Below are 52,500 nucleotides of genomic sequence, written 5' to 3'. Positions count from 1 at the left end.
TCAGAAGGAGAAAGACGTGAGAGAACGGCTTGACTTAATCTGGCGTTATTAAACCGGAAACGCTGCACAGATGATGAGATATGAGATGATGAGATATGAGATATGAGATGATGAGATATGAGATATGAGATATGAGATATGAGATGATGAGATATGAGATGATGAGATATGAGATATGAGATGATGAGATATGAGATGATGAGATATGAGATATGAAATGATGAGATATGAGATGATGAGATATGAGATGATGAGATATGAGATGATGAGTCTGCTGTGTTTTTGTACTTTATATATTTTCATCTTTTCTCTTGTTATTTTAGTCTCTAGCGCTCAGATCCTGCTCTTGTTTTAGTCTGTATGTCATCATCATCCTCAGCTCCTGTGTTTCTCTCAGTGAGAAGTGATGTTTATTCATACAGCAGTTCAGATTGTGTGTGTGTGTGTGTGTGTGTGTGTGTGTGTGTGTGTGTGTGTGTGTGTGTGTGTGTGTGTGTGTGTGTGTGTGTGTGTGTGTGTAGCGGATGAGGACGGAGCGAGACTCTCTGAAGGAGACGATCGAGGAGCTGAAGTGTGTTAAAGCGCAGGAGTCTCAGCTGACCTCAGGTGACACACACACACTCTTATATGTAATTAACATCATTTTGACCCGGAAAATATTTTTGAAAAATGTTAAAACAAAAAAGGACTTTTGTCGCACTTGAACCACGAATACACAAAAAAACAATTTAATGTGGTTACCACCAGTTTTGTGGTTGAAATTTAAAAAAGTAACAAATCCTTCTCTCGCGGCTCAATTTGCCCCCTTTAGGAATGAATGTAATGCGAGGAATGCTTCAGTTCACATAGAAAAACCTAAAAGTGCTCAAAATTCAAACTTAAAATGCTAAAACTTCACCAAAGAATGATTGTATAACGTCTACATGTGTATCTGAATGCACACTGAAGTAAACTGGCTTTAGGACCCAGAGGAACAGCTCATTTACTCCATATAGAGATATAAGAACATCTAGAGTCATGAAATATCATCTTATATTATTATTATTGTCCACAAGAGATCAGCAAAGACTCCCAATGTAAGATATTTAGAGCTGAATTAAAAGGGTTATGCATAAAATTATGAGTTATTTTGAATTTAAGTTGAAAGAATGTGAGGAATGTGCTTAAATTACTATTTATTTATTATTTATTGATCAAATCTAGTCATTTAAAGTAAAAAATAACAAAACATCAAAAAAAAAATTGCATTAAATATAGAAAAGATGTTATCAAAATGAAATAAAATTCAGTATAATTTTAGGGCTTCGGGTCATTTTGACCCTCGAGGGAAGGTTAGGGTTAAGGACATAAAGTCTGTTTTATATATATATATATATATATATATATATATATATATATATATATATATATATATATATATAATTGTCTGATGTGCAGAAGTGTGTCTGATCACTGGTGTGTCCTCAGGTTTGGTGCCGCTGGGCAGTAACGAGCCGTCTGATTCGCTGGCTGCAGAGATCGTCACACCAGAGATCCGGTGGGTGAAATACTGTATATCAGTGGTTCTCAAAGCCACTTTTGGAAAAAGTTAGAGAACCACTGCTGTATATGAACGTGTGTGTGTGTGTGTGTGTGTGTGTGTGTGCATCCTCAGGGAGCGCATGATCCGCCTGCAGCATGAGAATAAGATGCTGAAGCTGGCTCAGGAGGGCTCAGATAACGAGCAGATCGCTCTCCTGCAGAGTTTACTGGAGGACTCCAACAGCCGGAAGAACGAGCTGGAGACCGAGAACAGGTTCAGAACTCATAAACTTATGACTGACTTCCATTTGCTCCAACAAATCCACAATAGCATTTCTATGACTCTCCAAAAGAGGGAAACCTGGAGTAGCGGTCACTCCCTCAGGATCAGGATCGGCAGCGTTTACTAGTTACTGTAACCTAATGCCAGAGTAACGTAACACTCATAGGGCCCTGTTCTAACGATCTAAGCTCATGGTCTAAAGCGCAGGGTTTAAGTGCACTCAGGCCGTCCGAATCCACTGTTGCTAGTTTTACGACGGGACAAATGGTCGGCGCTCCCGGCGCTGGTCTAAAAGGGTTGTCTCTATTCTCATTATGAGTAATGGGTGTGTTTTGGGCTTTACGTGCATTACACCAATCAGAGTCTCCTCTCCCATTCGCTTTAAATTCCAGTTGCGCTCACATGGCGGATTCGCTATTCACATGACAGAGTTTGATAGTGGAAAGACCAAACGCGTCTCCAGAGTGCAAACGGATCTGCTCGTGCGCGAGGTCAAAGTGCGCTAGCAGAACATCTACGGGACACGCCGGATTCATCATATCTTTATGTACACAATAATACTCTTTTACATTGTAATCCTTTTATTTTTAATATTTGGCATGTTTGTGTGCTGCTGTGTCCCTGTGTGTGTAATAAGCAGAGTGTGTGTGTAATAAGCAGAGTGTGTGTGTTGTGGACACGCCTATAGGCGCACATTACTAACGCGCTCATTAGATACAAAAAATATTGTCATTGACTTCAGAGCAGGTTCAGTCGGTCAACGGCTCAGTCTACTTCTGTTCCTCAACACAGCAGCGCTCCAACACTGCGCCCGAACACACACACTCGCTCTCAGACCAGCAGCTCATGGGCCACAGATGCATTTGCTATTTAAACATCGCGGCGCAGGACGTGAAAATGAAAACTGCGTCGGGCTGAAACTAGCAGAACACACTTGCGCCGCTCTTGCCGCTGCACTGCGCCGGGTGTGAGATAGAGCACATAGTCTGACAGATGTACGTGCATTTTTAAAAATTAAAATATAAATGCTTTGTTAAATTTACAATGTAAATAACTGTGGAAAAGCATCATTACAGTTGGTGAAAGGGAGTCGCACAGCTCTCTATATACTGTTGTGTATATATATACTGTATATCCAACTTTATCCGCATGGATAGTTCATTCCCTTAAAGCGATACTATACAGAAACTGCTTAATAGTCTTAAAATGTAACTATATTGTTGTCCAGCTCTAATCTGATAAATGTGTCTATAAGCCTAACCCTAACCCTGTCTATAAGCCTAACCCTGTCTATAAGCCTAACCCTGTCTATAAGCCTAACCCTAACCCTGTCTATAAGCCTAACCCTGTCTATAAGCCTAACCCTAACCCTGTCTATAAGCCTAACCCTGTCTATAAGCCTAAGCCTAACCCTGTCTATAAGCCTAACCCTAACCCTGTCTATAAGCCTAACCCTAACCCTGTCTATAAGCCTAACCCTGTCTATAAGCCTAACCCTAACCCTGTCTATAAGCCTAACCCTGTCTATAAGCCTAAGCCTAACCCTGTCTATAAGGCATGAAGATATTAAGATATTATAAAGATATTATACATTAACATCATGATTTTCTGTAAAGCTGCTTTGAAACGATGTGTGTTGTGAAAAACGCTGCACAAATAAATTTAACTTGGTCACACACACTCACACTCACTCACTCACTGTAATGAATGAACTGAACGTGTGTGTGTGTGTGTGTGTGTGTGTGTCTCAGGCTGGCCAATCAGAGGCTGCTAGCGGGTCAGTCTCAGGTGGAGGAGCTGCAGAAATCTCTTCAGGAACAGGGATCCAAAGCTGATGATGTGAGTCATGACATCATCATCATTACTCCTGTTGTGCATCTGATTGGCTGTGATGGGGCCGAAAGCACTCGCTCGCTCACACACACTCTCTCATCGTTCACACACACACACTCTCTCATCGTTCACACACACTCGCTCGTCGTTCACACACACACTCTCTCGTCGTTCACACACACTATCTCATCGTTCACACACACACACTCTCGTCGTTCACACACACACTCTCGTCGTTCACACACACTCTCATCGTTCACACACACACACACACACACACACACACACACTCTCTCTTCGTTCACACGCACACTCTCGTCGTTCACACACACACGCTCATCGTTCACACACACTCTCTCTCATCGTTCACACACACACACGCTCGTCGTTCACACACACACACACACGCTCGTCGTTCACACACACACGCAGATTTATTTTCTTCCAGGTTTATTTCAATGAACAAACGGCACATTTAAACGCGACTAACCCTGATACACACTGACCTCTGTAACGGTTCCATCACGTGTGTGTCGCACTAACGCCTGCTGTGTGTGTGTGTGTGTGTGTGTGTGTGTACGTGTACTAACATCTCTCTCTTCACTGTGATGTCACTCATGATGTAGCATGATCCAGGCCTGCCATTGGTCGTCCTGCTGAGTGATGCCTTCATCATCATCATCTTCATCATCATCAGAAGCACACGTGTGTGTCCGTTACTTTAGTCTGACCGTCTGCTTCATTTGATCACCATCCGTGTGTGTGTGTGTGTGTGTGTGTGTGTGTGTGTGTGTGTGTGTGACAGGCATCTGTTGACTCAGGTCTGCTCTCCTCTATCTGTCCATCAAACCTCTCTCAGTCTGCTGTAAGTACAGTCCAGGCATTTTGCAGCTTTGTTTTGTTTCTCCCGCTGGACTGCATGTGCATCTCAAACACGCGTGTGTCACGGGATGAGCACGCCGCCGCATCATCAGACCAATACTCTGAGCATGATCGGTCCTCCAGTGATGATTTGAAATGCTCTGGCTGGGTTTTCCTGTTGAATGTGAGACTGAATGTTGATTCCTGAAGGTGTTTCTCAGATGATCGGGTGTTTGAGTCGTCCTGTATCTTCAGCAAGACTGAGTTTGATTGTCAGTCATTCAGCATGTTCACATACGCTGAGAACTCCCACAAATCAGCCTGTTGGATTATTAACCCGTTGCCCTGGTTTACATGCAGACCAATAACCCGGCAATGCAAGCAAACCGCGTTTACTAGACTTAAAGGGATAGCTCACCCAACAATTTAAATTAGCCTATGATTTACTCTCCCTCAAGTCATCCTAGGTGTATATGACACTCTTCTTCCAGACGAACACAATCAGAGTTATATAAAAAAAATGTCCTGGCTCTTCCAAGCTTTATAATGGCAGTGAATGGCTGTTTCTGTTTGGAAGTCCATCAAAGTGCATCTAAACCATGATAGTGCCATTCTCTCCAGTTTAGATGTAATCATCTCTCTGAAAATGCAGGTGTCACACTTCAGCTCTAGGTGGCAACCACTGGCGCCTAATTTCCAAGTCTGCTGGAACCAGCAACACTACACCTACGTACCCTCCTGACCACTGTACTAAATACAGATAAATCTACGCTAACTTGAAGCTATCCTAACTGATGCAATGCTATGCGTGGTAGCTCGTACCAAGGGCGTGGTGAGCTGGAACCTGCTTACGTCACGCAGTACCGCTAACATCCAATAGGAAAATTAAACTGCAGTAGCCACCGTTCACCTGAAGAGGGCAGCACTCAGACGTCTTTACACCATATATTGTAGAATTAAAACACTTTATACCCAAATGTCAAAAAAGTTACTCAAATCAATGAACAGCACTAATAAAGCCCCAGTCTTACAGATTATTAACTAAAAAAAGTTGGTTTAGGGTTTAGTTACCCTTTAATTTATCCAGTGTAAAACCCGGACACCACCACACTAATGTCAAGTCCAGTCTCCTTCATTTATACAGCGCTTTAACAATATAGATGTTTTCACAGCAGCTTTACAGTGATAACAGGAGATTACAGTAACAGAGATTGTTTAGGCTTTACAGCAGATCTAGAATAAAGTTATTGTCCAGATAAAGTTAGTTTTGATTGATTCACTTCCGTTGTAAAGATCATTAGTTATTAACTTAGGGTCCGCTAACACACACCGTTCTGTGTGTTTTTTTTAATGACTGTCTTACAGGAACAGCTCAGTCCAGTCACAGAACACACTAACAGTGTCACAGCCAATTCTAGCTGCATTTTTCATCAATTAATTTTCTTAAATTAAGCCAAACGTACTTGCTGACCCCTGACCTACAGTCTCTGTGTGTTTGTCTGGTGATGGTGATTGAGCTCGCCAGCGCCCCCTGCTGGACCACAGCACCAGCTCTTCAGCACACACTCAGCAGTGCACACTGGGAAGGGCTCGTGACGCTGCAGTGTGTGTCCAGCAGGAGGCGCTGCAGTTTCACATGAGCTCTGATCATGAGTTTCACATCTTCTGTTTCAGACGGTCTTGATGAAGAGGAAGTGTCAGGAGCACCTGTGAGTATCAGCTGACCTCCATCATGTTCGTCACAGCGAGGTCATCATCACTGACTGACTGTTTGTTCTTGGTGTTTAGAGAGAAATTAAGGGACGCCACTAACGAGCTTCAGAAGAAGAGCTCCGAGATCGAAGAGCTGGAGAACAAACACAGTTCCAGCGGTGAGATCATCACTGAAGCCTCGAGCTCGTCCTCAGTGTCTCTGTCTCGTTCTCCAGCTCTAACGTCTACACACTCTCACATCACGACACACTTACTGGAGGAGAACGACTGAAGATATCAAGACTTGTTTACTGAAAAATGCATCAAAATGAAGTGATTCAAAGGGAAACGAGATTATTTATACTTGTTTTAAACTCAAACTCACTTCATTTTGATGCATTTTTCATTAAAGTCTTAATATCTTCAGTCGTTCTCCTCCAGTAAGTGTGTCGTGATGTGAGAGTGTTTAGATATTTGAGCTGGAGAACGAGAGAAACACTGAGGAAGAAGAGGATGTGTTGCGGTGCATATATAAAACGTGTGTGTGTGTGTGCAGATCGTGTTAACGAGAGTGTGTGTGTGTGTGTGTGCAGATCGTGTTAACGAGAGTGTGTGTGTGTGTGTGTGTGCAGATCGTGTTAACGAGAGTGTGTGTGTGTGTGTGTGTGTGTGTGTGTGTGTGTGTGCAGATCGTGTTAACGAGAGTGTGTGTGTGTGTGGCAGATCGTGTTAACGAGAGTGTGTGTGTGTGTGTGTGTGTGTGTGTGTGTGTGTGTGTGTGTGTGTGTGCAGATCGTGTTAACAAGAGTGTGTGTGTGTGTGTGTGTGCAGATCGTGTTAACGAGAGTGTGTGTGTTGATGGTTTCAGCTCAGAGGATTGAAGATCTGGAGGACGCGCTGAAGAAGAAAGATGAAGATATGAAGCAGATGGAGGAGCGATACAAGAAATACCTGGAGAAGGCCAAGAGTGTACGTGTGTGTGTGTGTGAGTGAGTGAGAGAGAGTAAGTGTGATGCTAATGTTGTGTGTGAGTGAGTGAGTGAGTGAGTGAGTGAGTGAGTGAGTGAGTGAGTGTGATGCTAATGTTGTGTGTCTGTGTCTGTGTGAGTGTAAGCGTTTGTGTGAGTGCAAGCGTGTGAGTGTGATGCTAATGTTGTGTGTGTGTGTGCGTGCAGGTCATCCGTACGCTGGACCCCAAACAGAATCAAGGTTCTGCTCCTGAAGTTCAAGCCCTGAAGAACCAGTTGCAGGAGCGCGAGAGGATGCTGCACTCACTCGAGGTCACACACACACATATACTCCTTCTCTCTCACACTCACTCACACACACACACACACACACACACACACACACACACACACACTCACTTTCACAAAATCACAAACACACACACTCACTCACTCATTCTCTATCACTCAGTCACACAGTCACACACACACACACACAAACTCATTCTCTCACACACAAACGCTGTAATGTGACCGTACTGTGTGTGTGTGTGTGTGTGTGTGTGTGTGTGTGTGTGTGTGTGTGCAGAAGGAGTACGACAAGACGAAGTCTCAGAGAGACCAGGAGGAGAAACTCATCGTGTCTGCCTGGTACAACATGGTGTGTGTCACACTCGAGTCACCAAAACACACACATTCTCTCACACACTCCCTCCAGTCACCAGAACACACACATTCTCTCACACACTCCCTCCAGTCACCAGAACACACACATTCTCACACACACTCCCTCCAGTCACCAGGACACACACATTTTTTTTATTATTTTTTTTTATTCATTTATTTGACATGGACATTGCAATTAAACATAGTACAAAACAAGTCTGTAACTAATGCTATGCAAAAAGAGTTTATAGCTATTGCTAATTTTCAACTCCAGTCCATGGTTGGGCCTTTACACTACAACATTTTCTATTTCATCTTAAAAACATATCTACAGACACACCATATAAATCACTTACATACACAAACCAGCTATCTACAAATGGGTACATTCCTGTTTCGTTTTCATCCAAGACTTAACTCGAGAAGTGAACATTTTAAACTCAGTCATGGTTTTAAATTCAGTGGGTAATGAATTCCACAACTTTGCACTTTTATATGAAAAAGCAGACTGACCAAATGAAGTCTTACGGTACGGAACTATACAGTTGTTATTGATAGAACCTCTGGTGACTCTGTTGATGTTTTGTCTCTGCACAAATGAACTGAGTGGCTCAGGTGCTATATTATTGAGACATTTGAAAGTTAGTTTGAGAAAACATAAATCACTAAAGCTTTCAAAGCTTAACAATCTATACTTCTGGAGAATATTGCAATGATGGTAGCTAATTGGCTTCTTGTCCATAATCTTTATAGTTGTCCATAATCTTTATAGTCTGAAATGACCCTGATGTTTTCACTAGTGACCCTGATGTGTTCACTAATGACCCTGATGTGTTCACTAGTGACCCTGATGTGTTCACTAATTATCCTGATGTATTCTCCCTGATGTTTACACAAGTGAGCCTGATGTGTTCACTAGTGACCCTGATGTGTTCACTAGTGACCCTGATGTGTTCACTAATGACCTTACTGTGTTCACTAATGACCCTGATGTGTTCACTAATGACCCTGATGTGTTCACTAGTGACCCTGATGTGTTCACTAGTGACCCTGATGTGTTCACTAATGACCTTACTGTGTTCACTAATGACCCTGATGTGTTCACTAATGACCCTGATGTGTTCACTAGTGACCTTGATGTGTTCACCAGTGACCCTGATGTGTTCACTAGTGACCCTGATGTGTTCACTAATGACCCTGATGTGTTCACTAGTGACCCTGATGTGTTCACTAGTGACCCTGATGTGTTCACTAGTGACCCTGATGTGTTCACTAGTGACCCTGATGTGTTCACCAGTGACCCTGAAATGACCCTGATGTTTTCACTAGTGACCCTGATGTGTTCACTAATGACCCTGATGTGTTCACTAGTGACCCTGATGTGTTCACTAATTATCCTGATGTGTTCACTAATGATGTGTTCACTAATGACCCTGATGCGTTCACTAATGACCCTGATGTGTTCACTAATGATGTGTTCACTAATGACCCTGATGTGTTCACTAGTGACCCTGATGTGTTCACTAATGATGTGTTCACTAATGACCCTGATGTGTTCACTTATGATGTGTTCACTAAATGACCCTGATGTGTTCACTAATGATGTGTTCACTAATGATGTGTTCACTATAGGGGTGTCCCCGACTATGGATTTTCATAGTCGAATCAGAATCGTCAAGTCTTGCCTATAGTCGACTAATAGTCGAATCATGTGTATGGGGGCGGGGCTTTAACATTTCAAAGCCGTGATGTACAGAAAATCACACAAAGATATAGAAGAAAATTTATAAAAACATTTTGAATCAATAAAACTAACAAATAACATAAATAACTCCAGAAAGGCCACACTGCAGACATGATTTACATTTCACATGCTAATCAAATTAAATCGGCTAAATTACCTGTGCGAGCAGGCTCTAAGTACAGCACAACATCGATGCACCGAAAAAATAAACAATTAATTTACTGAATTAAATTAGAACAGAATATACCTTTCTTATAAATAAAAATACAAAACGAAATAAATCAGAATCAAGTCACAAGATGAGGAGCAAATGTGTGCAAAATGCCTAAAGTGCAGGGGAACATATTCAAAACACAAGCCACAAATAGTTAGATTAGATCAATAAACCCTGACAGATCAATAAATAAAATTAAAATAAAGAAATTATTCAAATAACGATAGTAGCCAGAACTTTGTCTTTTTAACTGCAGAAACGACAATAAATTCTAAACTGGAGTCGCAGTCTTTTTAGCAAAAAATTTTCACAGCATCCAAAAATCTAATTAGAACCGGCTGAAAAGTTTTGAAATCACTTGTACCCTATACCTGATCGAGAGAACAAATCCAGTCTTTCACTCTGTGTCTGTTGGAGTCTTTTCAAATTGTGCGCATGGATAAAATACATTCTAAAACATGTAACGTGAAAAACGTTTAACGACTTAATCTCCTAAAATAGTTAAATTAAAATATGAAAACGCGTTACTATAGGAGGAATGCATTGCGTTCATATTCTGGGTTCATCTGCTTATCTGCACATAGTATGATTTCTTAATAAAGTGTGTACTGTGTACATACATTAAGCCACGTTAAAGTGCCTTTTAAGCATTTTAAAAGCTTTTTTCACGTTAAGCATTTTAGAATGTCCTGTGGAAAACCAACTTGTTAACGTTGGCCGGCAGAAGTGCGATCATGGTTTTCCTGATGCTAAATCCAGCCTTGGAGAATATCCTTTCTGATGGTGTACATCCACACTTTAGATTTTCTTATCCCAGACATTGTTAAAGATTTAAATCCTTGCCGCCAAGACGCTCCTCTGAAGGTCACGGATTTAAAGTGAAACTTAAATCTGTCACGGGGTTTCTATTTCTACGTCATTGCGCTATTTCTACGTCATTACGCAATTTCTACGTCATTACGCTTTTTCTACGTCATTACGCTATTCTACGTCATTGCGCTATTGCTATTCTACGTCATTAACCTATTTCTACGTCATTGCGCTATTTCTACGTCATTACGCTATTTCTACGTCATTACGCTATTGCTATTCTGCGTCATTGCGCTATTTCTACGTCATTGCGCTATTTCTACGTCATTACGCTATTTCTACATCATTACGCTATTTCTACGTCATTACGCTATTGCTATTCTACGTCATTACGCTATTTCTACGTCATTACGCTATTGCTATTCTACGTCATTACGCTATTTCTACGTCATTACGCTATTGCTATTCTACGTCATTACGCTATTTCTACGTCATTGCGCTATTTCTACATCATTACGCTATTGCTATTTCTTCGTCATTACACTTTTCTGTCATTGCGCTATTTCTACGTCATTGGTGTGTGTGTTAGAGATGTGAGAGTAACGTGTGTGTGTTTCAGATGTGAGAGTAACGTGTGTGTGTTACAAATGTGAGAGAAACGTGTGTGTGTTACAAATGTGAGAGTAACGTGTGTGTGTTTCAGGGAATGGCTCTGCAGAAGAAGGCGGCTGAGGACCGGTTGGCCGGCACCGGGTCGGGTCAGTCGTTCCTGGCCCGGCAGAGACAGGCCACCAGCACCAGACGGGCCTATCCGGGTCACGTCCAGCCCACGGCAGCCAGGTAGAGCATCGCCACGGCAACCACAGCTCAGCCAATCAGGACCCGCCTCCATCCCATAATGCCCTCTTCCTCCATCAGCCCCTCTGATGAACCCGGGTCTCTGGACGCTGCTTAATTACATCAGCATTAATTAATCAACACACTCCTGAAGGAACGTGTCACTTCCCGTCGGACACCTCTATTTAAAGGAGGCTTTGCAGTATTTTAAGGATTGTTGTTACTGACGCACAGAAACGTTTGAGTGTTTTTATTGGCTCTGCTGGGCGTGTTTCTAAAGTTACGTCGAGTCTTTATAACCCATCATCTTTATCTTCTATTGACATCTATGCATTGAAAGAGCTGAATGTGTGTATCTCGTGTAGGTCGCCGTGACGATTGTTTGAAGGCGCTTCATAATTTTGTTCTTCCTGTTTTTTGTTTAGTTGATTAATTCCCGATGCCTTAAAACAGACTCACAGCTGCTGTCAATCACTGTCACACGAGTCGCGCGTTTGTCCTTCACTCCTGCTAATGATGGTCTTCCTCAGAAAACATGAACTCTCCAGTCATTAATATCTCCAGTAAATCTAACCCTGATTTAAGAATGTTTTGATAAAAAAGTCACAATTATCTTTTAAAATGTTTTATTCTGTGGCGGAAACGAGCCTCTATAGATATTTGTTCTTGTTTTAATCATAAACTCACTTAATTATGATACATATTTCATCAAGAAAGTCTTAATATCTTCAGTCATTGCTTCTTCTCCAGTAAATGTGTCTTGATTTGAGAATATTTAGATATTAGTGCTGGAGAACGAGATAAAGAAACACAATCAGGAGAAAATAAAAGCACGACGTTGAACGAGGAACCGCGACTCAAGTGACGCCAGACTGAATCTGTGACTGACACCTGTCAATCTCTCTCTTTCACAGTGATGTTAAAGCATGAGCGGCAGGGGGCGGGGCTGCATGACATCATGGGGCGGGGCTTGCATGATTGACAGTTTAACCCATTGCTGCACACTAACTAACCCATCGGCGTCTGTGTGCTATCCCAGAATGCTCTGGTCAGAAGTGGGCGGGGCCGGCGTGTGTCAATCATCAGGCAGAAGAGCGTGAGCTTTATTTACTGACTCCATCATCAAACCCTGATGTTCCTCATGTCTGTGTCGTTGCATTGATCATTGTCTCAGTATTTCCTGTAGTTTATGATCCGCATGATTGATAATGAGTGTTTCCAGCAGGAGCTTCAGTAGAGTCAGTGTGTGAATGCCGGATCTGTTACTGATAGTGTTGCACTCGCTTCTCTTCTATTTATTTAATGCTGAATCAGTAAGTGCTTTTGATGATTCTGACACCGTTACAAACTATTCTGACACTTCAGCTGCTCTTCTTCATCAGCTGCTCTTCTTCATCAGCTGCTGCTTCATAATCACCACACGAGATCGTGTCTGCGATCGATATCGGCTTTAGTGTCGTTTTAACAGGCGATTGATTGAATGTTTGAGGCTTTCTGATCACTGTGGACTGAGTTCAGAGGTCAAACGTCTCCGTCCAGAGCAGAGAAACGCCTCAAACGCAGGAAACACTGATGACCTCTGCAGTCGTGAGCTAGTGACTGCGGTGCGAGTCTGTGTTCATTAGAACTTTCATCTGAAGTAGCAAACATTCGTTCCATTTGCCAAGTTTTATATTGCTTGTATACGATGTGTACATACTGTATGTGTGCGCCGCGGGAGGAGCGTTCAGCACCACAGATGCGTCTCGTAATGCGTCTCCGTTGATGAACTCGTGCTTCCAATGCTGCAAAACTGTACAGTTGTTAATCAAGTTGTAAATAAAGCTTGTATAAAACATTCATGTCTCAGACTCACGGCTGTTCTTTGTTTGGTGTGTGGGGATCTACTGTTGTTCTCCTGACGCAGGGATGATCATTACATTCTCCTTTCTGTTCTAGTTTAAATGTGCGTCAGATCAGCGCAGGGTTATTAACCAAAACTATATCAGTCACTTCTGATCATGTTTCTGCAGCTTCACTGCTCTTCATCTCTCCACTGTAACATGTAAAGCTCAAATGAATCATGACCTTTGACCCCTGTGAGGGGAGGGGGCTTGACCTTTGACCTATCAGCTGTAAGCGCTGACCAAACGTTTGTTACAACGAATCAGAAAACTTGAGCTCAGACTTGCAACCTGGAAACTTCCAGAAACTCATTTTATCACAATAAACATTCACTTTTTAACAACGAGATGCTTCAGTGTTCCTACATTAGATGACGGTAAAACATTCGTCCTCCTGCTCTCGTTCACAGTTACTAGCATTTCATATCATCCTCCTTCCTCTTATTTACTCGTATTGTTCAACATAAAAATAAAAATGAACTACTTGAAAACTATAGGTTTGTGTTTATCAGTGGAAGATCCGAAGTCTATGAACGCTTGTTTCCGCCACAGAATAAAAAATAAAAAAGGTACCGTAATTGCTACTTAATATCATGCAATTCTGACTATATCTCGCAATTTTGCCGTTATAACTCACAATTGTGTGTTAAGTTGTGTGTTATAAAGTCAGAATTGCGTGATGTAAACCCGTAATAGTGAGATATAAAGTCGCAATTGTTTTATTCTGTGGTGGAAACAAGCTTCCATAGATATCAGACATTCAGCATGTGAAACTTCTTGAGATCCTACCAAGGTCAATACAAGAGAGAGACTAATCATGGTGTATGTGTTCATCACTGGATGCCCTGGACCTCTGGCTGTTCTGCTCATGTGATGCTCCATGAAGTTAGTTTTCTCTGTTCATTAAACTTACACTCTCTCGGCGGGTCGTCACAGGGGTTTCATTACTGATCAAACACATTCTGACATGCTCTTATATTCCTACGAGTTTACAAGCTCCGGGAGACTGAGACTCGTTCAGCTAATGATGGTTCTGTCATCGTTTCCTCTTTCCTCTGAGGAAACACAAGACGAGTGTTCAACAGTATTCATGCAGCTTTCTCCATTCAACATCCACTGATCGCGACTGTCAAGCCCCAACAATGATGAACGGAGCAAGTCAAGTCTTTTTATAAAGCGCTTTTTACAGTACAGAGTGTTTCAGAGCAGCTTTACAGTGATAACAGGAGAATAATGCATCAAAGTTTGTTTCCAGAAGAAAATAGCGTCATAGTCCAGCTTAAGTAAGTTCAGTGATGGTTCATGTTGTAAAAAAAGTTATTAATTTATGTGAAAGCAGCTTGACCTTTGACCTGTCGGCCGCGAGCGCTGACCGAACGTTTGTTACAACAAATAAAGTCAGAATCAGAAAAGTGCATCAGAACAGACTTACGACCTGGAAACTTCCAGCGCATCTGAGTTTGTTCTCTTGTTCTTATTAGAGCCGTTTCCCAGGTTAGCAGACACGCGCGCTCGCCCTCAGGAGTTTCAAGGCCAATTTATACTTCTGCGTCGGGTGCGCGTAGAAGGTACGGCGTAGCATACGCATTGACGTGTACCATACGTCGTACCCTTCGCCGTACCCTGACGCGCACCTCCTCAAAAATGTAACTACGCGACGCGGACCGCAAGATCTGTGATTGGTCGGCTGGATAGCATCGCGTTTTCCTCCTACGCATATCCGGAATGATCTTCTGCACTCTGCACCGCCCGCCCGCCATTTTTAAATTCTGAAGATCAGTGAAGAGCCATGGAAATAGACCAAGTGACCGAGAGATTGCTTGAAGAAGTGCGGAAATACAGCCATCTGTATGACTCCTTCAGTCGCCATTGCTCGTAGAAACCTAAACTCAAAACAGCCGCGAGGAATGTAAACACAGTGGAACTGGAACATTAAAACCCACCTGCGCCAACTAGCGTTTCGGCGGTGTAACTGCAGAGCAACACAGACATTCGCAGAAGTATAAATGCTCACGACGGCGTCGCCTACGTGCGTAGCCTACGACGTACACTACGGCGTACACTCGACGCAGAAGTATAAATTGGCCTTAACTCTCCTCCTATAATCCACACTCGATGATGTCATTTCAGAAACACTCCAAACAAATTAGTGCCGTCATTCAAAGCGTGGCCGAGTGATTATTCTGATCAGGCGAGCCTCAGGAAAACCGGCCTCACAATTTATGAAACGCTTGATTTTCATGTCTAATGACCCGTGGCCGACGACACACACAGCTCTCACTGACGACCTCAGCTCACTGTAATCAGACACAGCTGAGACACACACACACATCAGCTCTGTGTTCTGTGCGAGTCAACTCAATCTAGTTCATCTGATCATGTGATCTGTGTTCACACCAAAGCAGTAGCTCTTCAGATTCTACAGGAAGTGATGTCATTAACACTAATGGAGTTCAGTAAACTCGAGGTCTCGTGCTGATGTAGATGTTAGATGTGATTTCTGTGGGACTGAGAAAGAAAATGATGTCCACTTATTACGGGTTCAAGCATGAAATGCTGAAACCCTATTGTAATTGTAAGGATTTGTAAAACTGATCGTGCAGGCCAGACCGTAAGGCCTAGAGACGTGAAACCTGGCCAGATGGTAGGCCTCAATTTGGGGACAACCTATCAGAGTATGACCCCGATTGGCCCATAGGTGGCGCTACAGCAACCAAAAGTACAAAATCATACTCATAACTCTTAGACCGTTTGTCCTAGATGCAAAGGTCTTACACCACTGTGATCCCTGGCTCAAGGCGGACAAAATGTGTATCTCCAATTTCGATTTAGGCAGGGACCATTTTCTTCTATGTCGAATTTTGTCCAAAACCTACTTTTGCGAACTAGTCCCTGGTTTTTCGCCCTATTGGAACCAAACCAGTCTTGGTTTCAGCATTTCATATTTCACTCAAAAGCCTATAAATCCTAAATGAAAACTCAGAACTTCACAAAAATTGGTGAGCAGATGTGACATAACATCCATAATAAGCATGCATTTAAAAACATGTACTTCTTATGGTAAAGCGCCTGAATTGGCTGTAAATGGTCTTTTGCATCTATGATGTCAGTGGTTAAATGGTTGCCAAATAAAACTTAATATCTTTTTATGCATGTGTGCTTAAAAGCCTTAAATGCTTGAACCCCGATAAATGCTGCTTGCAGCTGTAATTTTTTATTGCATTTATAGCAAAAGGTTTTGGGTTGATTTGGGATGAAAGTTTCTTTTTCTGAAATATATATATATATATATATATATATATATATATATATATATATATATATATATATATATATATATATTATAGACAAAGATTACCTCCAAATATGGCCTTTATTGCTAATCTTTGTTTGATTATGGAGAAATACCATACACATAAACAAAAATGGACAAAAGGAAAACGCAACTTTTGGTTATTTCAGAAAGATATGAACAATTATATTGAGTTATACTTGGGTTGAAAAATAGTAAAGCAAAACACACTGGATCTGTATGAGGCTTGTATGATATTTATATGATGATCTCATACCTGTTCTTTTTTCTGTTATATTAATTTCTTTCTTTTTGTTCCTTTAACTTCTATTATTAATTTATATATAACACTATATTTTCTTTTCTTATTTGTTGTAGTCTTTATTTTTTACACTATATGTTGGATTATTGTCATGTTTATTATGTCAAGTCAAGTCTCCTTCATTTCTATAGCGTTCTATAGCATTTCAATATTCTACTTACAGCAGAAAGTCTATTGAGGAGCATCACAATAAAGAGTTACAGATATGAAGCAGACAGTCGACTAATACTCTAATGAGAGTTTACATTTGCCAGACGCTTTTATCCAAAGCGACTCACATTGCATTTCAAGCTAAACATTTACATTCATATCAGTTCTTGCTTCCTCTGGGAACTGAACCCATGATGTAGGCGTTGCAAGCGCCAGCGCTCTACTGTTAGAGCTACAGGAAAGAGTTAGTTGATATGTAGTTGCAAAGTTAGTTATAGTCAACAGAATGTTCAAAAGGGACCATCAAAATAAAGTGTAATGAACAGAGTTTATCCGCAGCTGAAGCCATGATGAAGAGTTTCACCTCATCATCTTCGTCTGTTCACGGGTGATTCTCAGAGGTTCTCCGAGGAACTCGTTCTGGCTCCAGACTCACGCCAGTGTGGATGAATGTGGGAAACGAAGGGTTTAGTGGCCCGGTTCTGTCGACACGGGTCTGATGTGCTGATCCTTCATCTGATGAAGAGGTGTCCGTCCACAGCTGGAACATCTGCTCGTCCTCGGAGGGTAATAACAACATTAGCATTGTTCTCTCAGTGAACACTGATGCTAGCTGAGTTTAGTAAAGTCATATATTACTCAGTGATAGTCACTGCTACACAGGCATCTCAGGATACAAATATTGTTTTCTGTTATTATAGATCATTTTGGTTATTTGTGGGCTTTACAGAACATACATTTTGTGACCCATTCATATCATATATTTCAATTCATCTTTTTAAAAATGAAAGTATAAAAAACTTTGATAACACTTTGCAATTAACATTATTTAACTACCTTAGTGAACATGAACTAAGAATGAACAATACTTGTGCATCATTTATTAATCTCAGTTAATATTAAGTTCAACATTTACTAATGCATTATTAAAATAAAAGGTTGTATTTGTGAACATTAGTTAATGCACTGTGAACTAACATGAACAAACAATGAACAGCTGGATTATTATTAGCTAACATTAACAAATATTAATAAATACTGTAACAAATGTATTGCTCATTGTTAGTTCATGTTAGTTAATACATTTACCAAAACTTTGCATGATTTACGATGCTGATGAAATGTTAAAATCAACGATGAATTTATTAGCCACATTGAAAGTGACTGTAAATAATTCTCTTCAGATCTTGAAAATAAATGAAAGGAAACTGACGTTCAAACTGTGAACAAACAAGCGTTTCCTGACAAAGGTTGTTTCTGTCACCCAGTATTTATTTTTTATTAACGTTAAAATGGTTCAATATTTATTATTGTATGAACATCAATTTGGTTACCCTTGCAGAGAGGCTCCGCCCACACGCGCTTCTGATTGGCTGCTGCTTGTGATTGATTATGTCGCTTCTGATTGGCTGCTGTTTGTGATTGATTATGTCTCTTCTGATTGGCTGCTGCTTGTGATTGATTATGTCGCTTCTGAGTGGCTGCTGCTTGTGATTGATTATGTCTCTTCTGATTGGCTGCTGCTTGTGATTGATTATGTCGCTTCTGATTGGCTGCTGCTTGTGATTGATTATGTCGCTTCTGATTGGCTGCTGTTTGTGATTGATTATGTCTCTTCTGATTGGCTGCTGCTTGTGATTGATTATGTCGCTTCTGAGTGGCTGCTGCTTGTGATTGATTATGTCTCTTCTGATTGGCTGCTGCTTGTGACTGATTATGTCTCTTCTGATTGGCTGCTGCTTGTGATTGATTATGTGGCATCTGGTGTGAACAGTTGCTGGAATCTTATCAGATTGCGGTTAGAAACATGGAACAGTTTTTGTCCGATTTTGTTTCTGATTTGAAAGTTATTTAAATGTGAGTGTGGCATCCTGATCAAGATCCTGCAGAGCTTCCAGAAACCCAAAGAGAAAACTTTCTTCATAGAGTAAACCAGTGCTGTCCTTCCTGACTCTGATCTGGGTTTACTCCAACAGTTTGTGAAGTTGAGGATGAAGGTTAAACACAATCTCCAAAGAAAAGCAGAAACAAGAGCAGAAGAATCCAACAGATCAGTGTAGATGTGTTCAAGATGATCATAAAAGGTGTTTCTCCTGGGAAGAAACATGCATCCGTATGAAGAACACGTGAAGAACACATGAAGAACAAGAACACGTGAAGAACGTGAAGAACACGTGAAGAACACATGAAGAACAAGAACACGTGAAGAACACGTGAAGAACACGTGAAGAACAAGAACACATGAAGAACAAGAACACGTGAAGAACAAGAACATGTGAAGAACACGCGAAGAACACGTGAAGAACACGTGAAGAACACGTGAAGAACACATGAAGAACACATGAAGAACACATGAAGAACAAGAACACGTGAAGAACAAGAACACATGAAGAACACGTGAAGAACACGTGAAGAACACATGAAGAACAAGAACACGTGAAGAACAAGAACACGTGAAGAACACATGAAGAACAAGAACACATGAAGAACAAGAACACGTGAAGAACACATGAAGAACAAGAACACATGAAGAACAAGAACACGTGAAGAACACGTGAAGAACACATGAAGAACACATGAAGAACAAGAACACATGAAGAACAAGAACACATGAAGAACAAGAACACATGAAGAACACGTGAAGAACACGTGAAGAACACATGAAGAACACATGAAGAACAAGAACACATGAAGAACAAGAACACGTGAAGAACACATGAAGATCAAGAACACGTGAAGAACACGTGAAGAACACGTGAAGAACACATGAAGAACACATTAACTCTGAAACACCTGCAGGATGAACTGCCTGATGAACTTGTTCAGTCTGTTGTTTAGGGATGCAATGCTTTTCCCAGTGGGATCTTCTGATCTCCGCCTGTGTCTAATGGCTCCGGGTCAACCCTGAAAGCACACTTCACCAGAGGACATCAGTGCTCCCGTCCACAGCTTCACCAGAGGACCTTCACCAGAGGACATCAGTGCTCCCGTCCACAGCTTCACCAGAGGACCTTCACCAGAGGACATCAGCGCTCCCGTCCACAGCTTCACCAGAGGACATCAGCGCTCCCGTCCACAGCTTCACCAGAGGACATCAGTGCTCCCGTCCACAGCTTCACCAGAGGACATCAGCGCTCCCGTCCACAGCTTCACCAGAGGATATCAGCGCTCCCGTCCACAGCTTCACCAGAGGACATCAGCGCTCCCGTCCACAGCTTCACCAGAGGACATCAGCGCTCCCGTCCACAGCTTCACCAGAGGACATCAGCGCTCCCGTCCACAGCTTCACCAGAGGACATCAGCGCTCCCGTCCACAGCTTCACCAGAGGACATCAGCGCTCCCGTCCACAGCTTCACCAGAGGACATCAGCGCTCCCGTCCACAGCTTCACCAGAGGACATCAGCGCTCCCGTCCACAGCTTCACCAGAGGACATCAGTGCTCCCGTCCACAGCTTCACCAGAGGACCTTCACCAGAGGACATCAGCGCTCCCGTCCACAGCTTCACCAGAGGACATCAGCGCTCCCGTCCACAGCTTCACCAGAGGACATCAGCGCTCCCGTCCACAGCTTCACCAGAGGACATCAGCGCTCCCGTCCACAGCTTCACCAGAGGATATCAGTGCTCCCGTCCACAGCTTCACCAGAGGACATCAGCGCTCCCGTCCACAGCTTCACCAGAGGACATCAGTGCTCCCGTCCACAGCTTCACCAGAGGACCTTCACCAGAGGACATCAGCGCTCCCGTCCACAGCTTCACCAGAGGACATCAGCGCTCCCGTCCACAGCTTCACCAGAGGATATCAGTGCTCCCGTCCAGAGCTTCACCAGAGGATATCAGTGCTCCCGTCCACAGCTTCACCAGAGGACATCAGTGCTCCCGTCCACAGCTTCACCAGAGGACATCAGTGCTCCCGTCCACAGCTTCACCAGAGGACACCACAGCTTCACCAGAGGACATCAGTGCTCCCGTCCACAGCTTCACCAGAGGACATCAGCGCTCCCGTCCACAGCTTCACCAGAGGACATCAGTGCTCCCGTCCACAGCTTCACCAGAGGACCTTCACCAGAGGACATCAGTGCTCCCGTCCACAGCTTCACCAGAGGACATCAGCGCTCCCTTCCACAGCTTCACCAGAGGACATCAGTGCTCCCGTCCACAGCTTCACCTGAGGATATCAGTGCTCCCGTCCAGAGCTTCACCAGAGGATATCAGTGCTCCCGTCCACAGCTTCACCAGAGGACATCAGTGCTCCCGTCCACAGCTTCACCAGAGGACATCAGTGCTCCCGTCCAGAGCTTCACCAGAGGACATCCGTGCTCCTGTCCACAGCTTCACCAGAGGACATCAGTGCTCCCGTCCACAGCTTCACCAGAGGACATCAGTGCTCCCGTCCACAGCTTCAGATCTTCAGGATCTCAGGAGGAGTTCTCCTTGAGGAAGCGGTGAGTGAGATCTCACTCTGTCTCTGGTTTCTAAAAGGATCGCTCATTTCCATTGTTTATGTGGAGTATATTTGTCCTCTCTGGGTTATGACTAGGGCTGAAACGATTAGTCGACATTGTCGACAAAATATCTTGTTGTCGAGTAGTCGTCTGATCTCACGTGACCTAATGTAAGGGCCTGCAATATCGCGATTTGACCGCTACGGCGCTGTAGCGCTAGAGTGGAATGCAGCCGTTACAAATGCTATTGCGGTAGAAGAAAACACAGCGCAAATTATTATGGAGTGCAAATGAATCCGAACTAGCAAGGTGTGTGAAAGTTGCACAAAACTTCAAACCAAGAATGCTGTTGTGTGCAATACATTCAAGGAGGAACTTGCTTTTCACGGGAGCACAACATGCATGTTTAAGCACTTAAAGAGGAAACAAGAGGAGCCGGTGAGAGGTGAATGTTCTCCAGCTGGAGCTAAATAACTAGCAGTAAATCTCTTTATTAGAGAATGCAATACTACTAATAATAGCAATAATATTAACAATAATAATTTAATTATTATAATTATAAATATATAATTGATCGAGCTTAGGAGTCAGGCTGTTTTTATTATTGTAACACTATTAGGTATTACGGTCTTATCACTTGCCTGTATTTTGTTCCATATTCATGAAGACTTAGAAAAGGAAATGAGAATGTCTCTGTCAGCTCAATTGTCATGTCAATTTTTATTTTATTTTATTTATTCTTATAATAATTGTTTGCAGATTAAGTTTGTCTGTAATGCAGCTGATAAATTTTTGTTTATTTTTTTCTATTGAAAGAGAACAGAATATTTAGACAATGCTTAGAGAGCATTTGTGTGTGATTTGAGTTGGACATAAATCTGAAAACTTAAAGAGCATGACCTGGTTAGTTGGCTCAAAGTTCATTAAAACAACCATTTCAAAAGCTGAAGTGATTTTCTTTTTTTTATATTATAGTTAGAATATGTATAACTCAGTGTTTTAACTAATTGAAAAAGCTGAATAATCATTCCAAACTTACTGATTAGCCGGCGAAATAATCGATAATTAGTCGATTAATCGTTCTAATAATCGTTAGATTAATCGATTATCAAAATAATCGTTTGTTGCAGCCCTAGTTATGACATGAGCTCTTGTGTTTGTTTGGGCATTTTGGCATATCTATTGTTTAGTCTTTACAGCAGTGGTTCTTCGATTGCTTGATTTACTAGTTGATTGAATTTACAGTCAAACCAGAGCCCGTCTACGGAAAGCCTGGCCACTCCCTTTTAAGTCCTATTGTACCGAATTTTGGTTGTAGTTCCACCAGAGTTCCACTGGGGGCGATCGCCCATGAGTGCAACATGAATGGGAGTCTATGGGACTAGACGGCTAAATTTGTCTCTTTCACCCGATTGCCGTTGAGAAATCTCAGATTTGATTGTAGGTTTTGCAAGTTCAACATGGGTTACAGGTCGAAATTTGAATGAACGAGTACTTATGTCCTTTCGATTTCTTACAGGTTGAGTTGTTGTTGCCCATAACACGCTAGCATTCTGCTAATGAACACTGATTGGTCAGTGAAGGACTGATTACAACCAGAGATACGGCTTGATGGCATCGTGGCATCCGAAGTGGGACCAGAAACAAACAAAACAAAAACTCTTCTAGCACGTGTGTTTACCTGTGTCAGCTGTGTTGTGTGTTTACCTGTGTCAGCTGTGTTGTGTAGTTACCTGTGTCAGCTGTGTTGTGTGTTTACCTGTGTCAGCTGTGTTGTGTAGCTACCTGTGTCAGCTGTGTTGTGTGTTTACCTGTGTCAGCTGTGTTGTGTGTTTACCTGTGTCAGCTGTGTTGTGTAGTTACCTGTGTCAGCTGTGTTGTGTGTTTACCTGTGTCAGCTGTGTTGTGTATTTACCTGTGTCAGCTGTGTTGTGTGTTTACCTGTGTCAGCTGTGTTGTGTGTTTACCTGTGTCAGCTGTGTTGTGTATTTACCTGTGTCAGCTGTGTTGTGTATTTACCTGTGTCAGCTGTGTTGTGTATTTACCTGTGTCAGCTGTGTTGTGTATTTACCTGTGTCAGCTGTGTTGTGTAGTTACCTGTGTCAGCTGTGTTGTGTGTTTACCTGTGTCAGCTGTGTTGTGTGTTTACCTGTGTCAGCTGTGTTGTGTGTTTACCTGTGTCAGCTGTGTTGTGTGTTTACCTGTGTCAGCTGTGTTGTGTGTTTACCTGTGTCAGCTGTGTTGTGTTTACCTGTGTCAGCTGTGTTGTGTGTTTACATGTGTCAGCTGTGTTGTGTAGTTACCTGTGTCAGCTGTGTTGTGTATTTTGTCAGCTGTGTTGTGTGTTTACCTGTGTCAGCTGTGTTGTGTAGTTACCTGTGTCAGCTGTGTTGTGTATTTACCTGTGTCAGCTGTGTTGTGTGTTTACCTGTGTCAGCTGTGTTGTGTGTTTACCTGTGTCAGCTGTGTTGTGTAGTTACCTGTGTCGGCTGTGTTGTGTGTTTACCTGTGTCAGCTGTGTTGTGTTTACCTGTGTCAGCTGTGTTGTGAAGTTACCTGTGTCGGCTGTGTTGTGTATTTACCTGTGTCAGCTGTGTTGTGTAGTTACCTGTGTCAGCTGTGTTGTGTTTATATGTGTCAGCTGTGTTGTGTAGTTACCTGTGTCGGCTGTGTTGTGTGTTTACCTGTGTCAGCTGTGTTGTGTGTTTACCTGTGTCAGCTGTGTTGTGTAGTTACCTGTGTCGGCTGTGTTGTGTGTTTACCTGTGTCAGCTGTGTTGTGTGTTTACCTGTGTCAGCTGTGTTGTGTATTTACCTGTGTCAGCTGTGTTGTGTTTACATGTGTCAGCTGTGTTGTGTGTTTACCCGTGTCAGCTGTGTTGTGTATTTACCTGTGTCAGCTGTGTTGTGTATTTACCTGTATCAGCTGTGTTGTGTGTTTACCTGTGTCAGCTGTGTTGTGTGTTTACCTGTGCCAGCTGTGTTGTGTTTACATGTGCCAGCTGTGTTGTGTATTTACCTGTGTCAGCTGTGTTGTGTTTACATGTGTCAGCTGTGTTGTGTTTACCTGTGTCAGCTGTGTTGTGTATTTACCTGTGTCAGCTGTGTTGTGTATTTACCTGTGTCAGCTGTGTTGTGTGTTTACCTGTGTCAGCTGTGTTGTGTGTTTACCTGTGTCAGCTGTGTTGTGTATTTACCTGTGTCAGCTGTGTTGTGTATTTACCTGTGTCAGCTGTGTTGTGTGTTTACCTGTGTCAGCTGTGTTGTGTGTTTACCTGTGTCAGCTGTGTTGTGTGTTTCCCTGTGTCAGCTGTGTTGTGTTTACATGTGTCAGCTGTGTTGTGTGTTTACATGTGTCAGCTGTGTTGTGTTTACCTGTGTCAGCTGTGTTGTGTTTACCTGTGTCAGCTGTGTTGTGTGGTTACATGTGTCAGCTGTGTTGTGTATTTACCTGTGTCAGCTGTGTTGTATTTACCTGTGTCAGCTGTGTTGTGTTTACCTGTGTCAGCTGTGTTGTGTGTTTACCTGTGTCAGCTGTGTTGTGTGGTTACCTGTGTCAGCTGTGTTGTGTAGTTACCTGTGTCAGCTGTGTTGTGTATTTACCTGTGTCAGCTGTGTTGTGTTTACATGTGTCAGCTGTGTTGTGTATTTACCTGTGTCAGCTGTGTTGTGTAGTTACCTGTGTCAGCTGTGTTGTGTATTTACCTTTGTCAGCTGTGTTGTGTAGTTACCTGTGTCAGCTGTGTTGTGTTTACATGTGTCAGCTGTGTTGTGTGTTTACATGTGTCAGCTGTGTTGTGTTTACCTGTGTCAGCTGTGTTGTGTTTACCTGTGTCAGCTGTGTTGTGTGTTTACCTGTGTCAGCTGTGTTGTGTGGTTACCTGTGTCAGCTGTGTTGTGTTTACCTGTGTCAGCTGTGTTGTATGGTTACCTGTGTCAGCTGTGTTGTGTTTACCTGTGTCAGCTGTGTTGTGTGTTTACCTGTGTCAGCTGTGTTGTGTGGTTACCTGTGTCAGCTGTGTTGTGTTTACCTGTGTCAGCTGTGTTGTATGGTTACCTGTGTCAGCTGTGTTGTGTTTACCTGTGTCAGCTGTGTTGTATGGTTACCTGTGTCAGCTGTGTTGTATGGTTACCTGTGTCAGCTGTGTTGTGTTTACCTGTGTCAGCTGTGTTGTGTTTACCTGTGTCAGCTGTGTTGTGTTTACCTGTGTCAGCTGTGTTGTATGGTTACCTGTGTCAGCTGTGTTGTGTTTACCTGTGTCAGCTGTGTTGTATGGTTACCTGTGTCAGCTGTGTTGTGTTTACCTGTGTCAGCTGTGTTGTCGATGCCTCGAGAGAAAAGAAAGTGCAGAGAGCGAAAGCACCAGTGACTGAAGGATTGCCGTAAAGCAGTATCTCTGGTCTTACGATGTGTATGACGTCATTGACATTTTAAAAGACTTTTTAAAGCAAAAAAGTGACTCTAAAAAATCTAACACCCAGCAATGTGTAATTTATTTGCATCTCCTTTCAAATACAACATTCAAATTACTAGACAAAAAATTATATCCTGAGAAAAGTGGATTTTGAGGGATATATCTCCATAGACCTCCATTCATTCTGCACTCGTCCTGTGAGCGCCCTCATGTGGAGCCAGAGTGGAACTGCAACCAGTTCAGAAGCCGGACGTTTACTGAGAGTGGAACTTCTCCCCTTATTAGATATTCTCTGGTCAAACCAACATTTATTCAGACACCTTCAACATTTCTCACATTATCACAGTTTATTCGCTATAGTTTAGAAAATGGTAATAAAATATGAGCAGAACTCAGTTGATATTTGACTGGTTTTGTCCATCCTTCTGTTAGACTGTCTCACACATGAATTATGTTGAATATCTGTCAGCTGTTAAATTTAACTACACAATTAGATAATACCAGTTTAGCTCAACCAATCACCAAGCAATGCTTCATTTTGTTCAGTCTGTGTGTAAAAAGAGCATTAGCAATTAAAGAAAACACACTTAAGAAAACATGATCAGGTCAAAGTGTCTGAATCATTTTTGGCCACAAATGTGTATAAATGTCACTGGTAGTCACTGAATGAAGAATTATTGGGTATAATATGTTACAGTTTACTTTATTCTGCTCTCCTCACTTACGTAAATGAACTATAGTGTCCTGCACACACTAGTGAAACAATATTAATAATGATATCTGGTGTCTGAGTAATGTTTGGTTTGAGTGTATCAGGGATGCGTTTGCTCCGGTTCTTCAACAGGCTCAGAGATGATCTGATATAACTGGAGTATGAGGTAATAAGATGAATTATGTTAAGATGCGTCTGTAATCTAGATTTAAAATGGTAGAGTGAGTCTGAGTCCTGGATATTATCAGGAAGGCTATTCCAGAGTTTAGGAGCCAAATGTGGAAACGCTCTCCCTCCTTTAGAGGACTTAGATATTCTAGGTATTACCAGAAGCCCAGAGTTGTGTGAGAGTTGTGTGAGAGTTGTGTGAGAGTTGTGTGAGAGTTGTGTGAGAGTTGTGTGAGCTTTAAGAGCGTGATGGATTGTAAGGCGATAGAAGATAAGTTAAACACACATGAGCTAAACCATTGAGGGCCTTATAGGTCAGAAGCAACACTGAAGGTAACCAGTGTAGAGATGATAAAACTGGTGTTATATGATCTTATATATATTTTTTGGCATATAAGAACTGAGTTTGGACTAACTGTATCTTGTTTATCGAGGATGAAGAACAACCAGCTAGTAATGATCACAGTAATCTAGTCTAGAGATGCTGAAGGCATGAACTCACTCTCTGCTTCAGAATCAGAAGTGTGTTCTTGTAGAAGGGTTAGGGTTAGGGTTAGTGTGTCCCGGAGCTGAGTGACGTTTCTCAGGTGGATAAAGGCTGTTTTTGAAACATGAAATATGATTTTCAAAAGACAAGTTGCTGTCTAATATAACGCCCAGATCTTTAAAGTTACAGTGCATCCGTCCAAATGCAAATTATATTGTAAGAGATTCTGTGTGCAGGTTTTTGGTCCAGTAAGTAAGACCTCAGCCTTGGCTGAATTTAATAGAAGAAAATTCAATATTTTATATCCAGATAGCATGATCTTTAGCTTAGCAATGTGTCTGAGGTGGAACAAGACAGAACGCTCGTGTTTGAACAGGTTTGTGTTTATTATCAGTCCCGTTGTGATTTATGGTTCTGACTTTAATAAATATATGACCGTTGCTGGAACATTTCTATCATACATGGATGTTACAGGCTCTTCATGGAACCATCAATGCCAGTAAAGTAGCTTTTCATATACAGTATATTACCCATAGACTGAACACGTAATACGCCGTCACCGTTCTCACAGAGTCACGTGTTTCAAGTTTACACGGAGATCATCACTTTTATTATTTTTTTAAAACTTGAATCTTAACCTGTTTCAATGGTGCTATATGAAGATTACTTGACTTGACTATTTATAATAGTGTGCTTTTATTATGAGTTATAGTTTGAAAAGTAGTATTTTTGATAGTAGAACAGTAATTGTAAACAAAATAGTTTGTTTGATCATTTTCCTTCATGATTGCATATTTGTGGTTCTGTAGTTGTCTCCACGTCTCTTGTCACATCAGCGTCTGATTGAACTGAGAGCGATCGGCGTCTCTGCGTGTGTGTGTAGTGTTGAACTCTGCGTGTGTGTGTGTAGTGTTGTTGACTCACAGGAGCGGTGGTGCATTAATGCTCCTTCAGTTACTGGTCCAGAAACAGTCACTGGCCTCAGGAATCCAGGCGTGTGATGCGGTCACGTGATCCGTGTGATGTGGTCACATGATTGTCCGGCTCGACTGATTCAGGCTGAGGATTACTGGAACTTTTCTTTCATGTGGTCGACTCGGACATTTCTTCACGCACAACACTTCATTTGTCCGCGTGAGCAATATTTCAAATATGTTTTACAAGCACGCGCTGCTATTATACGAACCCGAAGCCTTTAATGACGAGCCTCCGTTACATTCCTGACGCTCAGATCAAGAGTTTCCATCTCAGAGTCTCTGCATGAGTTATTAATATTCATCTGCGGGTCAGTGAACATTCTCTGTGTCATGCTGAGCTTTTCCACTGCTCCTCTCTTCTTCTTCTTCTTCTTCTTCTTCTTCTTCTTCAAGCGTAACTTCAGGAGCGAAGGGTTAACTGGGATCACTGTGGGAACAATCCCATCGCTCCTCTGAAGTCTGAGATTTGATGAGATGTTTTCACTCCATGTCTTCAGCTTTGAGCGCATCCATATGTGAGTGAACTAGTGATCATTAACTAAGTTCTTTTATCAGATCTACACATTTTCACTTCATCCTGAATCAAATCACTGGATGGACTCGAGTCTGTGAACGTCACTTCACCAGCTTCACACACACACAAGAGTGTGAGTGAGAGAGTGAGAGAATGAGTGAGTGAGTGAGTGAGAGAGAGTGAGTGAGTGAGTGAGAGAGTGAGTGAGTGAGATAGTGAGAGAGAGAGAGAGAGAGGCAGAGTGAGTGAGTGAGTGAGAGAGAGAGTGAGAGTGAGAGAGAGAGAGTGAGAGTGAGAGAGAGAGTGAGTGTGTGTGTGTGTGTGTGAGTGAGTGTGAGTTAGTGTGAGTGTGTGAGAGAGAGAGAGTGTGTGAGTGAGTTAGAAAGAGTGTGAGAGAGTGAGGGAGAGAGAGAGTGAGTGTGTGTGTTTGTGTGTGAGTGAGTGTGAGTTAGTGTGAGTGTGAGAGAGAGAGAGTGTGTGACTGAGTTAGAAAGAGTGTGTGTGAGTGAACGAGAGAGTGAGTGAGTGAGAGAGTGAGTGAGAGTGAGAGAGTGAGGGAGAGAGAGAGTGAGTGTGAGTGTTTGTGTGTGTGTGTGTGTGTGAGTGTGAGTTAGTGTGAGTGTGAGAGAGAGAGAGTGTGTGAGTGAGTTAGAAAGAGTGTGTGTGAGTGAACGAGAGAGTGAGTGAGAGAGTGAGTGAGTGAGTGAGTGAGTGAGTGTGTGTGTGTGTGTGTGTGTGTGTGTGTGTGTGTGTGTGTGTGTGTGTGTGTGTGTGTGTGTGTGTGTGTGTGTGTGTGTGTGTGTGTGAGTGAGTGAGTGAGTGTGAGAGAGAGAGAGAGTGTGTGAGTGAGTTAGAGTGTGTGTGAGTGAACGAGAGAGTGAGTGAGTGAGAGAGTGAGTGAGAGTGAGAGAGTGAGGGAGACTTTTTAGATCTTCTTTAATTATTCAATATAAACATAAGTGACCTATATTTTTAAGGTAAAAACCGTTAAAATATTCATACATTTATATTTTCCACAAAACAATTAATAATAAATAAATAAAAATAAAAATAATAATAATAATAATAAAGAAAAAAAAATAAGAAAAAAAATAACAATAATAATCACTCCTGAACACTCAAATTAAATACAAGATCTCCATGAACATCAGCTTCACATAAAAAACCATCAACTCCCCAAACATGAAAAAAAGAATTGACATCATTAATAAGTCTGAAATACGCATATTCCATCATTAATCTCTTCTTTACAAAACCTCTCATCATCAAAACAATGTCCACGCTTTCCCTCCCTTCTACTTTATTTCTTCTGGTACACCAAATTGCCAACTTTGGTGCTCCAAACAAGAAGTTCAATAACACCACTTTGGATTTATATTTTGTTGAATAATTAGGACCAAAAATAAACAATTCTTGATTAAACCTGCCCATAAGCTGCATACTCCAGCTTTCCATTAAACTCAAAATTTGATCCAAACGTGGACACTCAATAAAAAGATGAAAAACAGTTTCAGATACCCCACAAAAAGGACAACCCTCATCATCTGAAACATTAAGGAGTGCTTTGTGTCTGTTCGTAGCTAAAATCCCATGCACAATTCTCCACTGAAGATCCACCCTCTTTTCAATGGGTCTTTTGTACAGGGACCGCCAGCTACCTTTCGGGGAAGAGCCTGATTCAAACACCATTGTCCATTTAGTGTCTCTCACATCCTTAAGATGTTGGAAGTTGATGGTTTTTACACAAGCTCTGTAAAGTGTTTGTCTGCTCAAAATACCAAAAATATTCAGTTCTGGTTTATCCATAGAGAGCAATTTTCCGTCATCTTCCTGCCAGTCCCCTTTTTTTATAGAAACATGCAGTTCAGGAAAATGGGCATTTTCTGTAGCATCACAGTTCTTCCCCACAGGATAAACTTTCATAAAATCATTTATAGGAACAGGGAGGGCCTCCTCAAGATCATCCAGCATCCTCTTGATAAAACGCTCAGACCTGAAGCCCACCTTCTGTGTCAGTTCCTCTACCGATATCCAGCTCAGTCCCCTTCGTAGGTGGCATATTTTAGAGACTCCTGCTTTCAACATTGCCGACCTCACAGAGACAGAACTCAACACCTCAACAGAGATAAGTGGATTAAAAAACAAAGGCTCTTCGTATACCCACTGATTGGATCCTTCCCATACTCTTGAAAATGATAGAGTCTGCCAGGCTTGCAATACACTCTGGTAGAAGACAGTCAATCCTTCCATTACTAGTCCATCAAAAGACATGACAAACAGTTGTTTATCCAACCCCATTCTTCTGTTTTTCCGCAACAACGCACATGCTACGTCCATCCACTGCTGATGCTGATGATATAAGAGACGCTGTGCCACTTGCAATCGGAATACAGCAATCCTCGAACAAATGTCAATTAGTCCTTGTCCTCCCTCATTAACGGGAAGGTATAGGACAGCAGCTTTTAGCCAGTGTTGTCCTGACCAAAAAAATTTAACAAGAGTCTTTTGAATGTCTTCTATTATATTTCTTGGAGGATCCAAAACCATCAACTTATGCCAAAGGGTGGACGCTATAAGATTATTGGCTATCAGGACTCTTCCCCTGTAGGATAACTGGGGTAGCAACCATTTCCATTTAGACAACTTTACAAGCACTCCATCTACTAACCCCTCCTAATTCTTCATCTTACATTCATCTTTACCAAGATATACTCCTAAAAATTTAAAACCGGACTTCCCCCACTTGACATTTTCCGGTAATTCTGGTAAAGAGCTTTCTTCAGAACCACACCATAAGGCTTCTGTTTTTTGCCAATTAAGTTTGGCTGATGATGCCCCTTCATAAATCTTTAAAGCTTCCTTTATAACTTGAACATCATGTGTATTCCTAACCATAACAGTTACATCGTCTGCATAAGCAGAAAGTTTAATAGCTACAGCTTCTGGCTTATTACTTACCAGAATACCCGTCAATTTATTTCTTAACAAACAAAGTAGAGACTCTATTGCCAAGGTGTATAACTGACCTGACATAGGGCACCCTTGCCTTATCCCTCTTTTCATTTGGATTGGTACACTTAAACCACCTCCTATTTTAACCATGCTTACAGCATCAGTATATAAAATTCTTATCCATGCTAAAAAATGTTCTCCAAACCCATAACACTTAAGAACCTTAAACAGATAGTGATGGTCTACACGATCAAAAGCTTTCTCCTGATCTAGAGAAAGCAGACCAAAATCAACATTATATATCCCAGCATAATCCATAATGTCTCTCATTAAAAACAAATTATCATAAATAGACCTTTTTGGTATACAGTATGTTTGGTCTTTCTGTACTAACACATCAAGAACACCTTTAAGTCTGTTAGCCAAACACTTAGATAAAATTTTATAATCGGAACATAAAACAGCTACTGGTCTCCAGTTCTTAAGTAGACAAAGATCTCCCTTCTTTGGGATCAAAGAGAGCACTGCTCGTTGGCAGCTTTTTGGTAGAACCTCAGCTTTATAACTTTCTTGTAAAACTGTAAAAAAGTCTCTTCCGATTATTCCCCAAAAAGTTTTATAAAATTCTGCTGGTAAACCATCGATTCCTGGTGCACGACCAGATGAAAGTTGATTCACTGCTTTTGTAACTTCCTCAAATGTCAGATCAGAGTCCAAGTTCTTTACATTTTCTTCATCCAGCACAGGCAAATTATTAAAAAGTTCATCCACGACTTCACTTCCTGTGCACTCTTTACCATATAAGTCCACATAAAAATCAACAGCAAGTCTCCGCATTTCCAAAGGATCAGAAGTAACATTCCCATCAGGTGTGCGTAATGCATGCATATAATTAGTATGACAACACTTCTTATTCAAATTAAAAAAGAATTTCGTGGGAGCATCCATATCATGCAATGAAACAAAATGTGATCTCACAAGAGCTCTATTTACCTTTTCATTTAACATATTACTTAACTCCTGTCTCTTTTGACTAAGATCATCTTGTACATTAACATCATTTTGATCAATTAACATATTTTGAATTTTTAGAATATCTTTCTCTAATTTGGCCATTTCTTGTTTAATTTGACATGCAGTATGTGCCATAAATTGTTGACAGAAAAGCTTAATCTGCGTTTTACCTATTTCCCACCACTGAAGCAGATTTTCATAATCATTTTTATCTTCAACCCAACAATTCCAAAACATTTTAAAATTCTCATAAAAATTAACATCCTGAATTAATTTGATATCAAAACGCCAATAAAAGAATTGTGGTTTTGTTTCTGATAAAACAACATTCACTGTAATGAGCTGATGATCAGAGATAATACAAGGTGTGATAGATGCACCAATCACCCGATTACTTTGATTTTTATATAAATAAAATCGATCCAAACGAGCCGCACTAACTCTACCTACTGCCACTTTAATCCAGCTATATTGTCTCACTTTTTTATTTTTTTCCCTCCACACATCTACTAGCCCCAACTGAGTGATTATTGCTTTCAAAACTTTAGCAGAAGGAGGATGTGGTTCTTCTCCATTCCTATCAAGAACAAAATCAAGGGTGCAATTAAAATCTCCTCCTATAATTAATAAATCATCTTGTGAAAGAGAAAAAAGAGTATTTTTAAGCATCTCAAAAAGCTTAATTCTGTCCCTACCAATATTTGGCGCATAAATATTTACAAAGACAAAACATAAATCTTTTATTTTAGCTTTAATTAGAAGAAGTCGCCCCTTTTCCAATTCACTAATTGATAGAATGTTTACATCTAACTCAGAAGAAAACAAAATTGCCACCCCTGCACTTAAATTTGTCCCATGGCTAAGAAAACACTGACCATCAGACCACAAACCCCAATCTACTTCATTATTTATGTCACTGTGTGTTTCTTGTAGGAACATCACATTAATTTCTTTTAGCTTTATACTTTCTTTTAACAATGACCATTTATTACTTGCCCTAATCCCATTTACATTTAAGGACCCCACTCTTAGGACATCCATAATAAAATAGGGTATGAAAGCAGAAAGAAACAGTATTGTGAGAAGAAAAACAAGAAAAGGACAGATACCCATCGTGCACTTATTTTAGTTTACCTCTCACAGCCCGGCGTTTCGCCTTGCCTGATTTTACTCCATGCCTAATTGTTGTTATGTATTTTTTTAATCGAAACCTTTTCTGCTGGGATAACACTTCTAGGCTGCATTCCTGTCTCACATTCATAACAGATAGCACAAATTTGTCTAAATCTGGAAAAAATTTACCGATGTCAACACTTTTGCCCTTTGTCTCATCCAGAAAAGCATTAATCTGCTCAACTGTATACAAATCACTTCCACAATTTGCCACATCAAAGTCCGCACATGAATCATCATCTCTACAACTCTCTAAAGTTGCTTCTGACATATCATCCATTTCTTCACTTTGCCCATCATTCGTCTCATTATCCTGTACTAGGCCACCACAAACATCACTCCTACCAACATCACTAGGCCTACTACAACTTGGAACCTCAACATCAGCGACAGTATTTTCAGAAACATTTGGCCTTACCTCGATACTCGTATCTGCCTTTTCAGGTTGTTGTGGTGTTCTTTCCTTCACAATCTGCGGCCTTTCAGATGTTTCAGTTGGGCCTTCCACTTCAGTATTACGCGCTTTATGCGGGCAGGTGAAACGTTTATGACCAATATCTCCGCATTCGAAACAACGCAAAGTCTCCGTACTAGCGTACACCATATACGCACTCTCACCGTGAGATATCCGAAAAGATACATCAAGCGTTTTAGTGGGAGAGCTCAAAAACATATAAACGTGTCTCCTGAAAGATAACACGTGTTTCAGTGCGGCGTTTTTACAACCGAGCGGAATTTCTTTTATAGCGCCGGCAATTTTGCCAAATCTAGTCAGCTCTTTAATAATATTCTCATTACCAACGAATGGGGGCACGTTAGAAATGACAATTTTCGTTGCCGGTGCCGACAATGGTGTAATAGGCACATACGTTTCATTAACCCAAATTCCGCTTTCAATCAAGTTTTTTACTTGATTTTCATTTTTCAAAAAGACGACGACTGCCTTATTCATTCTAGAAGCAGAACTAATATTTTCATTGCCAACCTTAGCTCCTACAGCAAGGAGAACATCCTCAATAGAGGTATTCGCCTCCGACGCACACCTGAAACCATTCCGGAGGGTGAGAGGCGACGCTCCCCCCGCAGGGGTAGACATCATACTGCCTCACACACACACACCACGCGATATAACCTTAAAACTACCCTAAAACCAAGAAACGTGCTCGGAGAGGTAAAACAAAGAAAAAAACACCTCAAAAGAGAAAGAAAGAAAATAAGTAATAATATAGAAGGAAAAGGAAAAAACACAGCTTGAAAAAAAAGCAAAGCGCTCTCCTACACGTGTCTCTCACACACGCACCCACTCCCAGCATCCACTCCGACAGAGAGAGAGAGAGAGAGAGAGAGAGAGAGAGAGAGTGAGTGTGAGTGTTTGTGTGTGTGTGTGTGTGTGTGTGTGTGTGTGTGTGTGTGTGTGTGTGTGTGTGTGTGTGTGTGTGTGTGTGTGTGTGTGTGTGTGTGTGTGTGAGAGTGTGAGTTAGTGTGAGTGTGAGAGAGAGAGAGTGTGTGAGTGAGTTAGAAAGAGTGTGTGAGTGAACGAGAGAGTGAGAGAGTGAGTGAGAGAGAGAGAGAGTGAGAGAGAGTGAGTGTGTGTGTGTGTGTGTGTGTGTGTGTGTGTGTGTGTGTGTGTGTGTGTGAGTGAGTGAGTGTGAGTGTGAGAGAGAGAGAGAGTGTGTGAGTGAGTTAGAAAGAGTGTGTGTGAGTGAACGATTGTGTGATAGAGAGAGTGTGTGTGTGTGTGTGTGTGTGTGTGTGTGTGTGTGTGTGTGTGTGTGTGTGTGTGTGTGTGTGTGTGTGTGTGTGTGAGAGAGAGAGTGAGTGAGTTAGAAAGAGAGAGTGTGAGTGAACGAGTGAGAGTGTGTGTGAGTGAACGAGTGAGAGAGAGTGTGTGTGTGTGTGTGTGTGTGTGTGTGTGTGTGTGTGTGTGTGAGTGAGTGAGTGAGTGTTTGTGTGTGTGTGAGTGAGTGTTGTGTGTGTGTGTGTGTGTGTGTGTGTGTGTGTGTGTGTGTGTGTGTGTGTGTGTGTGTGTGTGTGTGTGTGTGTGTGTGTGTGTGTGTGTGAGTGTGTGTGTGTGTGTGAGAGAGAGAGAGTGAACGAACGACTGAGTGTGTGTGAGAGAGAGTGTGTGTGTGTGTGTGTGTGTGTGTGTGTGTGTGTGTGTGTGTGTGTGTGTGTGTGTGTGTGTGTGTGTGTGTGTGTGTGTGAGAGAGAGAGAGCGTGTGTGTGTGTGTGTGAGAGAGAGAGAGAGAGTGTTAGTGAGTGAGTGAGAGAGAGTGTGAGTGAATGTGTTAGTGTGTGTGAGAAAGAGAGTGTGAGTGTGAAGTCAAGTCACCTTTATTTATGTGAAGTTCACAGCGTAATTTCGGGAGGAGTGAACCCTTCTAATCTTTCGATTAACCGCAAGAGTGTATAAGCCGCTCGATCCCTCGCTCGGGTCCCTCCTCCTCCCCCGCTCCACCTGCACAGTTCAGGCTTCTGCTACTATACTCCTCATCCAGCATTAGTGTTCCTCTCGAGGGTTTACCTCAACTTCCTCCAGTCCCTCCACTGCGCACAGCAAGCCAAACACGCTTAACCTTATTAGCTTACAGATTATATATAACTCGTGAAATATAGCTTTCTACTTTACAGATTGTTTCAAAGCAGCTTATGAACATACAGGCAGGTCGGCCCGAATGCAATGATTAGATGAACATTTGAAGGTCCTGCAACTGAAGATATACACATATAACATATCAATACATTTAGAGCTCTTAGTGATTGCTGTCAGAAACAAGCCCTGCCTTTACTGTTAGAATAATGATGAGCTGAAGCGCTGAGCATTAATATTAATATTCCAGCTTTCATCTCGTGCACCTGCAGCGACAGACGTGTTTCTGTGTGAAGTTTCTCTTCACACACGCGTGTTTGAACACACAGATGTTTCCGACCAGAAGAATCAGTCAAAGCCTCGTCTGATGTGATCAGTCACAATAATCAAACCATTTTGACAAAATATAAAAAAAATTCTCATTCCATTAATTTGCCATCATTCTTTTAAAAATATATCATTTATGAAATGTATCATTTTACACACACACACACACACACACACACACACACACACACACACACACACACACACACACACACACACACACACACACACACACACACATATACAGTGGGGAGAACAAGTATTTGATACACTGCCGATTTTGCAGGTTTTCCCACTTACAAAGCATGTAAAAGTCTGTAATGTTTATCATAGGTACTCTTCAACTGTGAGTGACGGAATCTAAAACAAAAATCCAGAAAATCACATTGTATGATTTTTAAGTAATTAATTTGCATTTTATTACATGGCATAAGCATTTGATACAGTTGCCAGAACTAACATCTTGATGTAGGTCTGGCTTGCCAGGCTAGCTGGAAGACCCAGCCACGACCCATCTTCAATGCTCTTACTGAGGGAAGGAGGTTGTTGACCAAGATCTCGCGATACATGGCCCCATCCATCCTCCCCTCAATACGGTGCCGTCGTCCTGTCCCCTTTGCAGAAAAGCATTCCCAAAGAATGATGTTTCCACCTCCATGCTTCACGGTTGGGATGGTGTTCTTGGGGTTGTACTCATCCTTCTTCTTCCTCCAAACACAGCGAGTGGAGTTTAGACCAAAAAGCTCTATTTCTGTCTAATCAGACCACATGACCTCCTCCCATTCCTCCTCTGGATCATCCAGATGGTCATTGGCAAACTTCAGACGGGCCTGGACATGCGCTGGCTTGAGCAGGGGGACCTTGCGTGCTCTGCAGGATTTTAATCCATGACGGTGTAGTGTGTTACTAATGGTTTTCTTTGAGACTGTGGTCCCAGCTCTCTTCAGGTCATTGACCAGGTCCTGCCGTGTAGTTCTGGGCTGATCCCTCACCTTCCTCATGATCATTGATGCCCCACGAGGTGAGATCTTGCATGGTGCTCCAGACCGAGGGAGATTGACCGTCATCTTGAACTTCTTCCATTTTCTAATAATTGCACCAACAGTTGTTGCCTTCTCACCAAGCTGCTTGCCTATTGTCCTGTAGCCCATCCCAGCCTTGTGCAGGTCTACAATTTTATCCCTGATGTCCTTACACAGCTCTCTGGTCTTGGCCATTGTGGAGAGGTTGGAGTCTGTTTGATTGAGTGTGTGGACAGGTGTCTTTTGTACAGGTAACGAGTTCAAACAGGTGCAGTTAATACATGTAATGAGTGGAGAACAGGAGGGCTTCTTAAAGAAAAAACTAACAGGTCTGTGAGAGCCGGAATTCTTACTGGTTGGTAGGTGATCAAATACTTATGTCATGCAATAAAATGCAAATTAATTATTTAAAAATCATACAGTGTGATTTTCTGGATTTTTGTTTTAGATTCTGTCTCTCACAGTTGAAGAGTACCTATGATACAAATTACAGACCTCTACATACTTTGTAAGTGGGAAAACCAGCAAAATCGGCAGTGTATCAAATACTTGTTCTCCCCACTGTATATAGTTTACATTTAATATGTCTTGACAAATCTGACTGTTCTTGAAATGGACAGTTTATACTTTGCAGGTTTAAATTGAACTACATTTCAGTTAAGTTTCCAGACTCCAGCCCTGCATTAATGAAGTGAAAATCATGTGAAATATGAATCATTGAGAGCATCAAGGAGAAACTCCTGCTGAGAAACACTCACATCAGTGTGTAAACCAGCATTTGATTCATTAGCCTGTTTCTAAATGACTTCAGTTTAACATCTTTGCTCTTCCTTTAAGATCCAACTAAATCTTTAAAGGGGTGGGATAATGTCTTTTTCACAAGATGTAAAATAAGTCTCTGATGTATCCAGAGTGTGTGTGTGTGAAGTTTTAGCTCCATATACCCCACAGATATTTTTATTTAGCATGTTAGAATTGTCAATTTTTGAGGGTGAGCAAAAACACACAGTTTTGTGTGTGTCCCTTTAAATGCAAATGAGCTGCTGCTCCCGGTACAGGGGGCGGAGCTTCAAGAGCTTGTGTGTGTGTGTGTGTGTGTGTGTGTGTGTGTGTGTGTGTGTGTGTGTGTGTGTGTGTGTGTGTGTGTTAGCAGCTCCGATTACCTCACACACACACACTGAACATTTCAAACACTTTCAGCCTTTTATGTTCAAACCGGAGTCAGACAAAGATGGAGAGACTCAAGAAGAAGTGACAACATGTAGAAGCAACAGGACATTTCTGAACGGTTAGTTGATGGATTTATGTAGATTATGTGTAGTTATCTTCTAGTCATTGATTAGCATATTCTGTCATGATAATCTATAAATCGTGTTCTGGGGGTGGGGCTTATGTAAATTCTAGAGTTGGTGATGTCACTAACCCGGGAGGAATGTGGTGTAGTCTCTACCAGCCGTTTGTTGTAGTTCTTAAAAAGCGATTTCTGTAAAAGTAAATATCTCCCTTTGCTTTGATGAGCGTTGTAACTTTGCAGATGTTGTTTATGCTCAAACAGCAACATTACACACTAACTAAAGTTAGAAAAGTCAAATCATAATCAACCACTCCTTAAATATTCACTCGATAACGCCTCGGTTACGACTGTAACCTCGGTTCCCTGAAGAGGGAACGAGCGTTGCGTCGAAAAGCTGACGCTATGGGAACGCTTTGCGTGATGACGTCTTGAAGCACATGTAAAATCAGTCCAATGGTGTGGCGGAACGTCAGAGGCGGGTGACGTCACGTACCAGGAAGCTATAAAAGCCGGCCCGAAACAGAAAACGAAAGCTTCGTAAAGTCTGAAGTCGCGCTGACAGGCATGAAGGAGATATGGCAAGGCGACGCAACGCTCGTTCCCTCTTCAGGGAACCGAGGTTACAGTCGTAACCGAGGCGTTCCCTTTCAAGGGAACTCCCGTTGCGTCGAAAAGCTGACGCTATGGGAACGTCTATACCAACGCCTCCATAGCTACAAATGTCTGTCCTGTGTGTAATCATGTGAGCAGCACTAAGAAGACAAAACATGAGACCCTAGAGTAGAGTCTAAATCCAGAGAGTAGAACCTGACGAAGGTGTGCGGTGAGGACCAGCCTGCCGCATCACAGACGTCCTGTAACGATACTCCTGATATAAGGGCCTTAGAGGCCGCCATACTCCTAGTAGAGAGCGACCGGACAGCCAAAGGAGAAGGCTGTCCAGCCGCCTCATAAGCCAGTGAGATAGTCTCAACCACCCACTTGCTCATCCTTTGCTTAGACACTGGACCTCCCTTGTTAGGGGAGCAAAAGTCACTTTTACGCCACAGGGCAGCTCTGTGGACATACGCGTCTAACGCCCGAACAGGGCAAAGCAAATTATTCGCCTCCTAGTCCGATTTCGAAAGGGAGGAGGACCTCCAAGTGCCACGAAGGAAACGAGATACCAAGGGGTCTTTCCCCACAGACATTCCACCCAAAGGACTGTGGTAAGCACCTATGGCCGCCACATAGACCTTTAAAGTGGACGGGGTCAGACCTGCAGTGAACCGTTCCTGCAGGAACTCCAGCACTGTACCAATTGGGCAGTGGACTGGGTCCAACCGACGGTCACTACACCAAGAAGTGAATACTCTCCACTTCAGGGCATAAAGTTTCCTCGTGGAGGGAGCTCTGGACTGTAGAATGGTCTCAACAACCTCGGTTGAGAGACCTGACTCTATGAGCTGGGCCCCCTCAGAGGCCAAGCCCACAGGTTCCACAGTTCTGGCCGAGGGTGAAATATCGAGCCCTCTGCCTGGGACAGAAGGTCCCTCCTGACGGGTAACTCCAGAGGATGCCCGTCGAGGAGGGACACAAGATCGGGAAACCATACTCTGCCCGGCCAGCGCGGGGCTATAAAAAGCAGGCAAACCCGGTCCCTGCGAACTCTTTCCAGAACTCCCGGGAGCAGAGCAACTGGGGGAAAGGCGTACAGACGTAGCCTCGGCCACGTCTGTACCATAGCATCCAGTCCCAGAGGAGCTGGATGCGTGAAGGAGAACCAAAGTGGACAGTGAGACGTCTCTCGAGACGCAAACAGATCCACTTATAATTTCCATATCAGCTCCACCACCTCGGGGGTGGAGCCACCATTCCCCGGGCCTCGGCCCCTGTCTCGACAGAGTGTCTGCTCCTATATTCTGGACCCCGGGGATGTAGGCTGCCTTGAGTGACAGCAACTTCCCCTGGGACCACAAGAGGATATGGCATGCCAGCGCAAACCCCCTTGATATAGGCGACTACCGACGTGTTGTCCGTATGTACTACACATGGTGTCCCCTGAGACCTGTGATAAAGCTCCTCAGAGCCCGGAAGACAGCTAACATCTCTAGGCTATAGAATGCCAGGAACGATGATGGTCTTCCCACAGACCTTGAGATGAGCGACCCTCAGGATCGCTCCCCAACCCGTGAGGGAAGCATCCGTCGTTAGCAGTTTGCGACGACAAGGAGCTCCCAGCACTGGGCCCTGGGACAGGAACCAAGGTTTCTTCCACATAACCAAGGCACGTAGGCATCACCGCGTGACCTTGATTGTGCGAAATGGGTTGCCCCTCGGGGAAAAACCCTCTGGTCCTGAGCCACCACTGCAGGGGCCTCATGTGCAGCAGTCCAAAAGGTATCCCGTTGGAAGCTGCTGCCATGAGACCCAACAGTCTCTGGAACTGTTTGACAGTGAGTAGCTGGCCTAGCTTTACACTTCTCACAGCTGCCCGGATGGAATCGAAGCGTGGCGATGACAGGCGCGCCTGCATCGACACTGAATCCCAAACCACGCCTAAAAAAGTGGTCCTCTAAAATGGAGAAAGCACACTCTTCTTGGCGTTCAGCCGTAACCCCAACTCTTTCATATGGGCGAGAACAACATCTCGATGTTGAACCGCCATCTAATGCGACTGAGCTAAAATCAACCAATCGTCGATGTAGTTCGTGATGCGAATACCCCGGAGGCGCAGAGGCGCCAGAGCTGCATCCACGCATTTGGTGAAAGTGCGGGGTGATAAAGCCAGGCCGAATGGAAGAACTCGATATTGGTATGCTTTGCCCCCAAAAGCAAACCTCAGGAACTTCCAATGACACGGACGGATGGAAATATGCGTCCTTGAGGTCTATCGTGACAAACCAGTCCTCGGACCTGATCTGTGGCACGATTTGTCTCAAGGTTAACATTTTGAACTTGAGCTGCATGTACTCGTACAGAACTCGAAGATCTAAAATGGGACGCAATCCCCCGTCCTTTTTTGGAACTATGAAGTACCGGTTGTAAAACCCGGTTTCCCTGTTGGAGGGGGGTACATATTCTATGGCCCCTTTCTCTAACAGAGTGTTTACTTCCTGTTCCATAACCAGAACCTGCTCGGGGCCCACCACTGTGGGCAGGACCCCCATAAACCGCGGTGGGCGTTAATAGAATTGTATCTAATACCCTTTTTCCACGGTCTGCAGGACCCAACGAGAAACATTTGACAGTAGCTTCCACGCTGTCAAAGATTCTACTAGAGGTACCAGTCTCTCGAGACTGGTTTCTGGATTTTGTTGCTGTTGAGTAGTCGGTTCGTCGCCCTGTAACGGCGCACCGGCAGGGAACGACCAAACAGACTGCTCCAGCACCCTCCTCAGAGGGGGCGGGCATCCCGAGGCCACTACGTTTCCGGGTGGACCTTGAGATATGTGCTCGCCGGAGACCGCTGCGCCCTGTAACACCGGAGGCGGCAGGGTTGGCAGAACGGTCCCCTGAGGGCACCGAAGAGAGACGGCACCGTATTTTTCTCCTGCTGTTGAGTAGTCGGTTCGTCGCCCTGTAACGGCGCACCGGCAGGGAACGACCAAACAGACTGCTCTAGCACCCTCCTCAGAGGGGGCGGGCATCCCGAGGCCACTACGTTTCCGGGTGGACCTTGAGATATGTGCTCGCCGGAGACCGCTGCGCCCTGTAACACCAGAGGTGGCAGGGTTGGCAGAACGGTCCCCTGAGGGCACCGAAGAGAGACGGGCACCGTGAAAAGAGGTGTTAACCGCTCTGCTTCGGGGGGACTACCCTCATTTGTCCTGAGCCCTCAGACATCAGGACTTTTTCCCAGCAGCCTTCTTGGCGGTAATAACGGTCCGCAGATCCGTTTTACCCCTCGAAGACTGCTGGGTTTGAGAGCGCCCTCCGTGTCCCCGAGATTTTTGTGGGGGAGCACGAGAGGACACACTCTGTTTTTGAGTGGCACGATGTTCAGCGCTCTTTTTAGAGGAGTGAGGCTGCTCCCGCTCAGCAGCCTCAATGAAAGAACGGCGGGGGAGAAGTTTTTGTAATGCAGCTGCCTGTTTAGCAGCTTCCTGAGATTTAGCTACCGCACTGTTTACTGCATCACCAAATAAACCAACAGTGGAAACCGGAGCATCTAAGAGAACGTGCTTTTCTTTCTCTTTTATATCGCTCAAATTGAGCCACAGATGCCTCTCAGTGGCCACCAGGGCTGCCATAGACCGCCCGATTGATTTAGCGGTCTCCTTGGTGGCCCTGAGAGACAGATCTGTGGCTCTGCGTAGTTCAGCCACTGTGTCAGGACCAATTCCCCCGCCCTCCTCTAAATCCCCCAATAATTCTGCCTGATAGGCTTGCATAATAGACATCGTATGCAGACACGCTGCCTTGACCAGCGGCTGCATACGATTTATGAACCAGAGATGATGTGAATTTTACTGGCTTAGAGGGAAGTGAAGGAGCTTTCAGGGAAGATGCCGTTGCTGGAGAGAGATAGCTCGCAAGCGTCTCCTCCACCTTCGGCATCTCCCCATAACCATATTCTTTATATTTGTGAATGGAAGAATAGTGGGATGTTTGTGGTGCATACACTCTGTATGAAACCGGTTTTCCCCACGATTTCGACACCTCGGTGTGGAGATCGGGGAAAAACGGAAGGCTTCTTCGCTGAGGCTGTGTACGAGATGGCAGGAAGCGTTCGTCAAGCTTACTTTTCGAACGAACGTCCTGCCTATCCTCTGGCCACTCAATAGATAGTCTGTCAACTGCTCTAGTAATAACATCGAGCAGTTCCTCAAACGCATGAGACTGAGGTGGCGAATCCTCAGACTCAGCTTCAATACTCACAACATCCAACTCCTCAGAGCTGGACAGTTGCAGTATTGGTGCCTCTATCGGGGGGGAAGAAACCGCAATGCGTGCTTCCACACCCTGATGAGAGGCACTGGATCTGTCAGATTGATGCTGAGATAAGGCAGAGCCCGTCTCAACATCCACTGACAGATCCATTTGCGAACCCCAGGTCTGAGATCGCCGCCGAGCCTCAGCCGCGGCGGGACCCGAGCCCTCGGGAACGCGATCGGGATTGAACCGAGCCAAGCGGGATCGGAGCGTGCGCAATGGAAGCGCGTCGCAATGCACACAGTCACCACCCTCGAGTGCTGACTGGGCATGCTCCTCACCCAAACAAACAACACAAAGAGTGTGAGTATCACCTCCCGTTAAATAACGCGGGCAGGGATGGACACACACTCTAAACTGCTGCTTGCTCGCCATACTGAATATATATATATAATATAGACAGACAACACCAAATAACAAGGACAGATTCAACACAGAGCGCAACTGAAGACTCAGAAAGCTTTCGTTTTCTGTTTCGGGCCGGCTTTTATAGCTTCCTGGTACGTGACGTCACCCGCCTCTGACGTTCCGCCACACCATTGGACTGATTTTACATGTGCTTCAAGACGTCATCACGCAAAGCGTTCCCATAGCGTCAGCTTTTCGACGCAACGGGAGTTCCCTTGAAAGGGAACTTACTATATCATTGTAGGACAGCAAACTAAACTGGCTTTTATAGGGGAGGAAAAACTTTCTGTTCTGTTACTGATGTCATCGATCACTTCATAATTTGGCATATAATGTAATCTTAGTTCCCTTTCAAGGGAACTTGCGTTGCGTCGAATTGACGCTATGGGGAACGCTTTGCGTGATGACGTCTTGAAGCCCATGTAAAATCAGTCCAATGGTGTGGCGGAACGTCAGAGGCGGGTGACGTCACGTACCAGGAAGCTATAAAAGCCGGCCCGAAACAGAAAACGAAAGCTTTCTGAGTCTTCAGTTGCGCTCTGTGTGAAATCTGTCTGTATATTTGGTGTTGTCTGTCTATATCATATATATATATATATTCAGTATGGCGAGCAAGCAGCAGTTTAGAGTGTGTGTCCATCCCTGCCCGCGTTATTTAACGGGAGGTGATACTCACGCTCTTTGTGTTGTTTGTTTGGGTGAGGGGCATTGCGACGCGCTTCCATTGCGTTCGCTCCGATCCCGCTTGGCTCGGTTCAATCCCGATCGCGTTCCCCAGGGCTCTGGTCCCGCCGCTGCCGAGGCACGGCGGCAATCACAGACCTGGGGTTCGCAAATGGATCTATCAGTGGATGTTGAGACGGGCTCTGCCTTATCTCAGCCTCCTTCTGATAGATCCAGTGCCTCTCATCAGGGTGTGGAAGCACGCGTTGCGGTTTCTTCCCCCCCGATGGAGGCACCAATACTGCAATTGTCCAGCTCTGAGGAGTTGGACGTTGTTAGTATTGACGCTGAGTCTGAGGATTCGCCACCTCAGTCTCATGCGTTTGAAGAATTGCTTGATGTTATCACTAGAGCTGTCGAGCGATTATCTATTGAGTGGCCAGAAGATAGGCAGGGCGCTCGTTCGAAAAGCAAGCTCGACGAACGTTTCCTGCCATCTCATGCACAGCCTCAGTGCAGAAGCCTTCCGTTTTTCCCCGATCTCCACACCGAGGTGTCGAGATCGTGGGGGAAACCAGTGTCATATCGAGTGTATACTGCACAAACATCACACTATTCATCCATTCACAATTATAAAGAGCATGGTTATGGGGAGATGCCGAGGGTGGAAGAGACGGTCGCGAGCTATCTCTCTCCAGCAACGGCATCTTCTCTGAAGGCTCCTGCACTTCCATCCAAGCCAGTAAAAGTTACATCTTCCCTGGTTCATAAAGCTTATGCCGCCGCCGGTCAAGCTGCAGCGTGTTTACATACCATGTCCATAATGCAGGCTTACCAGGCTGAGTTATTGGGTGATTCTGAGGATGGCGGGGTATTAGTGCTGATACGGTGTCTGAACTGCGTAGAGCCACAGATTTGTCTCTCAGGGCCACCAAGGAGACGGCTAAATCCATCGGCCGCTCTATGGCAGCCCTGGTGGCCACTGAGAGGCATCTGTGGCTCAACTTAAGTGACATAAAGGACAAAGAAAAACATGTTCTTTTAGATGCACCAGTATCCACTCAAGGGTTATTTGGAGATGCAGTTAACAGTGCTGTAGCTAAATCACAAGAAGCTTCAAAACAGGCAGCTGCACTTCAGAAACTTCTCCCCCGCCGTTCTTTCATTGAGGCTGCTGAGCGGGAGCAGCCTCACTCATCTAAAAAGAGCGCTGTGCACCGTGCCACTCAGAAACAGAGCGTTTCCTCCCGTGCTCCCCCACAAAAAGCTCGGGACACGGAGGGCGCTCTCAAACCCAGCAGTCTTCGAGGGGTAAAACGGATCTGCGGACCGTTATTACCGCCAAGAAGGCTGCTGGGAAAAAGTCCTGATGTCTGAGGGCTCAGGACAAATGAGGGTAGTCCCCCCGAAGCAGAGCGGTTAACAACTCTCTTCGGTGCCCTCAGGGGACCGTTCTGCCAACCCTGCCGCCTCCGGTGTTACAGGGCGCAGCGGTCTCCGGCGAGCACATATCTCAAGGTCCACCCGGAAACGTAGTGGCCTCGGGATGCCCGCCCCCTCTGAGGAGGGTGCTAGAGCAGTCTGTTCGGTCGTTCCCTGCCGGTGCGCCGTTACAGGGCGACGAACCGACTACTCAACAGCAGGAAAAAAATACGGTGCCGTCTCTTTTCGGTGCCCTCAGGGGACCGTTCTGCCAACCCTGCCGCCTCCGGTGTTACAGGGCGCAGCGGTCTCCGGCGAGCACATATCTCAAGGTCCACCCGGAAACGTAGTGGCCTCGGGATGCCCGCCCCCTCTGAGGAGGGTGCTAGAGCAGTCTGTTCGGTCGTTCCCTGCCGGTGCGCCGTTACAGGGTGACGAACCGACTACTCAACAGCAACACAATCCAGAAACCAGTCTCGAGAGGCTGGTACCTCTAGTAGAATCTTTGACAGCGTGGAAGCTACTGTCAAATGTTTCTCGTTGGGTCCTGCAGACCGTGGCAAAAGGGTATCAGATACAATTCTAGAAACGCCCAACTCGGTTTATGGGGGTCCTGCCCACAGTGGTGGGCCCCGAGCAGGTTCTGGTTATGGAACAGGAAGTAAACACTCTGTTAGAGATAGGGGCCATAGAATATGTACCTCCCTCCGACAGGGAAACCGGGTTTTACAGCCGGTACTTCATAGTTCCAAAGAAGGACGGGGGATTGCGTCCCATTTTAGATCTTCGAGTTCTGAACAAGTCATTCATTCAGCTCAAGTTCAAAATGTTAACATTGAGACAAATCGTGTCACAGATCAGGTCCGAGGACTGGTTTGTCACGATAGACCTCAAGGACGCATATTTCCATATTTCCATCCGTCCTTGTCATTGGAAGTTCCTGAGGTTTGCTTTCGGGGGCAAAGCATACCAATATCGAGTTCTTCCATTCGGCCTGGCTTTATCACCCCGCACTTTCACCAAATGCGTGGATGCAGCTCTGGCGCCTCGGCGCCTCCAGGGTATTCGCATCATGAACTACATCGACGATTGGTTGATTTTAGCTCAGTCGCATCAGTTGGCGGTTCAACATCGAGATGTTGTTCTCGCCCACATGAAAGAGCTGGGGTTACGGCTGAACGCCAAGAAGAGTGTGCTTTCTCCACTTCAGAGGACCACTTTTTTAGGCGTGGTTTGGGATTCAGTGTCGATGCAGGCGCGCCTGTCACCGCCACGTGTAGATTCCATCCTTGCAGCTGTGAAAAGTGTAAAGCTAGGCCAGCTACTCACTGTCAAACAGTTCCAGAGACTGCTGGGTCTCATGGCAGCAGCTTCCAACGGGATACCTTTTGGACTACTGCACATGAGGCCCCTGCAGTGGTGGCTCAGGACCAGAGGGGTTTCCCCGAGGGGCAACCCATTTCGCACAATCAAGGTCACGCGGCGATGCCTACGTGCCTTGGTTATGTGGAAGAAACCTTGGTTCCTGTCCCAGGGCCCAGTGCTGGGAGCTCCTTGTCGTCGCAAACTGCTAACGACGGATGCTTCCCTCACGGGTTGGGGAGCGATCCTGAGGGTCGCTCATCTCAAGGTCTGTGGGAAGACCATCATCGTTCCTGGCATTCTATAGCCTAGAGATGTTAGCTGTCTTCCGGGCTCTGAGGAGCTTTATCACAGGTCTCAGGGGACACCATGTGTTAGTACATACGGACAACACGTCGGTAGTCGCCTATATCAACCACCAAGGGGGTTTGCGCTCGCGCCCATTATCCAATCTGGCACGCCATATCCTCTTGTGGTCCCAGGGGAAGTTGCTGTCACTCAGGGCAGCCTACCTCCCCGGGGTTCAGAATATAGGAGCAGACACTCTGTCGAGACAGGGGCCGAGGCCCGGGGAATGGAAGCTCCACCCCGAGGTGGTGGAGCTGATATGGAGGGACTTTGGTCTCCCTCACGCATCCAGCTCCTCTGGGACTGGATGCTATGGTATAGACGTGGCCGAGGCTACGTCTGTACGCTTTTCCCCCAGTGGCTCTGCTCCCGGGAGTTCTGGAGAGAGTTCGCAGGGACCGGGTTTTCCTGCTTCTTCTTAGCCCTGCGTTGCCGGGCAGAGTATGGTTTCCCGATCTTGTGTCCCTCCTCGACGGGCATCCTCTGGAGCTTCCTGTCAGGAGGGGCCTTCTGTCCCAAGCAGGGGGCTCAATATTTCACCCCCGCCAGAACTGTGGAACCTGTGGGCTTGGCTTCTGAGGGGGCCCAGCTCATAGAGTCAGGTCTCTCAACTGAGGTTGCTGAGACCATTCTACAGTCCAGAGCTCCCTCCACGAGGAAACTTTATGCCCTGAAGTGGAGAGTATTCACTTCTTTGTGTAGTGACCGTCGGTTGGATCCAGTCAACTGCCCAATTGGTACAGTTCTGGAGTTCCTGCAGGACCGGTTCACTGCAGGTCTAACCCCGTCCACTTTAAAGGTTTATGTGGCGGCCATAGGTGCTTACCACATTCCTTTGGGTGGAATGTCTGTGGGGAAAGACCCTTTGGTATCTCGTTTCCCTCGTGGCACTTGGAGGTCCTCCTCCCTTTCGAAATCGGACCAGGAGGCGAATAATTTGCTTTGCCCTGTTCGGGCGTCAGACGCATATGTCCACAGAGCTGCCCTGTGGCGTAAGAGTGATCAATTGTTTGTTCGCTTTGGGCCCCCTAACAAAGGAGGTCCAGTGTCTAAGCAAAGGATGAGCAAGTGGGTGGTTGAGGCTATCTCACTTGCTTATGAGGCGGCTGGACAGCCTTCTCCTTTGGCTGTCCGGTCGCACTCTACTAGGAGTATGGCGGCCTCTAAGGCCCTTATATCAGGAGTATCTTTACAGGACGTTTGTGATGCGGCAGGCTGGTCCTCACCGCACACCTTCGTCAGGTTCTACTCATTATTGTCTTCCTAGTGCTGCGCAATTGATTTCACACAGGACAGACATTTGTAGCTATGGTGGCGTTGGTATAGACGTTCCCCATAGCGTCAATTCGACGCAACGCGAGTTCCCTTGAAAGGGAACGCCTCGGTTACGACTGTAACCTCGGTTCCCTGAAGAGGGAACGAGCGTTGCGTCACCTTGCCATATCTCCTTCATGCCTGTCAGCACGACTTCAGACTCTACGAAGCTTTCGTTTTCTGTTTCGGGCCGGCTTTTATAGCTTCCTGGTACGTGACGTCACCAGCCTCTGACGTTCCGCCACACCATTGGACTGATTTTACATGGGCTTCAAGACGTCATCACGCAAAGCGTTCCCCATAGCGTCAATTCGACGCAACGCTCGTTCCCTCTTCAGGGAACCGAGGTTACAGTCGTAACCGAGGCGTTTCATGTATTTGGTAGTTTATGCATTTACTGTCGGTTTTCATGTCATGTTAAGATAGTAATATATAGTAATATCAGTGAAATCATCAGTGAAGGACAGTGAAGTAATGGGAACTGAGAAATAAGAGAACATAATATATATATTAAGCAGCTTTTCTCTCTCTCTCTCTGTGTGTGTGTGTGTGTCTAATGTCCAAACAGGTGGATCAGTGTTTACTGTCCAATATGTGAAGATCAGAGACCAACATACAGAAAATGTGCAGTATTTTTTGTATTGGTACAGTTACAGAATTGATACAGTAAAAATATATAAAGTTAAAATATGCATTTCATTAGTCCAGCTATCAAGCTCTTTCGTGAGCTTTAACACACTATGATGTTCAGAAAGTGCGCCTCGAAATTGTTGTCTATTATTCCAGTTATATTATGTCTATATGCCAATGATATAGGGTCCGTTAAACAAGATTGGCAAAGTAAAAACATTTTTGTTCGAGTAGCCCTACTTAAAGGGTTAGTTCACTTCGAAATAAAATGTTGGTATGTTTTAGCTTACCTCAAGGGCATCCAAGATGTAGGTGTCTTTGTTTCCGCAGTAGTTTCAATTTTGATATTTTTAGGTCAAACCGTTCTTGTCTGTCAGTCATATAATGCAGGTCTATGGTCACTATCTCAAAGAGCATGCACAGAGAAGTCCAAATTAAACAATTCCCCATCGTAAGTACACATTGATGGCCTAAGACACGAAACGAGCGGTTTGTGTGAGAAAACGAACAGTATTTATATCGTTTTTACCTCTTGTACACTTTCCGGCGCTTGCGCAGACTAAGCCACACGTCACGCACCAGGAAGCGCGCGCGCCCTCAGATCACTTGGACGCAGCTGTGTTCAAGAGGTAAAAACGATATAAATACTGTTCGTTTTCTCACACAAACCGCTCGTTTCGTGTCTTAGGCCATCAATGTGTACTTACGATGGGGAATTGTTTAATTTGGACTTTTTGACCTAAAAATATCAAAATTGAAACTACTGCGGAAAAAAAGACACCTACATCTTGGATGCCCTTGAGGTAAGCTAAAACATACCAAAATTTTATTTCAAAGTGAACTATCCCTTTAAACTCTACATGTCTGCCTTAACACACACACACACACACACACACACACACACATACACACACACAGCGAGCAGAGAAAGGAAGTAGTTTGTAGTTCCAGGACTGTCTTTCATTCAGTGAACTCGAGTTCTCTCTATCATCCGTTTCTTTGAGCTGGACCTCCGGGATTCTCCAGGTTTGCTCTGAAACCTTCTGTGTTCTCTTGGAGAAGTGTTAGTCCAGTCATTATAAGCCAAGATGGGGGTAAACCTTGAACAAATTGCAACAGAAGCAAACTCAACTGATTTTGTATCCTCAATATGTCCTGAGTAAGTAAAAAAAGCCCAGAAGAATCCCATTAGGGGAAAGTTTAGGAAAAGACCCAAATATAACCATTCGATATCACCATGAAAATTACTGAGTTGATTACTTACATCAAGACAAACAAAAAATGTATTACAAGTTTTTTGAAATTGTTTGTTAACATGGACAAACGGTGCATAATCTAATTACGTATGTGCTAATTTGCATAAATCCCAAAACAGATCTAAACATTGGGTATAGCCAGGTGAACATGTGTTGTTGAATCTTGTTGACACATAACAGTAAAATACTTAATATTAAGGTCTGAATGGAACCCATTACGGCTACCCATGAGCATTACTACATAGAGGCAGGAAGAAGTACTTTAGAAACCAGCCTTTATTAATGTTTAAGAGATGGGGTTTGGGTCTGGGTCTGTGGGACTGTTTCTGTGGGACGAGTCTGCGGGAAGAACAGGAGACAATGGTAAGGAGAATGCAGAAGACAAAAGGTAGGCAAAATAAAATGTGAATCCCCAGAAACAGTCCGTCCTGCTCTAAAGAGCTCCGGCTAATCAGAACCCTAACCCTAACTCTAAAGAGCTCTGGCCAATCAGAACCCTAACCTTAACTCTAAAGAGCTCTGGCCAATCAGAACCCTGACCCTAACTCTAAAGAGCTCTGGCCAATCAGAACCCTAACCCTAACTCTAAAGAGCTCTGGCCAATCAGAACCCTGACCCTAACTCTAAAGAGCTCTGGCCAATCAGAACCCTGACCCTAACTCTAAAGAGCTCTGGCCAATCAGAACCCTGACCCTAACTCTAAAGAGCTCTGGCCAATCAGAACCCTGACCCTAACTCTAAAGAGCTCCGGCCAATCAGAACCCTGACCCTAACTCTAAAGAGCTCTGGCCAATCAGAACCCTGACCCTAACTCTAAAGAGCTCTGGCCAATCAGAACCCTGACCCTAACTCTAAAGAGCTCCGGCCGATCAGAACCCTGACCCTAACTCTAAAGAGCTCCGGCCAATCAGAACCCTAACCCTAACTCTAAAGAGCTCCGGCCAATCAAAACCCTAACCCTAACTCTAAAGAGCTCCAGTATTTAAAGTGACAGGCGATAAAACTGCAGCGCTTGTAATAAACAGAATGATATCGCAGC

The 52,500-nt window shown here is 44.0% G+C and overlaps 3 protein-coding genes and 1 long non-coding RNA gene across 9 annotated transcripts in view; 2 read left to right on the top strand and 2 right to left on the bottom strand.

Annotated features, from left to right (window-relative positions):
- hook3 (hook microtubule-tethering protein 3) overlaps positions 1-13,247 on the top strand; it is a 41,377-nt gene extending 28,130 nt beyond the window's left edge. Inside the window, exons 12-23 of one of the 3 annotated variants that reach the window (XM_082171571.1) lie at positions 1-16; positions 522-606; positions 1,468-1,537; positions 1,655-1,795; positions 3,556-3,643; positions 6,173-6,207; positions 6,287-6,369; positions 7,059-7,159; positions 7,366-7,470; positions 7,727-7,798; positions 11,275-11,411; positions 12,323-13,247. The exon at positions 1-16 is cut by the window's left edge and continues 95 nt beyond it. In XM_082171571.1, the coding sequence (XP_082027697.1) occupies positions 1-16; positions 522-606; positions 1,468-1,537; positions 1,655-1,795; positions 3,556-3,643; positions 6,173-6,207; positions 6,287-6,369; positions 7,059-7,159; positions 7,366-7,470; positions 7,727-7,798; positions 11,275-11,411; positions 12,323-12,338 (949 nt within the window). In that variant the 3' untranslated portion in view covers positions 12,339-13,247. Of the gene's footprint in view, positions 17-521; positions 607-1,467; positions 1,538-1,654; positions 1,796-3,555; positions 3,644-4,263; positions 4,343-6,172; positions 6,208-6,286; positions 6,370-7,058; positions 7,160-7,365; positions 7,471-7,726; positions 7,799-11,274 lie in introns of those variants that run through there. The other 2 variants (XM_082171572.1, XR_014206448.1) reach the window with 2 other exon arrangements.
- On the bottom strand, positions 7,805-11,268 carry LOC309500042. The gene is made up of 3 exons (XR_014206452.1): positions 9,364-11,268; positions 8,748-8,928; positions 7,805-8,685 (listed from the first exon to the last, which is right to left on the bottom strand). It is a non-coding gene; the product is annotated as an uncharacterized lncRNA (long non-coding RNA).
- An 8,655-nt stretch (positions 13,248-21,902) lies between the features above and the next one.
- LOC309498673 (uncharacterized protein) lies at positions 21,903-28,295 on the top strand (the record flags this gene model as incomplete). Its single annotated transcript, XM_082169516.1, has 5 exons — positions 21,903-21,938; positions 23,217-23,771; positions 23,977-24,961; positions 25,290-25,534; positions 28,236-28,295. The coding sequence occupies 5 exons, from the start codon at positions 21,903-21,905 to the stop codon at positions 28,293-28,295; spliced, it is 1,881 nt and encodes a 626-aa protein (XP_082025642.1).
- A 24,120-nt stretch (positions 28,296-52,415) lies between these two features.
- The window catches only part of trabd2a (TraB domain containing 2A), a 61,231-nt gene continuing 61,146 nt past the window's right edge, over positions 52,416-52,500 (bottom strand). For 2 of the 4 annotated variants that reach the window (XM_082171574.1, XM_082171577.1), the window contains one exon: positions 52,417-52,500. This exon is cut by the window's right edge and continues 1,208 nt beyond it. The gene's annotated coding sequence lies outside the window, so the exon portion shown is untranslated. The other 2 variants (XM_082171576.1, XM_082171575.1) reach the window with 2 other exon arrangements.

Source organism: Leuciscus leuciscus (assembly GCF_965113295.1).
Source record: "Leuciscus leuciscus genome assembly, chromosome: 5".
Lineage (NCBI taxonomy): Eukaryota > Metazoa > Chordata > Actinopteri > Cypriniformes > Leuciscidae > Leuciscus > Leuciscus leuciscus.
The sequence above is the reverse complement of the archived record's forward strand: the minus strand, read 5'-3'. Positions and strand labels throughout refer to the sequence as shown.